This window comes from Neofelis nebulosa, chromosome 3, assembly GCF_028018385.1.
Source record: "Neofelis nebulosa isolate mNeoNeb1 chromosome 3, mNeoNeb1.pri, whole genome shotgun sequence".
Lineage (NCBI taxonomy): Eukaryota > Metazoa > Chordata > Mammalia > Carnivora > Felidae > Neofelis > Neofelis nebulosa.
The window spans coordinates 175,216,749-175,288,837 of record NC_080784.1 but is presented as its reverse complement, the minus strand read 5'-3'; the positions used below and the strand labels follow the sequence as shown (position 1 = coordinate 175,288,837).

Sequence of the window (72,089 nt, the reverse complement as noted above, 5' to 3'; positions counted from 1 at the left end):
AGCCAAAGTGGGAAGTTTAATCCACTGATCCACCTAGGTGCCCCTGGAAGTGTCTCTTTTAAATACCTGATTGCCTGTGCAATACAGGCCTAACCTTGGGAAGCCAGCTGCATCACTGCCTCCTGCAATGAGTCACAACTGTTCGAAGGGACTGAGACGGGTTCAATGAAATCTAGAACAATCTATTACTCAGCTACTAGCCTGATTCTGCTCTCCACAGACATCAGCTTTTAATATGTAAACCTTCCAGGGGCACCTGGGTGGCTCGGTCAGTTGAGCGTCTGACTTCAGCCCAGGTCATGATCTCACTGTCCGTGCGTTCGAGCCCCGCGTCGGGCTCTGTGCGGACAGCTTGGAGCCCGGAGCCTGTTTCGGGTTCTGTGTCTCCCTCTCTCTCTCTGACCCTCCCCTGTTCGTGCTCTGTCTCTCTCTGTCTCAAAAATAAATAAAACATTAAAAAAAAAAAAATTTAAAAAAAGAAAAAAAATACGTAAACCTTCCAGGGAAGTTTCAGAGGAGGGAACTTCTGGTCTTAGGGGAGGCCCAAAATATGCCACTTTGGCAATGTGAATCTTTTAAATTAAAGTTACTTAAGAAACAACCAGTGCAGGAAGGACACTCTGACCCACCTTTGTTCCCTTGAAAGTGGGAAATAAATCTCCCACGTGAAAGGTACGCTCCCTGTACCAGGAAGTAGAGACATTCTTATCACCACGGATAGGGGATTCAGGGCTGAGAAAGCTGTATAAACCCACGCTCTGACTTCACTAATTCACTACCCCAAACTTCTCTGTCTTGTTCACAAATGTACTGTTTCTTTGTTTAAAAGGTATAAAAGGTGCCTGCTTTGGTCGCTCCTTTGAATCTCATATTTGTCCGAGCTCTGTAAAGACAAAATTAGCATTAGGCTTTTCCCCTTCCTGTTAATCTGTTTTATGTCAACTGAATTATTAGACCATTCAAAGAACCTAAAAGGGAAGAAAGGAAATTTTCCTCCCCTACACCAGGTCTCCTGATCATGATTTACTCCTTTCTCTATACTCAGATAGCCTCTCTAGGTGCCTAACACTGGCCACACAGCCCAGGAGGTGGCATGGGGTGGTGGGGGGTGGGGGGGGGGTGGAGAGGGAACGTGCCAGCTCCCTGCCTCCAGACACTTTTTAAAAAATATATCTATTTTAAGTTTATTTATTTGTTTTGAGAGAGAGAGAGAGGAGGGGCAGAGAGAGAGGGAGACAGAGAATCCCAAGCAGGCTCTACACTGTCAGCACAGAGCCCAAAGTGGGGCTCCAGCCCACAAACCATGAGATCATGACCTGAGCCAAAGTCGGACGCTTAACCGACTGAGCTACCCAGGCGCCCCCAGAGACTTCTTTATAATGACTCGTGCTTTGAGTTTGCTGGAGATACTATCTGAAAAAGACTTTCTCAACACAAAAATCAAGTATGACAGGAAAAGCCTGGGGTGTTAGGGGTTACCACCACCCACTGCAGAGACAGGACGAGAAGGAGGGAGGGGTGCCCTGGACAGTTGTGGGATGGGCGTGGGTAGAAATGAAGGGAGGCCACCTCCAGGGTTTTGCTGGCTTCCTAGGCTGCTGCATCCCTCCGAGCTGTTAATCTTGGCTCCTTTCTGACCACTAAGTTCTCTTTAAAGAGTTGTTTCCCCCACTGCTCTTGGAGAGCCCTTAAAAGCAGGCCTTAAGTTAAATAAACACACAAGTGAGACAAGCCAGGGCAGTCAGATGTGAAGGATGCAGGCAGGAAGGTCAGGGAGGCCAGGGTCTTAGGGTGTGTGTGTGTATATGTGTGTATCACACGTGTGTACATGCATGTGTGCACGTGTATGAATGTGTGTGAGTGTATGTGTGGATGGATGTGTAAATGTGTGTGGATGTGTGTGTATATGTATGTGTGTGTTGAATGTATGTGTAAATGTGTGTGTGAGTGTGTGTGTGTGAGTGTTGGGGGGCGGGGGGATGCGGTGCTGGGGCCCCCATAGCCCTTTGCCTCCTTCTCCTTTGCTCTGTTCCCGGGCCCCTCGTGAGCCTCTTAGGCGATCACCACCTGCCTTGATAGACTCATCTTAATCTCACTTTGTTTTAATCTGTATCTGCCCTCGGCCCGCCAGCCTTCCTGCTCTTTCTTGCTCCCTCCCTCCCTTTTCCAGTCTTTCTCTATCTTTGTTTATTTTGCCAGTAGCGTAGATCTTCCTGTGATCTTAAAAAATGAACATTTAGCTGATGGACAGTAGGAAGGGAACGGGCCGGGGCGGGGGCGGCGGGCACGGGTTAAGCCTCTCTGAGCTCAGCTCTCCAAGTATGAAATGGGGTTAACTGTGGTGACCCTGTTGGTGGTTGGGAAGATTAAATGGGATAACACACACGACATTTCAAACACTGCCTGGCACACACTGAACATTCAGTGTTGCTGAGCATTAGCGTTATTGCAGGATTTCCCATTAACAAGGCACTGAGGCCGGCAACAGCAGGTCCTACTTCGGATCCATGGACCACTCTTTCTCGCAGTATATAAATGCTGGTTTAATTTTAGTCCATTTTTTTGCTTTTCTGACTAGAAAACGGCTGGGCTACATAAATGATTTTCATGAGATCCTCAAACCCGGTGGCAAACAGAGAGACCCCTAGAAAGATCTGGAGCATAACAGTTGGCCCCACCTATAGTTGAGACAAGGCAACTCACTAGGAGAGGAGAGTAGGGGCCCTGCCTTTTGTGAGAACTTCATGACTGGGTAAATTAGTCTTTCTGGGTTTTAGTTCTTACGCAATAAAATAGGGATGACTTCCCAGGATTTTGCGAGGGCCAAAGAGCTGAGGTCTGTAAGAGCACTTAAAATTCTAGTGCTACGCTGGTAGGTGTTGACCTACTAAGGCTACTCTTTCTCACTGAAGGAAAGAGCCTGGCGGGGAGGGAAATCGTAGAAATTTAGAGCTGGACTGAGCTGGGGATTTACGGTCCAACTGAGGCATTTTACAGAGAAGAAATCAGACGGGCAGAGCCAGTGACTCGGCCAAGGCCACACAGCCGTTTGATGACAGAGCTGACACTGGGGTCCCAGCATGTGCTCCTTTCCCTGCACCACGTCGAAGGGCGCCCAGGGAACACAGGTGTGAGGACGGTCCCACCAACAGACTTCCCAAGGGCAGTTCTCAAGGTTTACAGCCCTGTTAGTTCTGACAGCCGCACACGGACACGCCCCACAACAGAGACCCAGAACGGCTCCGTCACGCCACAAGAGCTCCTTCGTGCCCCTCTCCCCACCTTACTCCAGCAACCATGGCTCTGGGTTTTGCTCCTGGATCAGTTTGCTTTTTTTCAGATCGTCATATGTCTCAGTCCATTCAGGGCTGTTATAGCAAATATACCATAAACCGGGGAGCGTAAAAAGAACAGAAATTTGCCTTGCATAGTCCAAGAAACTCGGAAGCCCACGGCTGAGGCACCAGCAGATTCGGCGTCTGGTGAAAGCCCGCTTCCTGTTCTTTTCACTGTGTCCTCACATGGCAGAAGGGGCAAGGGAGCTCTCCCCTCTGGGGCCTCGTTTATAAGGGCACTAATCCCATTTATGAAAGTGCCCTCATGCCCTAATGGCTTCCCCAAGGCTCCACCTACAAATACCATCACATTGGAGGTTCTGATTTAACGCATGAATTTTGTAGACACAAACTTTCAATCTATGGCATCACGTAAATAGAAAATATAGGGTGCAGCCTTTGAATCTGGCGTTAGTCACTTGGCATAATGCAGTGGAGATTTATCAGTAACTGCTTAACGAACAGTAACTTTTGTATGTGTCAGTAGTGGGCTCTTTATATTAGCATTGCATGGATACATCGCAAATAGTTTACATACCGACTGACGTATCTGTGGGCTCTTTCAAGTCTTTGACTATTCAAATAAAGCTGCTATGAATATTCACATACATACGCTTTTTTTGCTCTGGGAAAATACCTAAAAGTGATATCCTCAGACATCAGGCAAGTATATGGTAAGTAACTTTTATTATTTTTTTCTAAGTTTTATTTATTGGGGCATCTGGGTGGCTAAGTTGCTTAAGCAACCGACTCTGGGTTTTGGCTCAGGTCATGATCTTACGGTTTCATGAGTTGGAGCCCTGCATGGGGCTCTGTGCCGACAGTGTGGAGCCTGCTGGGGATTCTCTCTCTCCCTCTCTGTCTGCCCCTCCCCTGCATGCAGTGTCTCTGTCACTCTCAAAATAAATAAATAAACTTTAAAAAATGCTTTAAGATCTTTTTAAAAATAAAAGCAATTAAAAATATAAAACTTATTTTTGAGTGAAAGAGAGAGTGTGTGTGCACGAGAGTGGGAGAGGAGCAGAGAGAGAGAGAGAGAGAGAGAGAGAGAGAGAATCCCAAGCAGGCTCAAAGCTGTCAGCACAGAGCCCGGCTCAGGACTCAATCCCCTGAAATTCCACAAATCGTGAGATCATGACCTGAGCCAAAACCAAGGGTTGGACGTTTAACTGACCGAGCCACCCAGGTGCCCCTGGTAAGTAACCTTAGAAGGAACTACCATACTCTTTTCCAAAGTGCTGCACACTTTGTATTCCTGCCAGCGGCCAATGAGAGTTCTACCAGCACCTGATATTGACAGTTATTTTATTCTTTACATTCTAAGAGATGTGAAGTGGCACCTTCTTATGGTTTTCATTTTTGTTTCCCTGATTACTAATGATGTTGAGTGTCTTTTCATGTGCTTCCTTGCCATTTTTATGCCCCTCTTGGTAAAGCGTCAGTTTAAATCCTTTGTCCACTTTCTAAAATTGGACTTTCATTTTCTTCATATTGAATTTTGAGAATTATTTAGGTTTACTGGATATAAGTCCTCTAACCTATATAGACTTGGCAAATATTTTTGTCCCAGTTTGTGATTTGTCTTTTTATTCTCTGAGCAGTGTCTCTTGAATAGCAGAAACTTTTTATTTTGATGAAATCCAATTTATCAGTGTTTTTTTAATGGATTTTTTAACTAAAAAATTTTTGCCTAAGATTTCTAAAGTCACAAAGATATTTCTCCCATATTTTCATGGCTTCAGGTTTTACAATTATGTCTAAGATCAATTTTGAGTTAATTTTTGTATATTGTACAAGGCGTTTATTGAAGTTGCTGTTTTTGCATAAAGAAAATTTGCATTTGTTGAAAACACTACCCTTTCTCAACTGAATTACTATTGTACATTTGTCAAACTCAGTTATCCTTATATACATGCATCTATTTCTGGACATTCTGTTACTGTTACACTGATGTATTTACCTACTGTGATTTTAATACCACTGGTCTTGACTACTGTAGTTTTATAACGTCATGAAATCAAGTAATGTTAGCCCTCCAACTCTGTTCTTTTTAAAATCTGCTTTGGCTATTCCCCATTCTTTGCACCTCACTGTACATTTTAGAATCAGTTTGTCAGTTTCTACCAAAAAAAAAAAAAAAAAAGCCTGCTGCCATTTAGAATGGGATTGTGTTGAATCTGTAGATCAACTTGAGCAGAACTGACTTCTTAACAAAATTGAGTCTTTTGACCCTTGGACACAGTATCATGTACTTGTTATTTAGGTCTTCTTAAATTACTTCCAGCAATATTTGTAACTTACCAGATTTGTCCTTAAGTATTTCATATTTTGGTGCCATTGTAAATATTTTTTGAAATTCAATTTTGCATTATTTGTTGCTAGTATATGGATATACCATTGATTTCTGTATATTGATCTCATATACTGTGACCTTGTGAAACTCGCATGTTAGTTCAAATGGTTTTTGTTTTAAGTCTATTTATTTTGAGAGAGAGACAGAGAGAACGAGCAGGGGAGGGGCAGAGAGAGGGAGAGAGTGGGAGAGAGAGAATTCCTAGCAGTACATGCTGTCATTTTGGAGTCGTCTACAAATGTTGATTAGGTCAAGTTAATTGATAATGTTATTAGGTCTCTGAGCCTTACTGATTTTCTGTCTGCTTGTTCAATTGATTACTGGGAGAGGAGTGTTGAAATCTCCGACTCTAATTGAAGATCTGCCTATTTCTCCTTTCTGTTCTATTGATATTCACTCTATAAATTTTGGAGCTCTGTTGCTAGATGCGTACATATTTAGGATTGTTATGTCTCTCTGATAAATTGATCCCCTTTGATTCCATAATGCCTCTCTTCATCCCTGATAATATGCTCCGAAGTCTGTGCTTCACGCAGATTTTATAGTCAGAAGGCATTGGGACCCACGTATATGAGGAACAAACAACAACCCTCCAAAATTTTTCTCTCTGTTCTCATTTCCATGATGTGGCCTTCTCAAGGGTTCCTTGGGCACTCTGAGCCCACTGAGGGAAATGAGCTAAAAACATCAACAACAAGACAACCACAACAAAACCACAGGCTGAATGTTGAGAGATCCTTTGGCTCTTAAGAGCTAAATTTGTGAGACATTTCAGTAATCACGGGGCTACGGGCTGGAGGGAGATATGGCAGTGTGGAAGTTGAGATGTGCCCAGCAGGCAGGACAGTAGGCAGTACTTGGGGTGTGCCACGCCCAAGTGTCCTGTGGTTCCCCAAACTAGGCTTATGTGACAGGCAAATGAATTCACATGGGAAGAGACAGGAGACTGTGGAGCCTCTGTCCTCAGCTGGAGATCTCCCAGCCCAGGGAAAATGGCAGGCAGCCCTTAGGGAGATGAAAAAGCTGTGTGTGTGGTGGTTATGAGGGTTTAGGTGTTTGGAGAATGGCATGGAAGAGAATGACCTGGACACCCAGTCATGATGTGAAGAAAAACAGCTAAAACAATCTTCTGCTCTTATATGGGTCCCTTTCCTCCTCATAGTATTCACTTTAAATCTCTGTTGTCATGTCTGGAACATAGTAAGTGCTTATTAAGAATTTGTTGAATGAATGAATGCCTAAACTTGAGAAGAAAGGATGTTCCCTCTATGTCATATATATATATCTCAATACTGTGACCGTGTCCTTTTCTTTGAAAGACAGGTATTAGTCAGTTTCCATTGTGTTAATGGTATGTGACAAACAACTCAAAAACTCTTAGTGGCTTATAGCATCAAGTACTTATTTTTCTCAGTGATCTTTGGGTCACGGGTCTGTGGGTTGACTGGGTGACTTTATCTTAGTTGGGGCTTAAGTCTATTTCCCAAATCTGTCATTGTTAGATCAGCAGCTACCAGAGACAAAAACTTCTCAGTGTTGGGTTTGGAAAGTTAAGAGCCCAAGCCAAACCAAAAAAGTATATTTAAAGCCTCTGCTTGCGATACATGTTCTAACATTTCACTGGTTAAAGTAAGTCATAAAGCCCAAAGTTATCTGGGGAGATTTTACACACACACACACACACACACACACACACACACACTTTTACATTGTCCTCTTGGCTACTCTGGGAGATACAGCAAAGCCAGATGGAAGATTACAGACATGTAATTTCATTACAGGGACAGAGAGAAGAGCCTATAATCCAATCTGCCACAGGTACCTTCTGTAATAATTGTGAACACACACATACACATACACAAAGCACTCTTCTAATTATTTTGTGTATATGGACACATCAGGTTTAGTAATGCTTTTTCTGTGCATTTAAGGATGGTTGGAGATATAAACATTCAAACTGGTTTTTGCTTAGACTTACAGGATTGTAAAGGATACTGGAAGTTACACATGTGATGAGATGATATTGCAAAAGGCACTCAAATTTTTAAATTCTGTGTAAAAAACAAATCCGCCATGGAAAGAGTCCAGATATTTTGTATTGTTCTTCAAAGAGTTGTCTGAAAATATTTCAGTCACTTAAAAAATCTGTATATGCTCTTCGCATTTATATCAATGGATATCAATCTGTAAATACTTACTGTATTCCTGTTGTATACAAGACTTCACATGCTGTACTGTGGGGGCTCCTGCCCTCTGGGAACTTAAGATTTAGCCAGGAGGAGAAAGGCATTTCCATGAGGACAATGAACTGTAACTCAAGGCAGAAAATGCCAAGCGCCAAAAGACAGCTGAGAGGACAATGGACTTTCAAGGAAAGCCTGGTCTATGCCTTTGCCCTGCAAAAATACTTAGAGATCTGCCATTAAAACATCTATACGGACTAGTCATCATACAGCCCCGATGCCTCCACATGCCTCTTTATTTGGCTCATGTCCTGTCTGAAGATCTGTTTCAGACACTGAGAAGAAATGTGGATTGTCATACATTGCATCACTTCCTAGGACTCCAAAAGTTCCTTAGAGAAGCAGGGAGCAAACTGTGTTGCACTTTGTTGATTTGGTGAACCTATTTAATGCCACTGACTCTCCCTTTCCTCTTTCCTTCACTCTCTATTTCTAAGGACCAGGGCGAGCAGCCCAATAGAAGTAGATGTTTGTTCAGAGCCTTGGCACCAATGCTCACAAAACCATTTGCCTCCTTATACTTAGGTGTCTTGATTTTTTTGTTTGTCCAAGGGGACTAAGGCAATTTCTGTTTACACATGGAGATTTCTATTTACAATGGAAAGGGAGTTGGAAGTTAATTTCCTTTCAAGACCCTGTTGTTTTTGCCAATCCCAAGTCTGAGACCAGGGTGGGGAGAGAGGGGGATGCTGTGTGGTTCCTGAAATAGGAGTGCTGTGAAAAGTTACATTTGACCTTGAGTTTTTCTCTTTGAATGATATCCTAGAGATAAAAGATCTCCCCCCCCCCCCGCCATTTTGGTTTTTCAGCCATTTCATTATTGATTTCAAGTATTTTTGTTCAGACACATTATACTTTTCATATTTTTAAAATATATATCCCCTTAACTCATATGAAACACTATGTAAAATGGAGGTCAGTTTAGGAACTTGAATTCTTACAGGTTATAAAACACTTGTGGAGTAGCTCTGGCCTTATTTGATTCTTGAAATAAGATACCTGTCCAAACACTCCATTACCCTGGAAAATGGGTTATACTGACTAGGGTTTCAATTAACTTCCACAAATTTTTGGATTGAAAGTGATGAAATACGCCCTTCAAAACCAAGTAATACTAAGTTTATTTGTGTCCACTTATTTCTACAGAGCAATCCCCATTTTATTTGAATTTTGAGACACAAGAGGAAAAATGCATGCCCACCTCATTTTTGAAGATTGGCTATGAAGTGTGTGAGTTTAATAATCCCCTTAATCCCAAGGCTGCAATTTGCATCTTTCTGTGATTTTTCCCACCCTGTTTGCTCATGTACCTTTCATATGCTTTTGACTTATGTCTTGAAAACCAGTGTGCACAACCCCTCAAGAAGAGCTGGGCTTTCATTGACCATTACCTTACGCTCTGTACATCTCTCAGGCTTTTCTTGGCTAGAGAAGGAAGGAGGGAGGGAGAAAAGGAAAGAAGAAAAAAGGAGAGGAGGGGGACAGAGAAGGAAGGGAAGAGAGAAACAGAAAAAATGTTTTGTTTTTTTTAAATATAAAAGTAACAACATTCGCGCAAATCAAAAAATTTGTTAATTTCACTTCATCAAAATTAAATAGTTCTTTTCATCAAAAGATATGATGAACAAGTAAAAACAGGACACAAAATGAGAGAAAATATTTGCAATCCATACATGATCAGAGACCTGAATGTAAAACCTGAGGCTATAAAGCTCTAGAAGAAAACACAGGAGAAAATCTTGGTGACCTTGGCACAGAAAAGATTTCTTAGATTCCATAGAAAGGCACAACTCATAAAGAATGAATAAGTTGGGCTTCATCAAAATGAAGAACTTCTGCTATTCAAAAAATACTGTTAAGAAACGAGCCACAAACTGGGAGAAAATATTTACCAATCACATATTGCTAAGGGATTTATGTCTCGAACAAATAAAAGACTTGTAACTCAGGAATAAGAAGACAATCCCTCCAAAAATGAGTGGAAGATTTGAATGAACTGCACCAGAGAAGAGATACAGATTCAAATAAACATATGAAAGAACACCCAGTAGCATTAGTCATGAAAGAAATGCAAATTAAAAGCATAAAATACCCCTATATTCTTATCAGAATGGTTTTTGAAAAATAAACAAATCTGGCAATACCAAGCGCTGGTGAGGCTGGGGACAGTGAAGCCACTTTGCAACATTGTTTGGCAACTTCTTCTGAAACTAAACATATACTTATTTATGATGCAGCAATCCCACATCTAAGTATTTATATAATACATATGAAAACATATGTCCATACCAAGCCCTGAATGAAAATATAGCCGCTTTATTCATAATAGCCCCAAACTAAAAACAACCCGGACGTGCCTCAACTCTTGAGTGGATGTACAAATTGTGGTGTATCCATAGCATGAACTATTGATTTATGCAAAAGTATGAATTAATTTTAAAAGTTTGATGTTGAGCTCAAGAGGCCAGGCCCAAAAGGTTACACATGACATGATTCCACATAACGTGAGAGAAACAGATCAGTGATTGAGGGGGAAGAAGGGATTTATGAGAGAGACTCAAGGGAACTTATTTGGGCTGATGGGAAACTTATACTTTGATTGGGTTGTATGTGTTTGTCAAAAGTTACAGGATCATAGGTGGGCCTGGGTGGCTCAGTGGGTTAAGTCTGACTCTCGATTTCGGCTCAGGTCATGACCTCATGGTCGTGAGATCCAGCCGTGCATTGGGCTGGGTGCTGAGTGTGGAGCCTGCTTGGGATTCTCCTTCTTTCTCTGCCCCACCCCCACTCATGCACTCGTGCTCTCTTTCTCTCAAAAAAAATAAACAAAACATTTTTTTTTAAGTTTATAGGATTATGTACTAAAATTAATTTAGTAATGTTTCTATATATCTAAAATATACCTCATGAAACCCGATTAAAAGGAATTATCCACCTTTACCATAACATTAATAGATGCAGTTAAAATTAAAAGAAAAGGAGAGCCGAACCACATTGAGCGTAGAAAGTTTAGAACATAAATAAGCAAGAAAAAAAAATTAATCACCTATAATTATAGCTCCTATAGATGGTCAGTGTTAACAGCTTGAGGTGTAGACATTTTTTATATGAAGTTTTATAGCTCAGTTTGGTTTCTCAACATGTTGGCATGACCCTTTTCTCCTACATCGTCCTTTCCCATGGCCACGTGGGATTCCATTGTACAAACGTACCACAGATTATTGAACAAATTCTCTGTTATTGGACATTTAGGTTATTTGTAGTTTGTCGCTTTCGTAAGTGGTCCTGCAGTAAGCATTCTTAGATGCATATTTGCGGACAACCATGATTTATTTCTTTAGGATAAATTCCTAGGAATGACCTTGCTGGTTCAAAGGAAAGGCCCATTTTTAGGGATATTTATATAAGTGTTACCAATTTGCCCTGCAGAGAGTTTGCACCAGTTTCCATAAGTTTATTTTTAGGCTCTATTTTACTTCCATTTCACAGCCTCCCTTCTAAATTCATCCTGCCCCCTCTTAATAGAAAAATTCTAGCCCAGAAACTAAGCAGAAAAGGACTTTTCGAAGGGCCGCGTATTGAGGAAGGGGGTCCTATAAAAGTAACCTATCATAGTTCCCAGGCCTTGCCCTCTCTCTGCTCCTGCCTTCTTCACCTCCCATGGGTTGGAGCTTATTTTTTTTTCACTAAATAAACTTAATTTATTTATTAATAATTCATTTTTCTCACAGAATAATTTTAGTTACCAAGCTAAGGGGACTGAAGTTCAATAAAAAAAATCAGCTTCACACTGAATTCAGTATACAAACTTATGTTCATGTGTGACTGCTTTAAAAATTTTTTTTTAATTTATTTTTGAGAGAGAGAGGGAGAGAGACATAGAGAGAGTGGGGGAGGGGCAGAGAGAGAGGGAGACACAGAATCCGAAGCAGGATCCAGGCTCCGAGCTGTCAGCACAGAGCCCGATGCGGGGCTCGAACCCATGAGCCATGAGACCATGACCTGAGCTGAAATCGAATGCTTAACTGACTGAGCCACCCAGGCACCCCTCCTGTGTGATTTCTGATTTTGTGTACTGAAAAACCCTCAGAGAGCCCTGTGCTGATTTCAAGGAATCTCAGAGGTTGGAGACCCCAGGCCAGCCCACGGGGCTGGTGGGAACAAGCAGGAATAAGGGGCCCCATGTTCTAAGGACCTCCTTGTCACTGGGCAGTTCTGAGCTCACACCAACATCGCACCTTCCAGTAGCCTCAGGTGCTTGCTAATTACTTGAGTGAAGTATAAGTCCCCTCCTACCTCTTGTGAAGCTAAAAGAAGACAAGTCTTCTGAAAGGCATCAAGTGTGATTCGAATATTCATTTGAATGTTTCCTATTTTTGTTGTGATATCGGTGGAGAATATTCCAGAGGGGACCAGCTTCAGGTGCTCAAGCACACTCAGCTCCACTCCCCCCGGGGTGGGGGGTGGGGGTGCAGGAGAGCGATCACCCCTTCCCTTGCTGGGCCTCAGGTCTTACCCTGGGGTGCGGAGGGCCGTGTTCTCAGAGATCCTCTCTGAGCAGCCTCTCAGATACACTCCCTTCAGAGTCTGGTCTTTATCCTGTAGATGGTGAGGGGCTGTTCTGATTACATTTAGGGGAGCAAATGGGGGAGAAGCCAGGATACCTTCACTCCTTCCCTCTCTGGCGGGGCTCCTTTAGAGGCCGCATTTCCCCAACCATTCCAGCTCCAGCTGTTTCCAGTGCTGGTCACAGAGCCTGACTCTGGCCAACCCATCTCCCCACCCTAGGAACCTGCAACTTCCTGCAGAGGCTAATCTTTGAATCGCCTAAAACCTCCTGTTGGGCCTCCCAGCTCGTCTGTCGATTGCAAACCAATTCCCTGTGTTCAGTTCCCACTTTCAGAAATACCTAGAAAGGTTTCTGTTATCTTGATTGGATTCTGACGGACAAAGAAGGGGACAAGAGCAGACAGCAATTCCGTTCAACAGGCATTCATTAGAAAGAAACTGAGGGCGCAGGCCCAGTCTTCAAGGGGAAGACGCGCACACCCATGGGCAAGTTCCGTAGACCGTTGTACTAAGTGCACCAAGGGGCGTGTGCGTGAGGATGAGGCCAGGGAGGAGGCAATTGCCATTGCCGTGGTCCAGACTTGAAGACTCACTAAGAGCTTGAACGGAAGCCGTGGTGAGTGATTGGGGAAAGGACTTGATGGTCAGTTCGTTGTGAAAGATGAGGGAAGAGAGGAGCTGAAAAAAGTCCACGGGTGGCCATTTCTGCTTTCACCACCTCTAGAGAGTGAAGTTCTCTCCATCCTTCAAAAGGCAGTTCAAAAGCTATCTCGACCATGTTTTTCTCTACTATGAAAATAAATTTTAAAAATCTTACTTAAGGGGCGCCTGGGGGGCTCAGTCAGTCGAGCGTCAGACTCTTGATTTCTGCTCAGATCATGATCCCAGGGTTGTGGGATCGAGCCTGTGGGACTCTGTGCTGAGCGTGGAGCCTGCGTGAGATTCTCTCTCTCTCCCTCTGCCCGCCTCTCCTGCTAGCTCTCTCTCTCTCTCTCTAAAGAAGAAAACAACTTAAAAACTTCATTTAAAATGGAGCCAGGAGGGGCGCCTGGGTGGCGCAGTCGGTTAAGCGTCCGACTTCAGCCAGGTCACGATCTCGCGGTCCGTGAGTTCGAGCCCCGCGTCAGGCTCTGGGCGGATGGCTCGGAGCCTGGAGCCTGTTTCCGATTCTGTGTCTCCCTCTCTCTCTGCCCCTCCCCCCTTCATGCTCTGTCTCTCTCTGTCCCAAAAATAAATAAAAAACGTTGAAAAAAAAAATTTAAAAAAAAAAACAAAAAAAAAAAACAAACAAACAAAAAAAAAAAACAAAAAAAAATAAAATGGAGCCAGGAAAGCCTGAAGCGGGAGCCCTGGCAAACTACAGCTTGCCTGAAGAAGCACATCCCCAACTCCCCAGCAGGAAGAAGCCTGCTTTGCATACTACAGCAGGAGGAGGAAGGATTTCTCTTTGCTCAGCAACAGCCCAGCCAGTGAGAGCTCAGCAAAATAGCCCCTCCCCGCTTCCTCCTTTCCCCTAGAAAAGCAAGCTCCTCTCCTCTTCCTCTGGATTGCCTCAGGATTTGTCATCTTTGCTTGCCCCAAATAGCAATTCCTCTGCTATTCTTGAAAAAATTTGTTTTGTTGGTAAATGATAACTGGCTTTTTTTGTTTTTCTGAGGTCCACACCATTGATATCCCCAGTGGAAATTCTTTTTCTTGCCCCTGTGTTTTCATAACACCCACCCCACTTCTCCTACGTCCTAATAAGAAGAACTAACACTTACAAAGCACTTACCACGTGCCAGAAAACTATTAACTTGTTCACCATTTTGTTCTCACAACAACCCTAGGAGGTGGGGGCTATTAATAGTCTCTGTATCACAGATGAGGAAACTGAGGTGTGGGGACATTGAATGATTTTGTGCAAGGATACGTGGCGAGTGAATAGTAGAGTTAGGAGTTAGGATGCCTTCAGGGTTTATGCTGTGAATCACCACATCACATAACTCCCTCTGTAGAGTAACTCCACATATTACTTTTTGACTGTTTTCCTGCAGAGAAATTAGCCTCTCAGGAAGCTGGTCTTGGGTATTAAGAAGCGCATATTAAGCTGTTTCTTGAACACTCCAGGCCTTTACACACGCTGTTCCCTTGTCGAGAACACATCCCCTGACTTTTCCACAGCGGCTTCTATTCATTCTTCAGTTCAGGTTTTGATGCTACAACCTGAGCAAGACCCTTTCTGCCCGTCCTTATAAATCAGATCTCTCCCCCTGCTCGGTTGTTCTTGAGCGCTGAACCCTGTTTACTTCCTTCTGAGCACATTGTTCAAGTTATGTATTTGTTTGTTTGTTTACTTGCATGGTCTCTGCCTTCCTCAACTAGATAAAAGTCCAAGAAGGCAGAACACACATCTGTTTTACTCACTACTCGTTGCTCAGGGTCCGGAAGGGTATCTAGTGCATAGTAGAGGATGGATAAATAAGGAGCTGATGATGTCTTCTCATTGAACTACATAAAACATGTTCTCATCCTCATACGACACAATCATTAAGAAATAATTCTGAGGAGGAATGTGATGGAAGGAGCAATTAGGCAGAAATTAGAAACTGGGAGTTTTTTGTTTTAAATATTTATTTTTGCAAAAGACAAAGAGCGTGAGTGGGGGAGAGGGAGACAGAGGGGGACAGAGGATCCGAAGCGGGTTCCACACTGATAGCAGCAAGCCCAATGTGAGGCTCGAACTCACAAACCATGAGATCGTGACCTGAGCCAAAGACTGACATTCAACCGAAGGAGCCACCCAGATGCCTGAGAAACTGGGAGTTTTTAAAAAGATAATAAAGGTAAGAAAAGAATGATACTAACAAGGTATTCTCACAGGAAACAGTTTTAGTAAGCCCATCAATGGAATATATAATTTCCCTTCAAAAAGTGACTAAGTCTGTTTGGCCTGAATTTGCTTATGTTTTGTTATCACTCTCATATCTGAGATGAACCCAGCCTACATTTTGGTTTTCCTAAGTCATAGATGCTTTCACAAAAATTCCCTTCACACCCTGACTCAGGCTCTTGGTGAGATGCTGTAGGAAACCAAGGTGTCAAGGTACAACTGGTGAAATTTCATAGTTAGTCCTGAAGCCCCTGAATTTAACATCTGTTTGATCACAAGTACAAATTTTGCAATTTTGAGATGAGTGATATGCTGTTTAACCTGAAAGCTAATTATAGCAAGAAGGCTGTATGATAGCAAATGCTTGTCACTTGGTCGTGCAATCACCATACATAGTCCCTGCCTTTGCTCATGGATTATGACAGGTATCAGTGTATCAGTTAACCTCTGAAATTACAAGATACCAACAACTTTCAAAGTTTTATTTGAAGAAGTTTAACATTTTAAATAATTCAGTTCTTTTGTATAATGTATTCTACTTTAGGATCTGATGTCTGGCTAATAATAGTACAAAACCTGAAATAGGAAACGATTTAAAAAAAAATTTTTTTTTAAACCAGATGAAGAAAATACTGACAAAACATAAGAAAAAGCAGTTTGGCAAGTCTCTTAGGCAACTTGAAACACACGAGCAACAGCTGCGCAAGCATGCACAATGAACGCACACACACGCACACACACACACACACACACACAATTATTCAATCAGCAAGTATATGGGCAGTAGTGTGACCAGGTCAAAATATGCTACAGATGGACCCTTATTCATGTTTCTCCAACCCCTAGAGGCCCATTTTACAGACCAGAAAACTAAGGCACAGAGAAGCTGAGTACTTCAGAAGTTCATCTAGCACGTTGCTACTCAGAGAGTAATTCTTGGAGCAGTAGCATCACTGGGAGCTTTTTTGAAGTGCAGAATCTCAGGGTCCCCAAGATCGATTGAATCTGAACCTACATTTAGGTAAGATCCTCTTGTGATATGGATACTCATCAAAGTTGGAGAAGCACCCGTGTGATGAATCATGCTGAGGTGGGTGGGACTGCCATCCTTATTTTTTGGTTTGGATACACTGCCCCACCTCGGGTCTGGGTTGGGATGTCACCTCTTCAGGGAAGCTTCTCATAACCTTCCTAATTCCAGTAGTTGTCCTTGCCATGTGATTTCAGGGTATCCTACACTTTCCCGGTCATGGAAACTGCCACGTTTTACAGCAGGCAGGGCAGATGGGCAATTCAATGGGCAATTACAGTAAACTCCGTGAGGGCCAGGCTTCTATATGCCTATATCCTGGTGCTCAAGGCTCACTGGATATACAAATGGGGGACATGCATTCAGGGGTATCTTCTTCCAAAAATGGTTTCATTGCAAAAAACACTGAATACATCTCTGCATTTAAGATGGCCATTTGGACCTGGTCTTCGAATGACATCCTACTTCAATGCTTCAGGGCAGTGTATATTACTGCCATTTCCCTTTAGAGCCCTAGCTTGCCATTTATGAGGTCTAGTTAATGAACTTCAACAGTTGGTAATAGCCACACCTCAAGTATCATCCCAATAAAATCCAGTAATTAGGGCAGCACCTTTCCTATCATTTTCAGGCCAGAGGGCCCCACCCTGTCCCCTAATTACCATGGGCTACAGGGCACAGCCCCAGGAAACAAACAAGGAAGACCTTTACTGCCAGCTCTTCCTCAGTCTCTTGCCAGTTTACAGAGTGGCCCTGTCTCTTCCTGCTAAATAAACTATGTTGTGGTTTGGGGATGAATTGTTGCCTCTTTTTATGCTTGAAGCTCTGGGTATGACAGTATTTGCAGTCATCAGAGGTCACTCGCCAGTTGGCTGATTCTTAGGCTGTTTCAGGGGGTACGGTCCTTGAAGAAGCAAGCAGTTCACAAAAGTCCTGTGCACACACACACACGCACTCATGGACGATGTGTGAATTGGCTTTGGAGGCTTTCCAGCTCTTCTAAACAAAGTGGGCAGTTCTTCTCCAGCTGAGTTTTAGTTTCCCTGGGTTTAAGGTACCTTCAGGCTCAAATTGAATTTTTTTTCCAAAGTCTCCTTCCTGTGTTAGTCTGGCACTTACATAACACTTTCTCAAAGACTGGAAAAAAGAGGTTCAGATGGTGGTGTAAAAGGAAATGGAGAACACCGTGGTAAGACGTGTAAGTGACTTATGCTGTCTCGGGGGACAGAGGATTGGGGGAAGGGCAGTGGAGCTAAACTGCAGGTCAGAAAGCTGTGTTGAACATAGAAGTGCTTGAATGTAAGAGTTTACAGACAAAATTTGAGTGGCTCTTGAACATATTAGGTAGGTTATGGGACTACTTTTTTAGAAATACCTTTTGAAAAGAGAGCATTCTCTGGACTTGTTTAATTCTCTGTAGAGGCAACAGAATGAACAGCACAACTTTTATGTGGCCAATTTTTTTTTTTTTTCCAGTGCTGATATCTCCTTCTGGCAGTACCTGAAGGGGTCATGATTTCTGTTGGCCTCTCCCTTGTACACTCAAAATCCTTTAAAAGTCTCACCCCCACAAAGTCTTTATAGACAAGTCAGAAATAGATTTTAAGGCCTATTTTTTTTTTTCTGAAGGAAGAGAAGGGAATTGATATTTCATAAGGGTCTCCAAAGGACCAGCTCAGCTTAGGCTCTTTTGTTTTTTCTTACTCCATCAAATCTTCCTGACAGCTGTGCCTGGTCTATTTCATCTATTTTATTTATTTCTCAGATAAGGCAGTTTTAGAAGGATGAAATTATTTATCTATAGTCATGAAAATGAACTCAAATAATGAACTCTAAAAGTCATATTCCTTTCCTTATTCCATACGACTTCTAAACTTGCTCGTTTTTTTTTTTTTTTTTGCATGCACGTAGACAGACATACACTCAAAATCTAGCCTCAACAGTGAAAAAAACATAAATATTTTTATTTATACCTACATTAGGTATAATGTAATATACTGTTTGTAATAATCATTTTTAAGCTTTATATGACTGGGCTCAAATGTTGAGAGTATAAATTTTCTTTTATTGATACTGTAAATTCCTCAAGGGAAGAGACCATCATTTTCATTTGTTTCTATTCCTCCTCCCACCCGGCCCCCTGGTTCTAGCACATCCCATGCTTGCACTCACTAGTTATTAGTACATATTTGATTACCAACAGAAGACAAGAGATCTATCTATTGAATTTGCTTTTTTATCAGTCTCCAAAAAAATCCTGGCAAGGAAGCATGAGAGGGTGTCCCATTTATAAAAGAGAATCCACTACAAATGCCTCTCATCAGTCTGGCATCAAAACTGCTTTTTGAAAAATTAAGCTTCCTACTGGTGTTTTACCTTAGGAATCTGAATATCCTCAAAGGAACTAGAAGTCTTTGTCAATAGCCGAGGATATGCCTAGGTACTGATGGACTTGGCCTCGCCTGTCAAAGCCCTTTCAAGTCTGTGAGATTGTAATTCATGATGAGTCAAGGTAGGAACTAATGGCCCAGTGACATCAGGCAGAGCCATTTCAGAGATCTAAACATTACACTGGCAGTCTATGCTCTGTTTTGCATATCTTATAGGACAGTAATTGCAATTGGCTATTAACTAGCTTTTAAAATATTTCTCTTGTGTTACTGTGTTAGGCTTTTTATTAGCCCCCCATGGATTGAAAGCCATACATTAGTCAGGGGCCTGGCAGGAAAAGGGTGATATATGCAAATGGAGTAATTGAGAAAGTGGCTTTTTTTTTTTTTAATATGAAATTTATTGTCAAATTGGTTTCCATACAACACCCAGTGCTCATCCCAACAGGTGCCCTCCTCAAAGCCCATCACCCAACCTCCCCTCCCTCCCATCCCCCATCAAAGGGACAATTTACCAAGGTATGGACAGAGTCAAGGGAAACAGAGTTAAGAGATGGAGCAGGAACCTGGGATTAGTAACACTGTGGGGTAGGCACCACCCTTGGCCTGAAGGAGCAAGAAGAACTGGTTACTAGAACCTGGAGGCAATAATTATGTACAAGGGCCACTGTGACTTTCTTTCAAGTGGCAGTAGGCAGCATCCTTGAGAGGAATGGATGAGGGAAACCAATACCTTGACCTCACTCTCTGCCTACTCTCATGTCTCCTCCCATTGGTTGGACCCAGCTAAGAGTCAGAAGGCAAAAGACTCCTGATATAGTTCAGGCAAGTTAGCCTCTTGAAGCACAGGGCAGTCAGAAGGGTGAGAAGAGACCTGCAGGCACACAGAAGTGTCTACCAAAAGCAGCATTCCTCAATTCATCCTGTTTGGAAATGATCTCTACTGGATGCGAAGAAGTATTCTTTAGAAATAATAGAGTTGAATGAGAGGATAAATTTGCAAAACACTGACCTCTTTACTCCAGGACTTCTTCGGAGCTCGAAAATGCAAATGCACAATATGGTTCTTGAATAGAAATGATCTATTTCCCAGACTTAGTTGGCCAAGATCGCGATCCTTTATTTTAAGAAGCGTCTCATAGAAGCTCTTGCATCATCAACAACTTGCTTTAGTTAAACACCAATCGATTAAAAGCAAAAACAAACAAAAAGACTGAAACAATAATAAAAGAGTCGGGAAATCTTGGAGGTTGGTGTTGCTAAGTTACAGGCAACACTATAATTTTCAGCTGTTAATGAACAGTGACCCAAAACCAAAAGGGAACATCACCTTGTATTTTACCAGCCTGTGTTTGGCTTTGACATGAAAGAGTGTAAAGAAAGCCTGGCCAAGTCCCATGACCTCAGCCCCCACATGGGTCCAGCTGGTGACACTGTCACCCTCTTCTTTTTCTCTGAAATTACAGAAAATGCCAGTAGCCTCTCAGGACCACCCACAGCCGCCCCATTACCCTGTACGTGTGGGTGGCCTATCTGTACCTGGCAGCAGGACAGCCTGACTCTCAAATTAGCAGGGGCTGAACTGGCCATTTCGTCAACTCATTTTGGGTTTTCTTGTCACTCAGATCTCTGAGGCACAGTGTGGGAAAACCAACCAATCAACCAACCACTTACCCTGTTGGCTGATCACCAACTGCATAAACAGTAGTTCCCTTGCTAAAGATACTAACAATCCTCCATTCATCTGTAGTCTTTTACCACTCTTTTTTTTTTTTATTTTGTTTTACAGAGAGAAAGAGAGAGAGAGAGAGAGAGAGAGAGAGAGAGAGAGGATCCCAAGCAGGCTCCATGCGGTCAGTGTAAAGCCTGATGTGGGGCTTGAACTCATGAACTACTAGATCATGAGCTGAGTCAAAACCAAAAGTTGGACCCTCAGTGGAAGGAGTCACCCAGGAGCCCCCTCCCACTCTTAAAGGATCCCACATATTTTCTTATTTAAGCATCACAACAATTCTGTGAAACCTAACTGCGGCCCTTTACCAGTGAGGAAACTGAGTCTCAGGGAAGTGAAGTGACTTACTCAAGGTCGCTTGGCAGTGTTGGGACTGGAAATTGGGTATTTTGGTCCCTAAACTGAGGCTTTCCTTACCTTGCTGTCTAAATAATGTGAGGAGGAAAATTGAAATTTTAAAACCCAAAGCACCTATGGGATACCACGTACATTCAGACAGAGAATCTACCTGTACACTGCTCCCTTTCTGTCACAGAGACAGAAGGAGATAGAAAGAACAATCACATTTCAAAGCTGATTTCTAGTTCTTTGATGCTGCTGAGAGGGTAGCACCTGGAGTGGACTGCCCAGGCACAGCAGTGAACCTTCAGTGATGCAGTGGCTGGGGGACGTAGACGTGAATTCATCCGCGTCAAAAAGTGCGGAGAACTGAGTTCAAAGGTGAGGGGAAATCAAAGGGTGGTGGTGGGAGAACAGAGGATAAGGGAGTCTAAAGCAAGATTGAGGGCACAAAGACACGTGGCAGGGATTCACTGGTGTTGAGATAGATTGATAGCAAGAATAGGAAGATCCATTGTTCAACTTGAAGATGTTTAGAGTTTTGGTGCCATAATTCTTTTCTTAGCCTCAAATTTGAGCCTTGTGTGAGCAGTGTTTTTGGAGAAATTGAGGGAGAGAAGATGTGTGCCCTGGCAGGGGCAGCCTATGGACAATAGGAGGCACTCGTTCACTGGACTCACTCAGGGGGAATGAGCTCAGAAATGGGAAAAAGAGAAGACCCAGAGAACTCTTTTCTTTTTTATTTGAAGTTTTATTTATTTTTGAGAGAGAGACGGAGCACGAGTGGAGGAGGGGCAGAGAGAGAGAGGAAGACCCAGAATCCGAAGCAGGCTCTGGGCTCTGAGCTGTCAGCACAGAGCCCGATGCGGGGCTCGAACTCACGAACAGCGGGATCAGGACCTGAGGCGAAATCAGATGCTTAACCCACCGAGACACCCAGGGGCCCCCCAGAGAACCCTTTTCTAACACCAAGAATCCCCAGAGGATTTGGAGGCATGCGTGCTACCATGTATGGAGAATGGGGTTGGACAATTTTACTGCCCCCCAGATACCCCATTAAGTTGACATTGGGGTTATTGCCACATCTCTCCCTTTGCTCTGGTATGAGTGTGGGAACCTGGCATTCCCAGGCCCCCACTTTCTAAGCTTCAAGCATTCAGGGACTCTCTTCAGGTTCGTGCCAGTCACTCCCAACTGCAAGAGCCCCCAGTTCCTGCTTCATACTCCTCCTGATTCCAAGAACCCTTTATGTTGTGACACCTGCAGTTACAGAAAACTGTGGGGTTTTTTTTTTTTGTTTTTTGGGTTTTTTTTTTTTTGGTTTGTTTGTTTTTAACTGCCTAGCATCAGCTGACTTGAGCAGAGCTCCCAAACCCCTGATGGGAGTTGGCCTACTCTTGGGTGAATACCAAACCTGTCCCCAGCCCCATTCCTGCTGCTTTCCAGGAAGCACGGACTCTGTGCATTGGTTGTGACCCCAGGATTCCACACTGCTCTGGGATGCTCACTGGCCACTCATCTGCCCTCCAGCCAGTTGCCTACTTTTTCCTCTGTTCAGTTCTCCTGTTTGGTTAAGACCTGGTTGACATCGTGCAAGAACGCGGTACCCTGCACAATGTGAGCACAGAGCAGATGGTGACACGATCTACCTGTGGTAGGTGAAATACGGTATCTCAAAGATGCCCATGCCCTAATCCCTGGAACTTTGGACTATGTTATCCTATGCAGCAAAAGGGACTTTGCAGATGTGATTAAGTTAAGGGCCTCGAGACTGGGAGATTATTTTGGATTCTTCAGGTAGGCTCAACATAGTCACAAAGAGAGGCAGGAGGTTAGAGTCAGAGAAGGAAATGTGCCATTATGTCATAATACGGAGGAAGGAGCCATGAGCCAAGGAATGTGAGCAACCACGAGAAGCCGGAAAAGGCAAGGAAACAAAGTCTCCCCTGGAGCTTTCAGGAGGAACACAGGCCTGGTGATGCCTTGATTTTAGCCCAGCGGAATGTACTTTGGACTTGGACCTCCAGAACTGTAAGAAAACAAATATGTGTTGTCTTAAGCCACTACATTTGTGGCAATTTGTCACAGTGACAGCAGGAAACTAATATACTATCTCAACAGGAAATGGAATCCTGAAGAAATAAAACATGGGTCAGAAAACATTCTCTGAAGGTCGACGTATCGTAAACAAATGAACAGCACTGAAGAACAAACTCCAAAGTCAAAATAAAATTTACTCAAATCTTATCACCCCAAGGCAATATGTCTGTCATTTGAACCTGCTCTCTTTCAGTACTTGGTCCTATGCATTTTTTCAAAATGTTGTGGAAACTGGGACATATGTGAAATTTTGTGATTGCTTCATCATAAACATACTCTCAAGTTGCTACCAAGTCTTTATCATTATCATCCTAAATTCCTCCACAGTAATTCCCCGAGAGAGTCTGCCATAATGTACCAAATGTTTCCACACTGTTAAGCATTTTGGCTGCAGCCAATGCTTTGCTATAACAGCAAGTGAGCTAAATGAGTGTGTACTATAGGTGAGCCCAAGTTTTGGTGCCTGAGCGGTTGAATGGCCTTCAGAAAAGTACTCCAGGTCTCGGGGGCCTCACTGAAAAAGGAGACAGATAGCTGCTATCTCTGGCGTTGCTGTGAGAAGTAAATGAGCTGGGGTGCCTGGGTGGCTCAGTCTGTTAAGCGTCCAACTTCTGGTTTCAGCTCAGGTCGTGATCTTGCAGTTCATGAGTGAGAGCCCCGTGTTGGACTCTGAGCTGACAGTGCAGAGTCTGCTTGAGGTTCTCTCTCTCTCTCCCTCTTTGCCCCTCCCCTGCTCATGCCCTCTCTCGCTCTGTCTCTCTCAAAATAGACTTAAAAAAAAGAAAAGGAGTAAATGACCTACTGAAAGTCTGGTGCTTTGATTGATGCTAAAGCACGTAGCAGATTCCCAGTAAAGGACAACTTGTGCGATTTCTTTCTTCCAACGGTAATAGTAATTTGATCATAGTTCTTTTCATCCAGAGCCCAAATTTCCCCAGCTGTTTCATAATTATTATTACTGTTATTGAAATTGGTTGATAAATCCTTAAAGCCTCTTTTGATCTACAAACTCCCTCTCCATCTTCTTTCTCTATTTTTCTTTTCTTTGCAACTTATTTGTTGAAGAAACAGGTTTATCTCTCCTGGAGAATGTCTCTCGGTCTGTTTTTGCTGTTCAGATTCAATTCTTTCGGTAAGACTACCTCCTCAATGGTGATGTGAACTTCCATAAGGAGGCACATGGGGTCTGCTTGTCTCCTTTTGTGGCGTCAGCCTCACAAATGCCTAGATCCATTCATTTGTTAGGAGCTCCAAAATAATGGTATTTTAATTTTTTTCATGTATCAGCTGGAATAATTCTATAAACTTCCCATCAACTCTTTGGTACCCTGAAGGACATTTCATAAGGAAAGGACAAGATAAATGTTTTATTCTTTCGTTAGCAGTTATTTTAAAATAAGCCGGTTTCCTAGTATCTGCTAACAGGAACAATGGATTTTCAAAAAGCGTTATCATTATGAACTCATGAATTTAGTTCATTGCAGGAAAAGTCCCTATCGACGCTCACATTTTCCCATCTTTGATAAATTTTTGTGTCCGTTGTTTTGCTGTTACAATTAACACTGAGACGAGCTTTTCCATATGTACATTTTTTGTTAGAGTTTCTGACTGTTACTAGGAGGGAATTCTATCAAAAAGTTATTGAGTATGTTATATAACTGTCGCAAAAACAAACCAGCCCAAAACTTAGGGACTTAAAACAGCCATCATTTGTTTAGCTCTGTTTGGTCTCAGCTTCATCTAGGTGGTTCTTACTATCTAGACTGACCTGAATCACACATCTGCAGCTATCTGCTAGACGGGGTGGAGGCCAGCCTATTTTACATGGAATCAGCTAGGACAGGTCGTCTGTGCTTCATGTGGTCTCATCCTCTAGAAGGATGGCCCCAGCTTGTCACCTGATGACTGGACAGAGCAAGCAGAGTGTGCCACACTTGAAATCAGCACACCATAAATTCTGGTACATTCTACTGGCTAAAGAAAGTCACAAACCCAGCCCAGATTCAAAGACTAGGAAAATAGACTCCACCCTCAGATGGGAGCAGTTGTAAAGTCACATTGCAAAGGACTTGGATACGGGGAAGGCAGAGAACTGGGGCCATTTTTGTAAGCCATCTACAAATTTGGGTCAAAGCATATGGACCTTTAAAAGCTTCTAGTGTACTGGAGGGCCTCATTCTTTTATTCTATTTTCTCCCATATGACTGACTATAATTCCTTCAGTGTAAATAGGCTGTATTTTATTTTTATCTGGGCATAAATCTCTGGGAGTAATCATGAATAAAGTTATAGGAAATATGTATTTAAAACCTCACTGACTGCAGTATCTGTGAGATGAATCTATGCAGTCCGTATCTCAACAAATTCAACCTGGTAACCACACATGAGTCTGAGAATTCCATTTTGCTTAGGGCCCAACTCAGCAGATTAGATTTGTGGGAAGGTGGTGTCAGTATTTGGATTTGATATAGAGCCCCAGAATTACTGTGGAGCTACTCTGAGATATAACCCAACATTCATGCCCCCTCCAACTTCCCTAGAAACTTCTGGATTCTCATGAGCTGCTCCAGATCAGAGTGGTGGCACTTACCAGCTGGGGCAGTGCCCCAGAAGACAGGGACAGCCCTGTCTCTGCTGCTTACTAGCTGTGGGTCATCGGACAATCATCATCTGTCTGGGCCTTACTTTTATCATCTGTAAAACGGGGACAATAATAACCACCTCATATAGTCAAGGTGAGGATTCAACGTAATATGGTTTAATATGACGTAGTAAACGTAACCTCTTTTCTTTACCCTCAGCTTTACTGCTTGGAGACTGTTCCTTGCTGACAGAAGGGGTAGGGAAAGTAGAACAAATCCTTCATTAGCCCACAAACACCTCATACCTCTCAAGGCACAGAGGCCAGGACTTTCCTTTGTCTTAGCATCTGGCTTACTGCTGTAAGCATTTTACCGGTGTAAGTAGTTACTTTAAGGAGGGTCCACGATTGCACAGTTCAGGTCAAAGCTTTGAACAACATGGCGCCAAAGCTGTGGCTGTGCCACCTCCTTGATTTGGATGAACTCTGTTTGCCTGTGTGTGCACAGAACCTCATATATCAGGGCTGCTGCCTGTTCACAAGCCACACCCTCACCACTGAGCCCTGATGCAGGTGTGGAGTAGCAGGAGGAGAGCAAACTTGTTTGGTTAAATGTCTGACTCATCACTCACTCATAGCTTGACAGCTTTCTGAGCTTGTTTCAGACTTAAAAAAAAAAAAAAAAAAGGTGGAGGGTGGAGTGGAAATAAGATCCTTTTATTAGAGAACACTTTCCTGAGGGGTTATTTTCTCGAATGTTAATCCAGACCCAGGTTGTTATTCTCAGGGTGCACTGGAGCTAAAACTTCAGTTTCGGGTTTGGCAGTTAACCCATTACTGACTCAGTGCTGGCGGCCCGGGGATTTGTGGAGGGGCTGAAACGCTCAGACAGCTGACTACTGGGAGCCTACGACCCTGATTTTTCTGCACAGTCTGAAGGCCCACTTTTATCATTTGTCCTTAAGACCAGGAATTCTTGCTTCTAGGTGGGAGGGAGCTGCTGGATCCCATCCAACGTCCCTGTGCTGCCCGCTGTGGTCATAGATTTCTAACTTATGTTGGTAACCATTTGCCTGGGGTACATGTTGGCCGGGTGGACTGCCAAAGGCAGTCTGAAGCAAAATTGCAGGTCTCAGTGGTGGGAATCAGTAGATATGTTCAAGCAGGTGTTGGAAAATTATGGCCCACAGGCCAAATACAGCCTGTTGCCTGTTTTCATTTCAGTTTTTTCATTAATAAAATTTATTTTTTAGAGATGTTTTATGTTCATAGCAAAATAGAGCAGAAAGTACAAAGATATCCCATATGCCCGCTGGCCCCGTACATGCACAGCCTCCCCCACCGTCTGTCTACATCCTGCGCCAGAGGGGTACATCCATTAGAATCAATGAGTCTATTCTGACACATCATTATCACCCCAAATCCGGAGTCTGTATTAGAGTTCACTCTTGGTGGTATACATTCTATGGCTTTGACAAATATATAATGTATCATCCATTATAGTGCCAAATAGAATAGTTTCACTGCCCTAAAACTCCCCTGTGCTCCTCCCCTCCCTCCTTGGCAACCACTAAAGCCGTGCTTTCTCACGGCTTGATAATTCATCTGTTTTTAGTGCTGAATACTATTCCGTCGTCTGGAAGTATCACAGCTTATATATCCATCTGCCTCCTGAAGGACATTTTAGTTTCCAAGTTTTGTCAATTGTGAATGAAGTTGACGTAAATGTCTGCTTGCAGGTCCTTGTGTGGATGTGTTTCCGGTTCCTGAGGGCCCAGCCTCGCAGCTGATGGGTCCCACAGGCCTGGGTGCCACAGGCCTGCAGCAGCACAGTGAGGGAAACCAGCATTTCCATGGCAGCCTCAGGAAGACAGAGAGGGAGCCTTGCTGTGACGGTAGACACTGGGCTTTTTCAGATTTCACGGGGCACTCCCTCTCTGCTCTTGACCCTTCTGGAATTCAAATCTCTAGGGTATTCTTTTTTTTTTTTTAAGTTTATTTATTTTGAGAGAGACAAAGACAGCACGAGCAAGGGAGGGGCAGAGGGAAAGGCCCTGCGCTGTCAGCACAGAACCCAGTGCGGGGCTCAAACCCACAAACCGTGAGGTCATGACCTGAGCCAAAACCCCTCTAGGGTATTCTAGTAAGTAGTGAAGACACCAATAAATGACTTTGATGGGGGCAGTGTCAGTGTCTTGGGGCTTCTGTGACAAAATACCACAAACTGTGGCTTCAATAACAGTGTCTCACAGTTCCAGAGGCTACAGGTCCAAAATCAAGGTGTTGGCAGGGCCCCGCTCCCTCTGAGGGAGGTGTTCTGTGAGCTTCTGGTAGTTCCTTGGCTTGTAGATGGCCTTCTTCTCCCTGTGTCTTCACATCGTCTTCTCTCTGTGCATGACTGTGTCTAAATTTCTCCTTTTTATATAGACACCATCATATTGGATTAGGATGCACACTAATGAGCTTACCTTAATTAATGACATATGCGATGACTCTATTTCCGAAGAAAGTTACATTCTGAGGAACTGGAGGTCAGGACTTCAGCATATGAGTTTTGGGGGACACAATTCAACTACTTATAGGGGCTCTTTCTGTCCACTTCATGCCTACGCCACATGATAACATGAAAGTCTCATGCCTACGAGAAATAGAATATAATCCACAGCATATAGCTCAATGATTTATTACTCTGCTCCATACAAACCACCACAGTAAATCCTGAAACATTTAACCTTGCAAGAGCTCTTTGCAAATGAGACAACCAGTCCCAGGGTGCTTAAGTAATTTCTCAAGTGGTAGAACCGGTTTCGAATCAGGGTTGGCCTGATTCTGGAGCCCACCTCCTTCCCACTAGGCTGGCAGTATGCAAGCTATTCTGCCACCACCACCAGCATCAATATTACCTGGTGACTTAGAAATACAAACTTGCAGGCCCCACCCCAGACCGACTGAGGCAGAAACTTTGCCACAGTAGTAGAGGGGATGCTGATACGGCCCAAGTTCTAGAACCTCTGCATTGGGCTGAGCAAGAAAGCAGGCGGGTTGACGCTTACTAAGCACGTATGTGCCAGGCATGTGGCTGACTGCCTCCATTTAAGTTGTTTCATATGATTGTTGTAGGCACATTAACGCCCACCCCCCTCAAAGATGTCTCTGGGCATACGGGTGGCTCAGTTCGTCAAGCATCCGACTTCTGCTCAGGTCGTGATCTCACGGTTCATGAGTTTGAGCCCTGCATTGGGCTGTCTGGTGTCAACACAGAGCCTGCCTCAGATGCTTTGTCCCCTCTCTCTCTGCCCCTCCCCAACTCGCATGCATACACTCTCTCTTTCAAAAATAATAAACATCATTAAAAAAAAAAAGAAAAGAAAAGATGCTCATGTCCAAATCGCTAGAACCAGTGACTATGTCACCCTCTGTAGCAAAAAGAACTTTGCAGATGTGATTTAGTTAAGGATCTTGAGGTGGGGAGAATATCTTGGATTTATCCAGGTGGGCTCAATGTACTCATCAAGGGTCCTTATAAGAGGGAGGCAGGAGGGTTGGAGTCAGAGAAGGAGATATGACAATGTTACACTGTTGGCTTTGAAGATGGAGGAAGGGGCCACAAGCCAAGGAGTGCAGGTTGCCTACAGAAGTTGTGAAAGGCAAGGAAATTCTCCCCTAGACTCTCCAGAAGGAGCACAGTCTGGCTTGATTTTATCTCAGGGAGACCATTCTGGACTTGTGACCTCCAGAGCTATAAGATGATAAATATGTGTTGTGTTAGACCACTGTGTTTGTGGCAATTTGTTACAGCAGCAATAGGACACTAATACAGTGATGCCTAACAGCCCTGGTAGCTAACTAAGTAAGGCACCTCTTCTGACATCAGGAAAGGGAAGTTCTGAGAGGACTCAAACCCAGGTCTGCGCCTCCAAGCCTCCTAGGGCCTTGGCGCTCCCAGCGTGGTCTGTGGACGGCAGTGGTGTTACCAGACAACTTCTTACGGGAGCGGTATCTGAAGCCCCATCCCAGACCTACTAGATCAGAATCCGCACTTAACTCACGGGCACGACAGTTCTTGAGAAGGCAGAACCACAGCACGCTTCATCCTGCGATGTTCTCTGTTTCAGAACTCCCCCCCTGCCGCCCTTTTGAGAAATACACACCTGTTCAAAGTTTCTGAAGCCCTGGGGGGGAGGGGGGTCAGGACCCTTGTTGGAAAAAGTCCTCCAACAGGTTTTGGTCTATGCAAACATTCACCTTCAAGCCGCAAAGCTGACGCCCAGAACTGCCGGGCCTCAAAGCTGCTGAAATCAACAAGCTTGTTCGGAGACCCACCACCACTGAGGCCAGCCTGGCCTTCTCCAGCAAGTAAGCAACAGAGAGGGTGGAGGCCACTGGAATGAGGTTGGAGCACAGACCAGCACTTCTCAAGCTGTGCTGTGCATACACGTCACCTGGGTAGCTCATCAGAATACAGATTCTCCTTCAGAAGACCTGGCCTTCTGCATTTCGAATGAGCTCCCCCCAGGTGATGCTGTTGGCTGTTGGAGCGGGGGGCACTTGAACAGCAAGCTGTGGACACCCCTCAGAGATCACCACTTCGGTCAAGGTCTCCTCTGCATTTAGACCTCCGGGCAAAGGCTTTCAACACCGGGTGGGTCATTAGCCTCACTCGGGCGCCTTTCGACAAAGGCGGACTCCACCCCAGGCCCGTGGAGTCAGGAACCCACACGTTTATCAGGTGCCTCGGTTCTGAGGCGGCTGGTCCCTGCACAGGTGCTTGGATGCCACCGCTTGAAACCACAAAAGCAAACAACTCCTCCACCAATCACCGCCACCGCCTGATTTTGCACGGACTCGGGGCCGCTGTTGGGAACAAAAAATGCTTTCTTCCTCTTGGTGAAGACCACAGGCACTTCGAAGGCTTGACTGGACTGCCCTGAGAGGGTGTCTTAGCTGCAGCGGGACACAAGCCAAGGCAGCAGAGAGCCCCGAGAAATGTAGCAGGGGACCCCAGAGCTCCCCGCTGCAGGGCAGGGACGGGCCAACTTCATCTCCTTGCTCTCTGATCCTGTGCTCCTATCTCCTGACAGACAGACATCGTTAGGGTGGATTCCACCGCCCCTCCCCAGGGAGGGCAAAGTGCAGCAGCCTGCAGGTACAATTTGCTCCTCGCATGTGGTCGTAAAACACTGCCAATGAAACTTCAAAGGCCCCGGGCAGGCACTGCCCATGGACCCACCTGCCTCCTGAGCCTTCGTTAGCAGCCGATGGTGACCTCAGCTCCCCTCCCTACCACACCCTCCATCAGGGCTCCCATTAAGAGAGCTGCTTTTATGACATCAGCGGTGATTAAACTGACCTAATTTCTCCCAGGCTGGTGGAGTCAAGAGTCCTAGTCAATATAGAAACCTTTTCTATGGGCCTCAGCTAAGCCACCTGAGAAAAGAGACCCAGGTCTTTTTCTGAGAGAGAGAAAAAAATGGTGCGCAGCTGCCCTTAACCCCAGGCTATGCTGCTCAGACTCCCAAAGAAATGGAGGGGAGACCCAGCCTCCCCAGAGCCAGCCTCTGTCTCTGCTCGGGGCTGGAGTTCTGGAAATGCTCCGTCCTCCCCACGGGGTGGGGGTTGGGGGACGCCTGTTAAGCAGGGTTGGTCGAGTCTGCGAAATTTCCCTTGGGGATGTCAGCAGCGTCCTCCCCGTCACCCTGTTTGCTGCGCTCACTCAGGGACTCGCCAGCCTTCCCTCTTTCACCGGTGGTTTCTCAGACCCAATCAAGCTATTTCTGGCCTCTTCGTGAATTTTCCCCATACCTAGGGTAGCCTTTCCTTTGCCTTGTCTAATGACATCCCTCAAAGCTCCGCTCAGGCTCTGATCCTTCCAGAAAAGCCCTCCTCCCCACCAGTCAGAATGACTTCCATGCCTAGGATTTGGCTCATTCCGGGGCTCCGGTGTGTGGGCCACAGGCCGGGAAGCACCAGCATCAACCTAAAAGCTTGTTACGAATGCAGATTCTCAAGCCTCACCCCCAAAGTGTGAAATCAGAACTCTGGGGACAGGGCCCAGCGGTTTATGTTTTAACAAGCCCTCCATGGAGTTTTGATGTACGCCAAAGTGTGGGAAGGACTGACTTAGTCCATGTCCCATCCTAGATTGTGTTTTCATCTGTATTCCACAGTGGTGTGTGGGCCCCTGGGGGCAATATGGTGTCATATTCCTCTTTGCATCTCTAATCCGTAGTCCCAAGCTAGGCATAGGGACAGGATGACAATTGGAAGGAAAAATCTGGTAGGTGAGCTCCCCTCATCCCCTCTCCTTGAACCCTGCCATAGTTTCCCATTGTTTCTTATGGTACCCTGAATGTCGTTGCGCATCTGGCTTCTGCCTCTTGCTCCCCCTGGCTCACGATACTCTGACCACCCCGCCTTTTGCTGATCTGCAAACATGCCCAAAGCTTTCTTGGTTCAAGCCAAGGCCAAGTTGTTCCCGTCACTTTGCCTGCCTACTAACCTACTAATTTCTACTAACCTTCAGCTTTCAGCTTAAATATCACTTCCACAGGCAAGCCTGCCCTAATCTTCCCCCACAAACACACGGGGGAGGACCCCTGTGAGACCCCTACCCCCGGCGCCTCCAGTGCTCTTTCCCTGTGGCACTGGTCACAGTTGTCATCATCTGACCCTGTCCACATTATCTGCAGTATCCGTCTCCCTCGTAGGCTGTAATCCCACAAGGGTTGGGATTGTATGTGCATTCCTGCCTCCCTGGTGTCAGTGCCTGCAACATCGTAGGGCCGCTTCCTCCCTGGACCCCTCACCCTTTGTTCAGGTGTCTTCATCCCCGAGCTTGGAAATTTCCAGGTCCTACTCATGGCTCCTTTCCACAGGCACGGGGAGCCCTTGGCTATAGGGCTTCTGGCAGACTGACTCGACTTGCCAGACAGAGCTTACAACCTGGCCTGCGTGGTAAAGAATAAAACGGCTGCTGGCTAGTTTCCGAGTGGCTATTTGATAAGAGCCCGATTTCCATTGGACTCTCCCTGGTTTCTTTTGGTTTCCTGACACATAACGAGTGGTTTCATTCCTAGCTTTAGGTTTTCTGACATCTGATCAGAGCAGGGGAATTCTTCCTGATAGCTTGCTGATCCGTTCTGCAAAGTAGTGTCTGAGCACCTCCTGTGTTCCAGATATCTCCCACGTGCCAAGGTCAGAGTGGTGAACGAGACTGAAGACCCTCGCCCCATGAGGCCTACATTCCAAGGAACATCTCTGCATTGGTATTAAAATGACAGAGTAACTTGTGTGCTAGATATTAGAAACTGTTTTTCCTTGAAAGTGAGCTGTGGGGTTTAGGGTTATCCGGGACGTGTGACCCCTGTCTCTGAAAGACGGTCAGTTTTCTCTAAGGGCTCAAGGCTATAATACCCTGAGGATCGGTCTCTTGTTTCTAGGATGTGGTATTGTAAGAGAATGTTCTATACTTGAGATCTGAGGATGGGAAAGGAAGCCAAGAGCAAACTTCCTCATCCTCCAGTGTAATCCATCTGGTACATACTCATCTAGCGGCCAGGGCTTTCTCTTCAAAACGCTCCATTTTTATATGATTATTAGTTTAATCTCTCTCTCTTTTCTTCCCTCCATCCTTCCCTTCCTCCCTCCCTCTTGTCCCTCTGGGATCTGTGAGCCCATCAAGGACAAGGCTTCCTCTATCTTGCTCGCTGCTTCTCTCTCGAAGCCTATTAGGTGGCACTCGTAAAATCAGGGTTGGGCGGTGGAGGTGGGGGATGAATCCTGAGCTTTTTCTTAGACCCGCCGTGCCACTGCACGTGATGTTTTTATTTTAGAGCCGGTGAGTTTTATTTCGGAGATTTATGGCCTAATGTAGCCTCTGCAAATATCTTTAACATTCTTCTTTCAAGTTTTTGAGCAAGGCTATTTCATTAAAAGTAATCCCTGCCCTTTTAAATTTTTTTTTTAATGTTTCTTTATTTTTGAGAGAAAGACAGAGCATGAGTGAGGGAGGGGCAGAGAGAGAGGGAAAGGGAGACCCAGAATTCAAAGCAGGCTCCAGGCTCTGAGCTGTCAGCACAGAGCCCGACGCGGGGCTCGAACCCACAAATTGCAAGATCAAAGTCAGATGCTTAACAGACTGAGCCATCCAGGCACCCCAGTCACTGCCCTTTTTAGTTTTCCCCAGAGCGGGAAATTTGTATTCTGCTTCTGGCTCTGCCTCTACTTAATTAAGTAATTTAGAGGAAGCGCCTTTGCTTTGCCAGCCTCCGACCATCCTTCCTCGTAAAAGGAGTTGGTCTGTGTGATTCCTTCAGTTCTAAATGCCATTGCTATTCAGCCAGACCTAGCACTTCTGCAGCGCCTCTGTCTCTGCCAGGATGGTAATGGACAGCGGGAGTTTCCCAGGAGTTTCTTTCCTGGAGCTGAGGATAATCATTCTCATAAAGTGTCACTGCTACCTACCCAAATCGCTACCCCCTGCCCTCTGCAGTGACGTCAGGGGAAGCACCGCCCACTCCAGAAGCCCACCGCCGCCAGTTCTGCTGACCAACAGGGTGTCAAGACAATTTTCCAGGCCTTCCACCACGTCAGGTCTCCTCACCTACAAGTTGGCCGTCTAGACGTCCTCACACTCATGATTCCTCTTTGATGCTCCACAAAAAGACTCTCTAAAACCTCCGCTCGAGTGCTGTGCGTCTAGCTCTCTTCTAGACCTTGACTCCTCTGGAGAGGTCACAGTGATTCATGGAGGGCGCACACTCACTGTCTGGTTTTAAAGCTGGGCTCACGACATCCTGCTGGTAGTCCCTGCCTGGACTCACCTGCTTCCTACAGATCCGTCAGTGAGCAGATGATTAGGATTTAGTCCCTCAGGAACTGCTGTTCAACTCAGCTATTCATGTACTTTGAATGAGATGTTACTCACCCACCCTCCATGCCAGGGTTTTCTTACCTGGAAAGCCGGAATTAAAAACAGATCTTGGGGCACCTGGGTGGCTCAGTCGGTTGAGCGTCCGACTCTTGATTTCGGTTCAGGTTATGATCTCATGGTTCGTGGGATCGAGCCCCACATCGGGCTCTGCGCTGACAGCTCAGAGCCTGGAGCCTGCTTTGAATTCTGTGTCTCCCTCTCCCTCTGCCCCTCCCCTGCTCACGCTCTGCCTGTCTCTCAAAAATGAATAAAACCTTAAAAAAAAAAAGTTATCAGCAAAACAGATGAACATAAGGGAAGGGAAACAAAAATAATATAAAAAAAAGGGAGGGGACAAAGCATAAGAGACTCTTAAATATGGAGAACAAACAGAGGGTCACTGGAGGGGTTGCGGGGGGGGGACGGGCTAAATGGGTAAGGGGCATTAAGGAATCTATTCCTGAAATCCTTGTTGCACTATATGCTAACTAATTTGGCTGTAAATTAAAAAAATAAATAAAATAAAATAAAATAAAAGTTCTCATCACAAGAAAAAAAATTAAAAAAACAAAACAAAACAGATCTTGCCTTAGATTTTCTGTGAAATGGCCATTGGCTGCAAAAGTGCTTCGTGTCAGGGAAGTCACACTCCACGGAGCTTCCCCTTGCCTTTCCTTCCCCTCCCCTCCCCCCTTCCTCCCTCTTCCTCCTCCTTCCTTTTCCTTCCTCTAGTTGACCTTTTTCTAATGGGACATTTAGGAAAAAAAAAAGCAGAAAAGTGCACGAACCTCAAGAAAAGTTTCACAAATTTTTGTGAGATGAATACTTGTGTAATTACTACCCAGGTCAAGAAAACAAAATGTTATCTGCTCCAGAGACTTCCCAGCTGCCCTTTCTGACAGCAAGCTCTTCTATCCGCCTGGTGGTAACCATTATCTTGACTTTTTGAAAAAAACATTTTTTACCTTATTCAAAAGCCAGACACAGATTTCCTTACTGTGTCCATAGACTTCTTCCCGCAATGCTAATATTAGTTGCCACCTACCAGTGTTTCCCACGCACCAGGTGCTGTTTGAGGTGCTAGACAAATACCAACCGTTTTCATTCCTATAAGGACCTTAGCGGATCGGCATTAGGTTTGTTACCCCAGTGGTACAGATACGGAAACTGAGGCAAGAAGTCTGAGTAACTTGTCCGAGGTCACACAGCCAGTAAGGAGCCTGGATTTGAACGCAGGTGGTCTGGCTCCCAAGACCGTTCTGTCTACAGTCGACTATACTGCTTCTCATCAAACGGGATCTAGAGCTGCACTGAATAGTTGTGATATGTGTGAGGTCTCTCTCACAGGTGTGTAAAGAGAAGTCTGAGTAGTTATAGCAGCAACAGAATAGCCTCATGACTGAGGCAACACAACCCTGTTTCGTCTTTAGTGAAACCAATTTAGGTGTGTGTGTGTGTGTGTGTGTGTGTGTGCCCTTTCTGGACATCATACTCATCTCCACGTTAAGTTGTCTAGCATCACCTTTGGCGATCTCCTCCAAAACCAATGAAGCCAAATTTCCAGGTGCCCAAGACAAACTTCTGATTCTATGTGCCCCCCAGAATGACTCTCGTTTCCAGAATGGTATAACTCAGCTCTTCCCAAACTTTTTCCCACGAAGAACTGTTTGTCCTTACTCCTTGACCTTGACTAAGTAAAAACAAATGCTTCCTTTCCCTCCCATGTTTCTTACCAAAGACATGGACATCTGCCAAACATTGGTTGCAATCACCAGGCCATAACTAATCATAACCAGTGAACATCAGCTTTTACACTTATTAGCTGTGTCACCCTAGGAAGGCACCTAACCTCTCTGTGCCTGTTTCTTCATCTGTGAGAGGGGAATAATGCTATCTCTTTTACTGGGTTGTTTTGAGTATCAGATGAGACAGTGAGTTCAAAGTGCCCAGCACAGAGAAAGTGCTCAGTAAATATTTGTTTTTGGTGTTGTTCTGATTAGGTTGGAGGTAAGGGTAGTTATTTCATATGGGTTTGTCTTGAGCTCTAGCCCAAAGTAAAGATACTTAGACGTTTATGTTGGCTTATTCATATTAAGATATGTGAATTACAATAGATTTGTTAAAATCTTTTTTAAAATATTTATTTTTGAGAGAGGGAGAGACAGAGCACGAGTGGGGGAGGGGCAGAGAGAGAGAGAGAGGGAGACACAGAATCCAAAGCAGGCTACAGGCTCTGAGCTGCTAACACAAAGCCCTATGTGGGGCTCCAACCCACGAACCATGAGATTGTGACCTGAGCCAAAATCGGATGCTTAACCAATTGAGCCACCCAGGTGCCCCTAAATTTGTTAAAATCTTGAAAACAATTTATGACTGCTCCTTGTCTTATTCCTTTGTGGAAACCCAGTTATCTTGGGACCCCAGGAATAAAACGACTAGCCTAATGTCAGCCATGGAGGGTTCTGGGTATTTACACATTGTGTACCGATTGGCTTTTTACCCCAATTATGCAATCAATCCTTGGTTACTTGGGGACTGCAGTTCAAATGGAGGACAGTCCCCAGCTTCCTCCTGCTTTCACAAGTCTGTTACATGACTTGTTGGCTCCTCTCACCAAAATTCGAGAAGGATTTTGAACAGCAGAGGACAGAAAGAGAAAATCGATAGTTAAGTTTATTACTTGTTATTAGTTAAGGCTGAAAGAAGAGGGTGAAAGCACTAACCTATTCGCACTTGAGATTTCAGCCATCGTGTGTCGTCTCTGTCTTCTGTTGCAGTTGAAAATGAAGATTTGCCCGGATGTCAGTTGCTGGGCAATTGGGCAGACAGTGTTGCAGTGGGAGAAAAGCACAGGTGTTACGGTCAGCCCCAGGTTTGCGAGGTGGCGCCTCTACTCACTACTACCTCTGTGATCTTGACCAAGTCTCTCTAAGCCTCAGTTTCCTCATCTGTAAGATGGAAATAATGCCCATCTCGCTGTGAATATTAAATGAAGTGATGTATATAAAATGCCTGGCACCCAGCAAGCACTCAATAAAAGTTACCTCTCTTCTTCTGACTCTTCCTAGTTGGTCTGTGAAAACAAGGTGATGAGTCCATGTGGTGAAAAGTAAGAGTAGAAGTTGGTGACCTGACTCCACTTAGCCAAGTAATTTATTCGCTGACTATATTGTCACTGTCATACCAGTGTTCCAAAATTATCTAGAGACAGCGTTAAATGTTACAGAATAGTCACAGAATTTTGAAGGAGAAAAGTGGGGAAATTGCTATAAAGGCATAAAATGCAGGCTCCACCCTCCACCTCCAACACACATCTTGCACTATCATAAGTGAACGTCTCAGATAATTATGGTGGTCATCACCATCATCAGCCCATCATTTCAGAGTTCCTACATGTGCATTGTTTCACTTCATTTTCAGTCCTAATGACCCTATGGGATGACGGATTGCATGGTGTTTTCTCCATTTTCCGGTGATGACATTGAAACTCAGGAAGATCAAATGACTAGCCCAATTGCACACTTCTAATTGATGGACGGAAAAAGATTGGAACCTATCTCGTGACTCTAGATTCAGAGTCTTTTTATCACTTTATGGTTCCAGGCATAAAATAATGATTCTGCTCTAATTTATTTCTGAATATTTGATGCATATTCTGCTCTTAACTTTTTACTTCCTTGCAGAAGATATACTTCTCTCAAAGAAATATCTTAAGACTCGACACTATCATATTCATTTATATTATTACAGATCAAATTCTGCAGTAATAAGGTTACCAGAAATCTGTGCGTGTGTATATGTATGTGTGTGTACATTTTTTTTCCTTCAGAAACTATCTAATAGCCCATTGAAAAGAAAAGGAAATATATTCAACTTAAAATCCAAAATGAACTTGGACATTTTTTTCCCCATTTTTTTTTGTGATGGAATTTAATTTCTATGCTATTTTGGACTCATACTATTTCTTGGGTCAGAAATAGTTTTCCAGTAGAGATAAATGACCCTGTCCAAGAACATTAGAAATGGAAAGGGGGGCAGGGGAGGAATCCCAGACAATTGAAAAAAGAAAAGTTATAAACAAGCTGGCTTACTTTAAAATGCTGGAATAGAGATTGATAAAATTAAAAAAAAAAAAAGAAAACAAAAACTTTAAAGAATGAAAGAATACAAAAATGCTGATTTGAAGGGGCACTTGCACCCCAATATTTATAGCATCACTATCAACAATAGCCAAAGTATGGAGACAGCCTGAATGGCTATTGACTGATGAATGGATAAAGAAGATGTGGTATATATATACAATGGAATATTACTCAGAGATCAAAAAGAATGAAATCTTACCATTTACAACAACATGGATGGAACTAGAGTGTATTATGCTAAGTGAAATAAGTCAGTCACAGAAAGATAAATATCATATGATTTCACTCATGTGTGGAATTTAAGAAACAAAACTGGTGAACATAGGGAAAGGGAAGGAAAAATAAGATGAAAGCAGACAGGGAGGCAAACCATAGAGACTCTTAACTATAGAGAACAAACTGAGGGTTGCTGGAGGGGTGTTGGGTGCGGGGAAGGGCTAGATAGGTGATGGGCATTAAGGAAGGCACTTGTTGGGATGAGCAACACAAGGGTGTTACATGTAAGTGATGAGTCACTAAATTCTACTCATGAAACCATTACTACACTGTATGTTAACTAACTTGGATTTAAATAAAATAAAATAAATCAAGCCTCAAATAGAAAAAAAAGAATGAAAGGAAAGAAGGAAAGATAGGAAGGAAGGAAGGAAGGGAGACTACCAATTAGAATAACCTTCAAAGAGTGGCTGTAAATTTAAGTCAAAAATATATATAAATGTAGCAGTCACAAAATTTTCTAGTCACAACTGAAATGTGCAAAGAAAATGTGCTTCTTTTTCTTTAGCACTGCTCATAGCTCTTCATAAGTCTCACCCCTCAGAATATCCAGGAAAATTCAGACTTGCCATAAACAATGTCCCAATCTCTTCTGGTTTAAACAGTGTCCTTCCCACTTAAACAGTCTATTCCAAATTCAGTTGAGTATCATCTGGAGTGGTGTAAAAAGTCTCTTCAGGATAAAACCATCCCCTGGGATAAGTCCCTTTCGGAGTGTGCCCTTTCCTTTCCCTTCCCCAGAATGGGGGATGGTGGAGGACTGTCTCTGTCCTCTGGACAGACCATCTCCCCAGACTGGTGACTGTGAGTAGGGTTCCGTGTGGCATCCTGATCCTACCATGCTGATCCCTCTGCTGTAGCCTATAGCTTGGTCATTTGTCACTCTACACTGCAACATCTCCTCCAACCCTATGGCTTTGCTGGCCCCTCATCTACTCAGATGCTTTGGGTCCCCTCTCAAGGACACAAGGGCTCCTTTGTTGTGGGGGACCAGAAACAGAGTCTTGGACTCACAGTGTACAACCTCCTTGCATTAGGCCTGGAGAAGTTGTCATCCACCCTCTCCTGCAATATCTCCAAGATGGTCCAAGTGCTTCTAAAGCATTCCGTGCTCATCTTGAATTTTCTTTCCTGAGCTGTTGGCTCTCACCTATTTTCTCTTTCACTGTTTCTCTTTTTTCTCCCTATCCTGGTTCATAAGTAGGAATATTGTCTCTGCATTAGGAAAAAACTATAGATTAGAATCTTCCAAGCTCAAACCTGATATGTATTGGGAGTTAAAGGATTTCAAACTGACTTTAAAGAGTATTGTCTTGGCCATTACATTTCTTTTCAATGTCAAAACCTGCACAGGCTTTCTTGAATACACACTACAATAATCCTAAACCTTCCTGAGACAAATAGCTGCCTATGGCAGAACTGGGAGAGAGATCGGTACATTAATAAAATTTATTTAAAAACTATTATAGGGACGCCTGGATGGCTCAGTCGGTTAAGCGCCCAGCTCTTGGTTTCAGCTCAGATCAAGATCTTGGGGTTCGTGGGACTGAGTTCGCGTCAGGCTCTGTGCTGTCAGCATGAAGCCTGCTTGGGATTCTCTCTCCCCCTCTCTGCCTCTCCCCTGCTCATGCTTATTCTCTCTCTCTCAAAATACATAAATAAACATTAAAAAACTATTATGAAAAAACTGTTGTATTAAGAAATATAAAAATACATACTTGCTGTAAATATTTAACAATACAAAATATATAGTAAAAAAAATTCTGTCTTGCCTTACACCCCATACTACTATCCTACTTTCTTCTCCAGATTTGCTCATAGTTAAGTTTAGGGTATATCCTTCCAGACCATTTTCTACATGTTCATGTACGTATACCTGTGAAAATACAAATGTATACGTTTTACTTTTATTGAACTTGACTTTATGATATCGTCCTCTTTTACTTAACAATATAGTTTGTAAATCACGACCTCTTAGTACCTGTAGATCAACCCGACTTTGAAAAATAGAATGTGTAGAAATCAATAATATGGATGGACTACTGTTTATTCAACCATTTTCATGATAATACAGCTAAATTGTTTTATAACTCTTTGCTTTTATAAACAGTGCCACAGACGACATCCTTCCTTATATCTCCAGGCACAGCATTTCAAGCATTACAAACATATATGCTTTATAAGAAGCTACTATGGGAAGTGGGGCCATCCATATCTGCTCGCGACCAACTGCAGACATGACCATCAACACTATCAGGACTCCCCATTTCTAGTTGCCAAGCCTCTGCTTTACTTTGAGTCATTCTTCTTCATTTTTACCAGTCGTGCTTTTTCCTCTGCTTCCATTGCTTCTACCGCCAGCAACTACATCGTTTTCTCTCTCTTGTCCAAACCACCCTCCAGCACAGCACACCCTCCGTCCACCCTCCAAGTACTCAGCACTTGTGCCAGGCGAAGCTCCTGCACCAGGCTTATCTCGTCCGTCACTGGATAGGTAGGCTTCTTTCAGTCAGGTGCTCCTTCCTGGTCCTGTCAGCTGCAGCCAGGGAAGCATGAGCACATGACATGAGCCTTGCAAATTGAGGAATTTCAAGAAGGCGGACATCGTGGACATTCAGAGGCACGTTAGAAGGGGACGGAGTAACTGGCAGGCACTTTGCATGCCTCTGTATCCGGAAAGGACATCCTGCGAAAACTTTTGACGGAAAACCGCCAGTCAGTGTTTTCAGCCTGCCAGGGCAACCAAGGGAGCCACTTAGATTCCATATGATTACACAGGTTTCTCCCAGAAATAAATAGCCCAAACTGAACCACACTTCCGGTTGTCAATTTTTTACACGCAGCCTGGAACTCAATGACAGTTCTTGAGGATCGATATGGTCCTCTGACAGGGAATTGATTGTGCCAGCAGAGACCTTTAATGAGATTGTTCACACTATTCAGGAACCACAATCTCCAGCATATTACAATGACAATGGCAGGACCTTGTGAACACAGAAAGCAAAGCAACTTTCTTGCTCATTTCTCTTTGAAAGCGTCAACCCCTAGCAGGAAGGCCTTCTTGTTAATTAGTTGTTAATTATTGAGACAGCTCGTGAAATGTTTATTAAAGAGCTGGCCCACTGGTAAAGAAAAGAACTCAGAGCAAGAGGCTGAATTGAAGGATAAGAAAAGGAACGAGAAAGCTTTTTACACAGTTGACTGGCACCAAGGAAATTCTAGCAACTTACCCTCTTGGTACCAGATGAGAAGTACTGTAGAAATGCATAGTAAACAGACGAGAAGAGATGAAGCTATAATAGACGCATAGAGCTGAAAGAAATCATCTTCCCTCATTGTACAGATTGGGAAACGCATGTAACAGAGCATAAATGAACTGCCCAAGGTCACATGTCTAGATGGTGTCCCAAGAATCCGTTAGGCCCAGAGAACTCATCACTAGCAGGCCATATTGAAAGGCAAGTGTTGGGCATTGGCCTGGACCGCGATTCACCGGAGGCATTTATTCTAGTGTTTGTACTTTACCCTCAAGTGAGGTCATAACGTATACAGTCAAAGCAACACATTGACAGATTTAGAATTGTTCATGTAACTTTAAATCTGTGTTCTGCTACTGCGTAACCAGACCATGGTATTTTCGATGCATCATGAATGAATACGTACTTTTTTTTTTTTTTTTAATGTTTACTTATTTTTGAAAGAGACAGAGAGAGAGAGACCATGGGCACAGAAGGGGCAGAGAGAGGGAGGACATGGGATCCAAAGTGAGCTCTATGCTGACAGCAGAGAAATCAGACGTTTAACCCACTGAGCCACCCGGGCGCCCATATAAATGAATAGCTTTAAAATAAATTCTGATATTGTATGAACAATTATATTGGGTCATTTACCTATTAATTTTTTTTTTTTTTTTTTTTTTTGCTGTTGAAAGTTAATTTGTCACATGTGTATATTTAGGACATCAAAGTTTCTGTAACCCTGTTTGGCCTTAAATTTTTGTTATTTATTTTTTTAATATTCTGAAATTTCCAGACATGAAAGGGGTCCAGGTCTCTGAAAACCTCTTAGAGGTCTTGTTTTCTGCCCCACACTCTTTCTTTGTAGAATATCTCTTTCCTCAATAATTTAAGTTTACACAGAAGGGTTATAGTTTTCTGAAAAGCAGCATATCTTCGTCCGCTTGGGCTGCTGTAAGAGCATATCGTAGACTGGGTGGCTTATAAACAACACACATTTATTTCTCACAGTTCTGGAGCCTGGGAAGATCAAGGTGCTGTCAGATTTGGTGTTTGGTGAGAGCCCACTTCCTGGTTCATAGATGGCTATCTTTTTTGCTGTAACCTCACATGGTACAAGGGGACAAGGTAGCCCTCTGAAGTCGCTTTTATAAAGGCACCAATTCCATTCCCGAGAGCTCCCCCTTAAGAACCAATCACTTCGAGTGGCGCCTGGGTGGCTCAGTCGGTTGGGCGTCCGACTTCAGCTCAGGTCACGATCTCGCGGTCCCTGAGTTCGAGCCCCGCGTCGGGCTCTGGGCTGATGGCTCAGAGCCTGGAGCCTGCTTCCATTTCTGTCTCCCTCTCTCTCTGCCCCTCCCCCGTTCATGCTCTGTCTCTCTCTGTCTCAAAAATAAATAAACGTTAAAAAAAAAAATTAAAAAAAAAAAAGAACCAATCACTTCGAAAGGCCACACCCCCAAATACCATCACACTGGGCATTAGTATTTAACATATAATTTGGGGGGAGTCCTAAGCATTAGGTCTACAGCAGAGGGCACTCTGTGTCACACATCTATAGGGCTACAAAAGGGAACCCAGAACATTGTTACCTGTCTCTTGGCGGACGTAGACTATCTGGATGCTACCTTGGTGACCTCTTAGGAAAGTCTCTACTTTCATCCTCTGTAATACCCATGGTGATCTACTGAGACAGCTCGTAATACGCCTTCCAGCTCATTCCCATGCACAATCGTCTTTTCGTTTCACATTTCAGGTAAAATAAGTAAATAAATAAAGCAGGAGTAAAGAAAGGGTGGTGTTGGATACACTTTTATCCTTCCTTGAAAAGCTGCTGTAAAATGTTGTCTTTTCGTTCCTGCCTTCTGCTTTCAGAAGCTACTTGGAAAGCAATGCTGGATCCCCCCACTGCCCCTGCTATGGGGGCCGGGAGTTCAGCTCCACCTGACTCAGCCAGTAGGTCTCTCCTTGTGTTAATTCTCTTCCCAGTTTTACTGAATGAACTCAGTGGTTCTCAAACTTCAGCCTCCATAAGGTTCGCATGGAGAGCAGGTGTAAAATTCAGATCCCAGTCTTGCTCCTAGAGATTCTGATTCATTAGGTCAGGAGCGGGGCCCAAGAATCTGCATTTTAAAGACACACTGCAGTAATTTCTGTGGCAAGCATCCTAGGCATGCTCTTGAGAAACTGATCTGCCCTCATTTTCTTCACTAGGTCCCTTGGAGGGATGCATGTCCTATCTCTCTGAATTATGGGCTTTATCTCTCCATTTTGGTGATTCACTCATGGAAAATCTTGACTGATGACCCTCCCCACTCAACCTAACTTCCAAGCTTCGTCTCTGGCAGGGAGAAAGAAGGGAGCATGGGGAAGAGCAAACCCCCAACAGAATCTGTACGCCAGTGGAACCTCTCTTCCAGGCTCGCTTGCATTGCCTGTGAACATTCTTTGGAATGAATTTAGAAAGATCCCAGACCACTTGGGGCCAGTTCTAGTGAACTGAGTTTATGATCCAGTGGGGAATTACTGTTGAGAATCAAAAGCTATGGCTAACTATAATACATATCACGACTGACGTTCTGGCTTGAGTCATAAATGCATCTAAGGCACGAGATGGAGAGTTTCTACAAATTTCTTGGCAATGGTGGCAGATACCACAGCCAAACTGCCCCACAATGGATGCACAGGGGGCTTACAACCTCCTGATGTTCTGATTGGTTGGGCAGCCATTTTTATTGGTTGAGTGTCTCTTTTGATTGGTTGGTTGGTACCTTTGCTATGCCAGTTGTTAAATATTTGCACTGGTGGAATCAGTATATAATTTTTCTTTTGAAGGACAAAACTGAGACTATCTAAATTCTGAGTTTTTAAAAAAAATCCAATCTTGTGACTTAATAGCCACACGTTGTAGGTCATATATGTCATTTGGCACACATTCTAAGTGAAGGGCTACACTAAGCCAGCTTAATATTTGTTTCATCACATTTATTCCAGCCTTTAACTCATGACGGGATGGATGCATTAAAATGTCCATGCTGGTTTGCCTATTGTTACAGACACTACCTTCCGAACCATGCATAAGGTTGGTGATTTAATACCCGAAATACTCCAGTAAAAAGACACCTTTAGCTTTCTTGGCCACATCCTTAGCTTAGTTTCCTACAGAGAGTATTCTGCTGATTCATTTCCTGGTGCCCTCAAATTTGATTGTTTTATTCTTTCGAAGAAGCACAGTTTGCTTAGGGGTGGGTGATGATTATGTGGGCCGGGGTTAACAGTTGACAAAGACCACTTTAGCCTATAGTAAGAAGTATATGCGTTAGGTTCACTGAATACGCTGAGGAAATATTTATAAATAATCATATGCCTGGGTATGTTTGTGTGTATATAGTTATATGTATTTTTTACCACTGTACAATTTAAGTATATATAAAAACACTCATATACATGGGAATGCAAAACATCACACCATTTTAAAAGTTGTCTATTTACACTCCCATTTTGGGGGTAAAAAAAAAAGTGGTCAATTCTCAGTCTGCATCTTATGTGGCTTATCAGTGTAACACTTGACAAAACAGGTTCCTGTTTTCATTTTGCCTCCAGAGCATCATATTAGGTTGGTTTCTCTCCTACCTCCCTGGCTGCATCTGTGAGTTGCTTTTGTTTATTTCTCTTCTTCTGCCCAGCCTGTTAACATAATTAATGATTATGATTTAGTTTTGGGATCTTATCTCTAACTACACTTGTTCCCTCCACTTCCAGACTTGTATATCCAATTGCCTAGTCAACTTTTCCACTTGGATATCTAACAGACATCTCAAATGAAATATGTCCAAGACAGAACTCATAATTCATAATGCTCACCTTCCAATCTACTCCTCCTATTGCTTTTCCCATCTTAGTAAAAGGCAGCCCCATTATTCATCTTGCTCAGGCCAAGCCTCAAGCTCACAACTGACTGCTCTTCTTTTCTCATATTCCATATGGCATCATCAGCACATCCCATTGGCCCTTCCTTGGAAATATAATCTGCCAACCTCACAACCTCCATCACCCTTCTGGTCCAAGCCTCCATAACCTCTCTACTGTATTATTGTCATCACTCAACTCTCTGTCTCTTGTCCCTCCTTAGTCTCTTCTCAGCACAGCAACCAGAGTGATCCCTGTTGATGCTTGATTCCAACCACGTCACTTTTTTGCTCCAAACTCTTCAAGGCTTCCCAAATCACTTGGCATTAAAGCCAAAGTCCCTCCAATTGCCTATGAAGCCTATCCTTTCCCACCATCTCTAACTTCATCACCACAACTCTCACACTTGTTCACTCTGCTCTGGGCCCACAGGCTCCAACAACCCAAAGGTGCTGTCCCTCCCCACCCCCACCCTCACCCCCACTCCCGGCAATGTCTTTGTGTGTTCTGTCTCCTTGTCCTGGAAGGCTCTTCCCCCAGATACCACTCCCTCTCTGCCTTCACATTCTTTTATCAAAGGTCACCTTCTCAAGGGAACTTCTCTGACCATCCTATTTAAAGTGCAGTCCTCCACCCCACTCCTTGCAATCTCAGTCCTCTTGCCCTGCTTCGATTTCCCTTCAGAGCGCTCATTATCAACTGACATACACTTTATTTGATTGTTGTTTTTGTCCTCACATTACAACTTAAGATTCACGAGAGTAGGGATTTTTGCAGGCTTTGGAAATGAGTACTTTTTAGCACCAAGAACAGCATAATAGACAATAACTCTGTGTTGAAAAATGTAGTGGAATGTCACAATTAAGATACATAAACACGTGAATTAAAGGTATATATGGTGGAAGCTAGTCTCCAATGTATGCCCCAATGATCCTTATCTCTTACTAGTCATGCCCTTGTATAGTGTCCCTCTCACATGTATCAAGGTTAGTCTGTGTGATCAATAGACTATGTGATGATGTGTGGCTTCTGGGAATAGATTATACAAGCTAGTACAGTTTCCACCATGCTATCTTGGATCATTGTCTCTGGGGGAAATCAGAAGCAATGTCAAATGCCCTATGAAATAGGTCACATGGCAAATAACTGAGTTCTCCATCCAACCGCCAACACCATTTTGTCAGCCATATGAGTGAGTCATCTTGGAAGCGGATTTCCCAGCCCCAGTCAAGCCTTCATATGCCTGCAGCTTTGGCCAGCCTCTTGACTACAACCTCACAGAGATCCCAAGCCAGAAATACTCCACTAAGCTCTTTCCAAATTCCTGACCCACAGACTATGTGAATTCTTTTTTAAATGAATATTTCTTGTTGCTTTAAGCCATTCATCTCAGGGTAATTTGTTATGAAGAAATAGTAACCGATACAGGTTTTTTTTTGTACTTGGAAGTAAGGCGTTGCTATAACAAAAATCTAAAACATGGGAAAGCTTTGGAACTGATCCGAGGGTAGAAGTCAAAAGGATTTTGAGAAGAGTGTTAAGTGAAGATCTAAGGGATTTTGAAGAGACTGTTAGCAGAAGTCCGATGACCTTTGAGGAGGCTGCTGGTGTAAGCTTAAGAGAACATGTTATTGGACATCAGAGAAAAGTGAGTCCTCCTTACTTAGTGGTATATTCGCGATAAATGTATGACTTTTTTCAGGCTTTGGCTTAAAGCAATTCACATATTTGGGATTCTGTTGGATTCTTTCTTGCCTCTAGAGTCCAAAGAAACCATAGTGATATTCCATGTTTTTATGACTTTAGATTGCCTTTAACTAGATTTCTGTATTGCAGAAATTCACACACGCACACACACTATGATTATATGTGTAGAGTCTTGTGATAATAACAATAATTTAATTTCAAGAGTATCTGATTGCATAATCAGAGACTATTTTTCCTTAACTTCAGAAATGGCACCCCCATGGTAATCTCTCTTTTCTGAGCCTAGCTCTCATGCATCTTGCTTAAATTGTTGGTGATCTTTAAATAGCTGTGAAGCGACTACATGAATCCAATGTTAGGTAAATATTTGTGGTTTGGAGTTATTTTGGATAATGCCAGCAGGTTTTCAGTTTATGAAAGAGTAGGGGTCCCTGGGCAGCTCAGTTGGTTAAGTTGATGAAAGAGTGATCTGCTAGCAATCCAAAGAATAACAGAATGAGGTGCAGTAATAATAGGGTCCGGGAAATGTTGGGTTGGGGACGATTCTTCAGGGGAGCTGCTGTGTATTTTATCTTGTTTGACCTTGTCGTCGTGTGTTACAAGGAAACACATTCCCTGATCAAATGGGAATGGGATTGCCTTTGAATGTATTATCTGTGAGTGACATCATTACATTTAAGGAATCTGGGGACAAGAGTCTTTCAGTTTGGTCTGCACAATTGGTAAGTGGTGGGATTCTTCTGAAAGGACTCAAGGCCCAGATTTCTAGAAGCAGGAGGTGAGTGCCAAGGGACAGGAACAGAAGATTCTGTGCCTGTATTCGAAACTGTCACTGCAATGGGATGAGCTTCCTCCAAATAGTTTTCTTGCAAATACATGCCACGAAGTGCCCCTACGATAAATCTCCAAGTCAAAGGAGAGATGTGGAATGCCCCAGTGTGATAAAAACAGATCTGACTTGTAACTTTGGCCTCCCCATCTGTCCAGTGATGTAAATGAATGTAGCAGGACCTACACACCTCTCTCACTTCCTCTCTCCTGTTCAACGAGGACTGTGAGAATTAACAGTTGATCAGAGAGCAAAGTAACCAATGGGATGTCGCAGCAGAGCAAACTCGCAGCGAGGTCTGTGAAATCGGGCAAAGCGCAGCCAGTGTCCATTCAGCTGGCAAAGCACAGCCAGTGTCCATTCAGCTAGCTTAGATCTGTGTCAGGGCAGAGCTTGAGGCTGTCCGGAACCCTTTTTGTTACGGAATGCCAGCGACCAGGGGAATCCCTGCTTCACTATTTGCATATAGATTGAGAAGGAAATGCAGATTTGATCATTTGGTTTCGGTGTAACTTTCTAGTCAAAATGAAACTAGCATGTGAATATTAGTGTGTGAACCTTCTTAGGATGAAGCCTGACTGCTGTGGCATTTAGGAAGCGCGCTGTGTTGTAGCAGCACTCACTATATACATTGTCCCTGCATCAAGTGACGACCATGATTGCTCATGCTCAGACCCTAGGGTTCTACAGGATCCAGCAACCCATTGTTTGCACACAAGGGTGTATGAATTAGCGATATTCGCGGCACATTTTCTTTGTTTGCACCCTAGTCCCCTGTGAATGGATTTACTTTAAAAAGTAGCTTCAAAGATGGGGTGGGGGGTGGTTCAGTCGGTTAAGCGCTCGGGTCATGAGACTTCCGGCTCAGGTCATGATCCCCCCAATCTGGGAGTTCAAGCCCCCTCCCCGCTTCAGGCTCTGCCCTGGCAGCTCAGAGCCTGGATGGAGGCTGCTTCGGATTGTGTCTCACTCTCTCTCTGCCCCTCCCCACCGCGTGCTCTGTCTCTCTGTGCCTCTCAAAAAAATAAATAAATAAATGTTAAAAAAACCTTTTTTTAATGTCGTTTCCAACATAGGAAAGGTTGGATTTTTTCTTTGGTGGACAAGAGTGATAATACATGTTCATCGTTAAAACAAATCACCCCCCATAGGCAACCACTGTTGACTTGAGTACACCAGGTTCCCCTGGCTAACCTCCACTTAACCAGCCCCCTAGGTTAACTGATGCGGCCTCCACTCTCTCTGTAAAGCGTCATCTATCTGCTGCTTTCAGCAAGCTTAACACAGGCCATTGGCATGCTCAGCATGTACCTGGGCACTTCTTCCCCCAGTTGTGATGTCTGCTTGCCAATAGTCAGTTTGTTTGCCCCCAGACACAATTTAAAAGGTTGCAATAGAAAAGTTACAATGTAATTAGGAATTATGGAAATGATGAAAAATGACGCAGAAGGAACATTCTTATGAAAATCAGGTTGTTTCGGAAAGACTTGATAAAGGTGAGGCACACCAAAAAAAACCAAAAAACAAAAAACAAAAAAACTGTCAGATTCGGAGTGAGCAAACAACTATAAAAGACTGAAAGTTCATAGCTAAAATCTAGCAGGATTGCCCTCAGATTGCTTCACGAGCGTCTTTAAGTTTTGCTCCACTTTTAAAACCTGGAAAATTGCAGCTGATGCATTAAGAGTGAGAGACTGAGTAGGTGGGTATTGTGATATTGTGATTTATAATAAGACATGTATATTTAGTCTTTGTCTATCTCTGGAACAGCGCTCCTAAAACCCCTGGAATTTTCTAAGAGATGAGAGTGCTAAAGGAATCTTTTGTTATGTTAATGAGGTAACTTTTAGAAAGCACCTAAGGATGGGGGCTGGCTGAGAGAACCAACTGGGCCATCAGTCCCCTGCTTCCTGGGAGGGGAGAGGAGGTGGAAGGTGAGCTCGGCCACCAGTGGACAATGATCAATGATCCAATCAATCATACCTAAGTAATGAAACCTCCCTTAAAACCCCAAAGGAGAAGTTTCCGAGAGCTTATGGGCTGGTTGAAAACATGGATATTCAGGGAAATTGGTGCTTCCATGGATCACGGAAAGTCTGTGCCCTTTCCCCATACCGTGCCCTATGTACCGCTTCCATTGGGCTTTTCCTAGAGCACAACCTTTTTTTTTTTTTTTTAACGTTTTTTTTACAATTTATTTTTGAGACAGAGAGAGACAGAGCATGAACGAGGGAGGGTCAGAGAGAGAGGGAGACACAGAATCTGAAACAGGCTCCAGGCTCTGAGCTGTCAGCACAGAGCCCGACGCGGGGCTCGAACTCAAGGACCACGAGATCATGACCTGAGCCGAAGTCGGACGCTTAACCGACTGAGCCACCCAGGCGCCCCGAGCACAACCTTTTATAATAAACCAATAATCTAGTAAGTAAGCTGGTTTCTTGAGTTCGGTGAGAGGCTCTAGCAAATTAACTGAACCCAGGGAGGGGGTCATGAGAACCTCAGATCTATAGCCAGTGGGTCAGAAGCACAGGTGACAATGTGGACTTGTGGTCAGCATCTGAAGGTGTGTCTTGGGGGGCGGGGGGCAGTCTTGTAGGAATCTGACATCATCTCCAGGTAGATGGTGTCTGGATTGAGTTGAATTGCAGGACACCCAGCTGATGTCAGAGAATTGCTTGGATGGGGGGGGTGGGGAGCCCACATGTCAGAATCAGTACCAGAATTGTTAGTTCATGTTAGAAATGGAGCTGGTGATCCAAAGTGGGATGAAAGTTAGAACTATGGGTAGACAACACAAAATGACTAGAGACACTCTTATCAGGAAACTTATGTCTGAAGACAAAAAAAAAAAAAAAGAAAGAAAGAAACCCAGGAACCGCCATCTTCCGGTAATTCACCAAAATGACCAACACAAAGGGAAAGAGGAGAGGTACTCGCTGTATGTTCTCCAGGCTTTTCAGAAAACATGGAGTTGTTCCTTTGGCCATATCCATGCGAATCTACAAGAAAGGTGATATTGTGGACATCAAGGGAATGGGCACTGTTCAAAAAGGAAAGCCCCAAATGTTACCATGGTAAAACTGGAAGAGTCTACAATGTCACCCAGCATGCTATTGGCATTATTGTAAACAAATAAGTTAAGGGCAAGATTCTTGCCAAGAGAATTAATGTACTTGTTGAGCATATTAAGCCATCAAAGAGTCGAGATAGCTTCCTGAAGACTGTGAAGGAAAATGATCAGAAAAAGAAGGAAGCCAAGGAGGAAGGTACTAAGGTTCAACTGAAACTCCAGCCTGCCCCACCCGGAGAAGCACACTTCCTGAGAACTGATGGAAAGGAGCTTGAGCTGCTGGAACCCACACTCTATGAATTCACAGCTTGATAAACGTAAAAAAATAACGACCTCAAGACTGTAAAAATGTTTCTATTAATTGAGTAGTAGTGTGGTGTCCTCTTCCCCAAAGAAATATTTAAAGCCAACTTTGATTGTGTCAAAAAACAAAAACAAAAACAAAAACAAAAACAAAAACAAAACCCCAATACAAATAGTAAATCCATATAGTGCTTAATCTGTGTCATGGATTGTTTAGACCCTGAAAACATTTTACTCATTTCGTTGTCATAATAACTCGATGAAGGAGTAAGGAGGTAGTACTGTTATCCCCATTTTACTGAGATAGAGCAACGCAAAGTTCCCTACTTTAGATGACCCAACAGGAAAAAGAGTTGCTCCATTCAAATGCAGGTGGTGTGGGCCTTAGTGCATGCCAGTAGCCACTGCCTTCCTCTGGCCCTCAATTCTACAGTGAAAGATTTAAAGGTTTTAAATAAGAACAAAATTAACCATGAAAATTATTTATTATGGAATTATTAACGCCTGTATAAAAGTAGAGAGACGACTAGGATGGGTTCCATGTACCCCTCACTCAGGTTCAACATTGACCAACTCATGGCCAATCTCTAGTGCATCTACCCCCCATTCACTCCCTCCTGCTCTCGGAATATATTAAAGCGAATCCTAGAAATCATATTTTCATCCACAAATACTGCAAAGTGCATCTCTAAAAGAAAAGGACTTCTTTTTTAAATTTTTTTTATGTTTGAAGATTTTTTTAAGTTTATTTTGAGAGAGAGAGAGGGAGAGAGAGAGAGAGTGCATGCATGTGTCACCCACACTGTCAGCCCAGAGCCTGACACATGGCTCCAACTCACAAATTGCAAGATCATGACCTGAGCCGAAATCAAGAGTTGGTCTCTTAACTAACTGAGCCACCCAGGTGTCCCAAGGACTTCTTTTTAAAAGTGTAACTAGAATACCATCATCACACCTGAAAAATGGACAATGATCTCTTAGCTCAATCAAATATCCAGGCACTATTTGAATTTCCTTGATTGTCGCAGGGATTTTTCCTCCAAATAGGATCCAGATAAGATCATTGCAATTACTATCTTTAATTGTAAGCTACCCTTTTCTCCTTGCAATTTATGTGTTGAAGAAAGCAGATCCTGTGTCCTATAGTTTCCCACAGTATGGATTTTGCTGATTCCATGCTGCCCCGCCTCCCCTCCCCCCACTCCCAGAATCGTTGAAGACATTTTCCTGTCTTCCATATTTCTTACAAGTTGGGAGTCCTATCTAGAAGTGCAATCTTCTTCTAAAGGTAACCAGGCAGGTTCTTTTTCACAAGTGATGTTAAACCTCTAGGTTTAAAATATTGGGGTGCCTGGCTGGCTTAGTAGAGCATATGACTCTTGTTCTTGGGCTTGTGTCAGCCCCATGTTTGGTGTAGGATCAAAACAAAATCTTTAAAATAAATACAACACAATAAAAGTTGATGTGTTTCCATCCAGTGCAGCCAAGGGAAACTCTTCCATTTGGCTCTTGGGTCCTTTTGACACCACTTTCAGTTTCGGTAGCTTCCTTGCTTTCTACACTGACTAGAATGTTCCAGGTTCACCCTATTGTATATATTGCCTTTAATGATAGTCTCCATATTACTCTTTTTCAGTTAGCTGATCTACAGCTAGAAGGCATGGTTATTAAGGTTTCCTGGATTCATCTTCTGCTTTTGCCTGGTTTGCTACGTGACCTGGGCACATTACTTGGCTTTGCCTCAGTTCCCGCATCTCTAAAAATGAGGGCCATAATAATTGCATTTACCTCAGGTGTTGCTACAAGGATAAACTGAATTAACGTATGTAAATCACTTAGATCAGTACCTGGCACGCAGCAAAAACTCAACAAATGTTAGTAATTATCATTAAGTCTATTAAGACTGCTTTCAGTATATCATCCTGAATTTTTTTAAGTTTGACATACTTGTGATCATACTTTATATTGATTTGTTTCCTTTTATTTTCCCACAAACCTAACAACATAGGCATTTCGTATCATTTAACAAATACAAGTTCTCGCTCTCTTTTTTTTTTTTTTATTTTAAACAGGGAGAGCTGGAGCAGGGGAGAGGGGTGGAGGGGGAGAGGGGGTGAGAGAATCTCAAACAGGCTCTACCCTGGTATGTACCATAATTTATCAACTTACATGCTCTCTGATAAAGATCGGGTGATCTCCAGTCTTCCCCTATTATAAATAATACAGCCGTGAATATCTTTGTGAACAGAAGTTTGTTTTCCTTTTGCGCTTACACTTCTTTACTATAAATTTCCAAAAGTGGGATGACTGTATCCTAGTTATGACCAAACCTATTTCTCAGTGGTTTATACTGATTCATATTTACCTTGAGACTTTAGCACGGTTTACAAAAAATGTTCACAGACAGCCAAATATTTTTTCATGTTCTTTTACAAAATCCAGTGACGAAAATAAGCCATTTGCTGAATGGCTGAAAAAGAATCGGCTGGCTCTATTAATAAGAGACGGAATAACATGGTCACAATCTCCGGGCGGCCATGTGCGACAGCGTCAGCCTGGCCTTGGAAGTCAAACTGGTGGGGGGGTGGGGGGGGGGCAGGGAGGTGGGGAATGTGACTGCCACAGCCTTCATTGTGGTGGGAAAAAAAAAGAAAAGAAAAAAAAAACCCCACCCAGCACTTTGAGTAATCTAGTAATTGGGTTCTGCCCTCTTCTGAGCTGACTTGAGACCACAGTCACGTGAAACAACCACCAAAAGATGGTTAACAGCTTCAGCAAGTGTGACCTGGGCTTGAGGAGTGTCAAGGTGCTGGGAGGGGAAACAACTGACCTTTCAGGGCCCCGCTGCCCGCTCTCCAGCGTGGCTGCCAGGTGACCGTGGCTGAAACCGGACCCACGGCCGCCCTGCCCAGCACTAAGCCCTTCTGCAGATGTCACTCCTGGAGGAGGGGCCTCCCGGAGGGGGGCAGGCTATGCAATTCATCCGCCCACAGGAGGTGTCACTTTCGAATTCACACCAAGGCTTTTGTGTGTGCCAGATGTGACCCTGATAATCCTTCCCAGTTAGGAGCCTTAAACTTGACAAGAGCCGGAGAGTGCTTAACTATTGCTTCCCCACCCTCAGCTCCTTGTGGAACTTTCCATCCTTCTGTGAAATTTGCTTTGTGGATTCCGGACACCAGTGTTAAAACATAAGGTGACTGGTCCCCAAAGGCTGGGGACCCCAGTGTGCACTGTCTGAGCCACTCACTCCTAAAGCCCGCTAAAGCCCCCTTCCACATGGTTACCCCCTCGCAAATAGCTATCTTAATGTAGCTGATCTTTCAGCCTGATGGTTAAGCCACAGAAAGCAAGTCAGAAAAATGTGTGGTTGAATTCTGCCTTCAGTAGTCATATCTGCATGATCTTCTGTTCCTGCTCCTCGGATGCAGGTAATTAAAGCTCCTACCTTCTGCCTTGCACTGTTGTGAAGACTAAATGAGGTCCTGCACACAAAGTGCCTGGCATGTTCGAAGTGCTCAGTAAACGTGAACTCACACTGTCACTGTGCATTTAAGCCACTTCCCCCCCCACCCCCCTGCTTCCCCACTGCCCCAATTTTTGGTACGCAGCGGGTTTCTTCCTTTGTGATGGGGATAGTTTTGTTTCTCTTTGTTCCACAGTCTTGGTTCTGGCATTTGCATGTCAGTGTAGCAGGAATGGGGGGGACCCCCCAACTCCCCCTCCCCCCCCTACTTCTGAAATGCACCTTCGTGAGCGACTTCTCTCCTGGTCTCCCAAGTGGAAGTCCGCCCCTCTCTTAGGCATCCAGCACTGCGAGCATGCACAGTGAGTCAAATGGATGAAATGTTCCTGTCAGCACTCACTCAGGTCAATTGGTTCTCGATATTGGAAGGGAGAGAGAGGGAAGAAGCAGGGCGTTCTGCGCCAGAGTCCTGGCTCGCGAGCTTCTAGTCCTCTGGCAAAAGCAGAAGGTGCATAGCCCCACCCAGGCTGGGGGAGACCCCTCCCTGCCACCATCTGTTTAAAATTAAAATGTTGCCATCTGCCAAAAAAAGGTTTGGACTTCCCCACTGCACCTCTTGGCTTCTGTCACAGAGGGAGTCAGAAGAGGAGGAGGGCTACATGACAGCCAAACCATCCTTCCATTCCAGGAGAAAAGGCCAGATCCAAGCCCCGCAGTAGAGTAGCGGGGCAGAGGCCTAGAGTCAGAAGACCCAGGTCCTGTCCCCGTCCCGTCATTAGCTTTGTGAGCTGGGCTTGACTCTTCATCAACAAGTGGATGTAAGCACGGGGGACTTGACTCTGCGTGCCACCTATGAAGTATCTTTTCCAAACTATTAAGTGTGAATTGAATCAAACAACTAGATCGAACTACCAGTTTACAGGAAATACAGGGGATAGAGGAACATATTAAATGACACTACAGCAAAATCCAAAATGTGAGAAATTTTACAGGGTGAACGGCTTCATTTCTTCAACAAAAGGATGACAGGGGAGAGAAAGGACCTTAAATATTAGAGATTTAAGAGACTTATTAACCAAATGCAATGTGTGGACTATTTTTGGTTCCCATGCACGTGAACCAACTGTCAAAATACATTTATGGGACAATCTGAGATATTTGAAAAGTGTTTGGATATTTGATATCAAGTAATTATTGGTATTTTCCTTAAATATAACACTATCATTACAATTATGTCAAGAAAGTTCTTTTTTAGTCCTTTTAGTCAGTTCTTTTAGTCAGACACTCTTGATTTCAGCTCAAGTCATGATTCCAGGGTCATAGGATTGAGCCTTGCATTGGGCTCCTCACTGAATGTAGAGCTTGCTTAAGATTCTCTCTGTCTCTCTCTCTCTCTCTCTCTCTCCCCCCCCACCTTCTTTCTGCCCCCTCCCCCACTTTCACACACTCTGTCTCTAAAAATAAGAAATAAAGAGTCCTTTTTTTCTTAGAGATTTTAAATATCAAAGTATTCACAGATAATGGAAGGATGGTATGATACAGAAACAATATGTATGAGATTTACTTCAAAATAATCTAGTAGAGGAAGAGTGGACGGGGGATAGATGATGAGACAAGATCTATCTTGTGTTGATAATTACTGCAACTCTTCAAAGGATTCATGGGATTTCGTTATAAGAGTCTCTCTGATTTTGTGTATGTTTGGAATGGTTCATCATGAAAAGTTAAAGAGTGCAACAGAATGTGGGCTCTGGAGAGAGGGAGAGTTGCCTGGTTCTACCTATTATCGGGCCAATTAACCTTTGACTCAGTTTCTCCATGAGGACAACAATATCACCTGCCTCATAGGATTGTTGTAGACACAAGGAAAGCACTAGTGCCCTTTCAATGTTAGCTGTCATTATTAATAAAATAAGAGTTTTGGACTAATTCATCTCTATGGTTCCTTCCAATTGAGAGAGCATCTGATTCCAGCCTGTTTCTATCACATCTTTGCCCTCTTTATTTTCTCTACTCCTCCTTGTTCACCTTTCTGGAAACTCTAACTTCCTCTCGTGTTCACTTCCCTTTGCCCGGGGCATCTGGACACTTTACCTGGGTGGCCAGGTGTCAGTTCCATAAGGCATGTTGGACGGATTCCTGAATTGGCAGGTGGAGGTTTCTGATTTCCTCACCTGCCCACTCACTGCCTGGCTCTGTTTCTAGTAGCTTCCTGTCAGCTGGAACAAGAGCTCAACGCTTCAGGACGCAGGCAGAAACTTGGGATGGAGAAGGATGAGTAAGGCAGTTACATCCTCGCTCCACCTCCTCAACCTCCACACTCCTACTCGGGGAGGGCGGAGTGAGGGGCAGAAAGGGAGGTGCCCATCCTGTCTCGGCTCTGTGTCCTTCTGGCAGTGTGGGCAAGCCGTGGTAATTAAGAGTGCTAACTCCACGGGCTCCTGGGTGGCTCAGTCGGTTAAGCATCAGACTCGATTTTGGCTCAGGTCATGATCTCAGGGTCGTAAGATCAAGCCCCACATCAGGATCTGTGCTGACAGCGTGGAGCCTGCTTGGGATTCTTTCTCTCCCTCCTCCCTCTCTCTCTCTCTCAAAATAAATAAATACACTTAAAAAAAAAAGAGTGCTAGTCCAGAGCTGGACTGCTGGGGGTTGAAGTCCTGGCTGGCTCTGCTTTTGTACTAACTGTCCAATCTAGGACCTCTCTGTGGCAGTTTCCTCACTGGTAAAATGGAAACGGTGATAGTACCTGCCTCATGGGATCATTGTGAGGACTAGATTGAACAACACTTGGCACGCAGACGGCGCTCGGCACTTGTTGGCTGTTGTTACCGTCTTTATCATTGCCATCATTTTGCACAATGCGCTTTGAGAGCTCAGTCGTGTGCCTGGCACCTCACTTAAGGCCTGCTTTCGGACCTGCTGAATTCCCACACCGGCTCTGGGGTCCACCACCAGGAGCTCAGGCCAGCACTGTGTCCGGTGGGTGTGGCACAGACCAGAGTCACACAAGAGGAAACACTGTGTTACGCCCTTCCTGATTTCGGGTCTCTCCTTCACGCTAAGGCAATCTGGGGCTAAGACTCTTCCAGAGATGAACCTGGGATGGGATGGACCAGGGAGAAGACAGGAGGAAGAGCAATGGCCTACAGAGGGTCACATTTTGCGTGCGCAGTAGGAGAACTTCCCCAGAAAGACCAGTGATGGAGGTTCAGTTAGGAATATCCTGGCTTCTCCCTAGTCCTGTCGAAGAAAACATTACTCTGTGCTGGCTACGCCCAACTCCTCATTAGAGGTGCCTTGAGCCATGAGGCCGTGGGTCAGGTGGGGGCCCATTGTTTGGTGCCTGGAGCTCCTAGTTACCCTCCTCTGTGGAGTGGCAGCTAACACCTCAAAGCTTTTGGCTCTGAATCATTACTCAGCATTGGCTGGAGCCCAAGAAACATGCAAAACAAGGATGGAACCCAAGAAATGTGGAAAATAAGAATAATGAGAAGCAACAAGAGGCCAGAATCACAAAGGTAATAGCCCTGTGGAAAATAGGCCCTTGGTCTGAGCTTGCCGGGGGGGGGGGGGGGGGCGGGGGGGGGGTTGATGTAGGCACCCAGGGCCTGGGGTTCGTCTAGTTCCTGTTATCATCCCTCAGAACACAGAGCATGACATTTAGTCACTGGGCTCCCCTAAGGCATCAGATCTACTTCCTGACTTGAGACCCCAAGCTAATAAATACGCATTCCTACCCATCCCTTTCCTCTCCCCCCACTCCCCCACACCATTCCCCACCCCAACCTCCCAAACTATAAAACTGCAGGCTGGGAAACTTGTAAAGACAAATAGCCCTTGTGCTCCCTCCTCTGGGTATTGAGAAAGATCTGGAATAGAATTAGCTTTGTGGGGATTTCCAGGTGCTGAATCCCTCGAGCACGTTTGAACTGAGCCTGGCTGTTTTCACCTGCCTGACAAGGGGTGGGCCAAGCCACACCCGGTCGAGCCAAGTCCTGGGTCCAAAGTGTTTGTCACAGTGTTTCAGCAAAGATGTCAGGCCAGACTTAACTGAAACAAAGGTGAAATGATTAACAACCACAACACCCAAAGCCCAGCTCTAGTGATAAAACTTTTACTTTAGTGTATCTTCCGAAGTGTAGGTAGAGAAAAATCTGCCTCTGAGTAAAAGGAGCATGTGATTTTGTGTAATTTGAGTGTCGGGATCTCAGCATCAGTAAGTCAGGTGTGTCTATGAGCGGGGAGAGGGTGGTGAGGGAGTTTGTTCTGTAGCACAATAGTTGGAGAAATTTTTTTCTGCCTTGGACTTTATAAAGACAAAGGACTTGTTGAAAATAACAGAATCCATTCTCCATAATGAGAGCCATGTTAGACTTAGTATACGTAAAGTATATGTGCAACGTATTATGAAGCAGGGGGTTTCAAACTGCCTCCCACTTTCCACAGTATGCCCAAGCAATGCAACACTTCCTCTGTATGGCTTTGTTCTCAATTGAGGAATGGGAATGTGAGGCCCCAGCACTTCTGGAAATGGAGAGGACACTTGTACATCTGAAAAATAATGCTACACACTGAATTGTGTCCCACAAAAAAGGTAAGTTGGAATCTGATAAGGGATTTATATCCAGAACATATAGCAAACTCCTAAAACTTAACAACAACAACAAAAACAAACAACCAATTCAAAAATGGGCAAAAGACTTGAATAGACATTTCTCCAAAGAAGATATACAATTGGATAATAAGCATGTGAAAAGATGCTCATCACTCATCATCAGGGAAATTCAAATGAAAACTCAATGAGAGTACCTCACACTCATCAAGACAGCTGCTATCAAAAAGAAAGAAAGAAAGAAAGAAAGAAAGAAAGAAAGAAAGAAAGAAAGAAAGAAAATAATAAGTGTTGGTGAAGATGTGGAGAAATTGGAACTCTTACGCACTGTTGGTGGGAATGTGAAATGGTACAGCTGTTGCTAAAATAGTTTCAAAAATTTAAAAATAGAATGACCATATGAGCCAGCAATTTTACTTCTGGGTATATACCCAAAAGAATTGAAAGCAGGGTCTTAAAGAGATATTTGAGCACCTAGGTTCATTGCAGCATTATTTACAATGCTTAAAACATGGAAACAACCCAAGAGTCCATCAGCAAGAAAAAAGATAAGCAAAATGTAGTGCACGCACACACACACACACACACACGCACACACATACAGTAGAATATTATTCAGCCTTAAAAAATATTATTCAACATGTTCAGCAAATATGCTCCAATACGGATGAAATTTTAGGACATTATGCTAAGTGAAATAAGCCAATCACAAAAGATAAATAGTGTATGATTCCATTTATGTGAGGTACTTAGAGCAGTAGTAGAATGGTGGTCACCAGGGCTGGGGGAAGGAAGGTATAGAGGTCTAGTGGGTATAGAGTTTCAGTTTTACAAAATGGAAAGTTCTGGAAATGCAAGGAGGTTATGGTTGTACAATAAGATGAATGTATTTAATACCACTGAATCGACACTTAGAAACGGTTAAGACGGTAACTTTTATGGTATGTGTATTTTACTACCAAAAAAATAAGAGGGGAAAAAAAAAAGAGAACAATCTTCTCTAAAACTTTATGGTCCCAGGTAAATACCATGAGAATAAAAAAATGTAGACTATGCTTTTTCAAGTTGTTCATGTTCAACATCAGAAATCTTTATTAATAAACAGTAAGTGGTGCTATGCTAAATAAATAAATAAAATCTTGCTTTTGATATTTTCATTTAAAAGGCTAAAAAAACCCCAAACACCCAAATTGTGTGTTACTCTTAACGCTGGCCATAAGGGGCAAGCTTTAATTTAAATAAATTCTTTAAACTTTAAAAAAAAGATATTTTGGGGTGCTAATCCCCAATTCCTCAGAATGTGACCGTATTTGCACATAGGGTTTTACAAAGGCAATCAAGTTTATTTTTCTAATTGTATTTTGCACGTTTATTTATTTACTTTTGAGAAAGACAGAGAGACAGAGACAGAGCATAAGTATGGTAGGGGCAGAGAGAGAGAATCCCAGGAAAATTCCACATTGTCAGCATGGATCCTGATGCGGGACTTGAACTCACAAGCCATGAGATTATGATCTGAGCTGAAATCAAGAATCCTTCATTTAACCGACTGAGTCACCCTGGCACCCCTGAAAAGGTAATCAAGTGTAAATGAGGTTGTTCGTTTCGGCCCTAATCCAGTATGACTGGCGTCCTTACAGAAAGTGAAATTTGGACACAGACAGACATAGAGGAAAGACAACATGAAGAGATGGAGAAGTTGGCCACCCACAAGCCAAGAAGAGAGGGGCCTGGAACAGATCCCTCTCTCACAGTCTGCAGAAGAAAGCAATGCTACAGACACCTTGATCCCAGACTTCTGGCCTCCAGGACTGTGAGACAATTCCTTTCTGTTGTTTAAGCCACCCAGTCTGTGGTACTTCATTATGGCAACCGTAGCAAATCAATACAAGCAACAATAAGTAATTCTGTGATGTACCCCTCAGCTGTCTCCTCAGGGCCTGTCTGACCAATGGTGTGGAGAATCTTGGGGGTCTCGGCTCTGTCTCCGGTCCCTCCTCATGAAGAACCATTGTAAGCCCATGACTAGTGGGGCTGGGGAGACAGTCTACATTTGTTGGTCTGACTGGAGTCCTTCCCTCAGTCCAGAGAAGCTGTGGCCCAGGTGGTCTGACCTACACCGGACCTTCCATTACTCATGTTTCAGCCTGGCGTTTCTACTCACAGGTAGTCCCTGGTCTTCCTCTCCTGGGAGTGACCTGGGTTTGACCTCCTTCGGTCTTCAGCGCCTGGTGGCAATGGAAAAAATGTGAAAGTTCCTTTGGTGGAAGAACCTTACTTGGAGATTGTGTTGAAGATAACCGAAGATAACCCGGGAATGGTCACTAACCATCCCCTGCGTGACAGAAACAGACAATTACTGCTTAGACATTTGCCCTACCATACCATTTGGTTTTACTGGACATCGAGATGGAACAACTAGCTGTGACTGGCGCAGAATCCCAGGCTTGACATACAGCCACCATGGCTGGTTCCATTTTAGTGAGGGACCCAGGTTTCCGGGGCAAGCCTATCTGACTGAAGCCTCTATTGCTTTAACTCTTTTGGATTTCCGGTCACACTGCCACCATTTGCAGATCGATACCTAGCACCAGGCAAGAGGGGGATAGTTGAGCAAAGTCCACTGCCACTTTCAGAAAAGCAATTCAGAATGCACTCTAAAACTGCAAATAAATAGCATGAACACACACTTGCATTTATTTGTATTTTCATAAGGAAACAGGTGAGAAGACAAAATAAGAATGATCACCAACAAAGGAGAGAAGGAAGTGGGGAAGAGGGATGAAGGGGCAGGAGGTAGTGACATCTCAGGTGTACCGTGCTTTGGAGTTCTGACTTTTGTTCTTGTTATTTTGTTCACTTATTTTTTTAAAATTTTAAGTGTTTATTTATTTTTGAGAGAGAAAGAGGGAGCATGAGTGGGAGAGGGGCAGAGAGAGGAGACACAGAACCTGAAGCAGGCTCCAGGCTCTGAGCTGTCAGCACAGAGCCTGATGATCTGAGCCGCAAGATCACGACCTGAGCCAAAGTCGGACACTTAACCAACTGAGCCAGCCAGGCGCCCCTGACTTTTGCTCTTTTTAGAAAATGTTTTTTCATTGAGATATAATTACCATACAGTGTTATATCAGTTTCAGGTGTACAATATAATGATTCAATAAGAATTCTGACTTTTGGATCTTATGCATGAATTACCCATTAAAAATAAATTTTTAATTAAAAAAAGGCATTACTGAAAAGGCCCCCAGAGCCCCACTTTTGTTTCTGAAATAGACCCTATGTAATTTGTTAAACATGATCTTCCTTTAAGTGCTTGCCTTACCCTATATTTTAAAATGGTGACAGTCTGTTTTTGTTTGGCATAAGTGAGAACCTGTAGAACATGTTGGTGATAATGCCAGAATGGGCATTAAATGCGAGGGTAGGATTTGGAAGACTTTGACCTCATAGCTTGGACTTCATAGGAAACCTGAGTGGCCTTGGGCGAATCACTTAACCTTTCTGTTCCTCAACTCTTTATATGCAACTCCAGCTTAATTCCACCCCTTCTCGGTGCTCTTAGGTTTTCACGTGGCTCCCAGGTGAAAATATCTGAAAGCACCATCACCGTCATCTTGACAGTATAGTATCCACTCGACCACGTACAAGTAAAGCCACTGCAAAACCTACAAAGCCCAAAAAGAGACCTGGTACAAATTTTCCAATATTCGTGCGTGTCTCTATGGCACTGTCCAGAGACTGGAGTCACTCAAAGGATGGATGAGGGTTTTTTTTTTTTCTGGCTCTCACTCCCACCAAGCAATTTGTTAAGAGTTGGAGGGGCTGTTTCCTAAATAAGAAGGAGGGCTGCCTGGGTGGCTCAGTTGGTTAAGCGTCCTACTCTTGATTTCAGCTCAGGTCATGATCTCGCGGTTCATGAGATCAAGCCCTGCGTCCGGCTCTGTGCTGACAGCGTGGGATTCTCTCTCCACCCCTCCCTCTATCTTTCTCAAAATACATAAACTTAAAAGAAATTATATTAAAAAAAAAAAGGTGGAGGCAAAGGGAGACGTAAAGTAGTCGCTTCATCTGGGCCAGAAAAGGAACTCTGGTCCTGTGAACAAATGACAAGTAGGAAGTAGTAAGAATGCTCAGCGATAGCTTAAAATGTTTAGGCTTCTAATCCTCTCACTTCCCTATCCTAAGAACACAACATTAAGGAAGAGGTGAGGAAGGTGGTAAGATTCCTGGAAGAGGTTTCTTTCTTTTTTTTGTTTTAAACATTTATTTATTTTTGAGACAGAGAGAGACAGAGCATGAACAGGGGAGGGTCAGAGAAAGAGGGAGACACAGAATCTGAAACAGGCTCCAGGCTCTGAGCTGTCAGCCCAGAGCCCGACGCGGGGCTTGAACTCACGGAGTGAGAGATCATGACCTGAACCAAAGTCGACTGAGCCACCCAGGCGCCCCACCTGGAAGAGGTTTCAAGAGTGAGACAGGAAAAACAAGAAAATAAAGAATACAATGTGTCCTGAAACGTTGATAGGTTTCCCTGTAGGGTTTTTTTTTTTTTTTTTTTTTTTTTTTTTGCCCCCCTAGAAAGATATCCAGGATTTTGTCTCCTTTTAACAAAAATTTGGAAGGAAAGGGTGACATAATCCCCAGAACCGTGAAACCTCTTTATGCCAGGTCATCACTGGAGTGCTTTTCTCACATTCCCTCAAGAAGCCAACCTACAATGTGGCAAGTTCTGGAAGCCAGGAAGGGAGGCGGTAATCTGAGCGGAGCTGCAGGGCGGCTCCCGGAGGAGGAGGAGGAGGAGGAGGAGGAGGAGGAGGAGGAGGCGTGGGGAAGGCGGAGACCCAGCTCCTCGGGGCCCCAAGCTGGGCCCCTCCTATTGCCACAGGGGAAAAGGAGGAGAGACCTACATTTAAAAAGGCAGGAACCTACCAACTGCAGATATCCTAAAATGCCCAGTGCGAATTCCCACTTGTGAGGTCAAATGGAGGTCGAGAGAATTACCTAATCATCTCTAAACCCCCTCTTTTGAGGGGTTGAGCCAGGCTGGCAACACCTGAAATCATTAACTAAATCTAACTTGGTCTTTAAAACTTAACCCAGGACTGTTTAGTTTAGTTTTGTTTTTAATTTGGCCTGTGCCAATTTTTCTGGTGGCATTTCTGTTACTTCCTGTTTGTGACTGAGTATTCCTTGCCCTGCTTCCTTTTTTTCAGAGTTGGGGGGTGTTAGGTCGCCAGGACTACCATTTCCACTTAGATGTTTGGAAAAGGGGTATGTGTATATGGGTGTGTTGGATTGGAAGGGAAAGAAATAATAACTCGCGTTAAATTTCTGTGTTATAAAACACTTTTCTCACATGTTCAGCTCCTTTCATTTACTTTCTACAACAGCACGAGGGGATAAGCAATATCATTATGCCTGAATTAGAGATGAAGAAAACTGAGGCTTAAAAGGGTTAAAATGTTCAAGGTCACTCATCAAATAAAGGAGCAAGAACCTGAATCTGACTCCCCACTTCTGAATCCAAATTTAAAGTTCCTTTCGCTTGCTTAACTCTTAGCGGAAAGCAGAACTTTGATTTATCTGGCAAAATTCTATTCTGAAGGATTTATTTGTTCAATTTTAATTACAGAGTTTATTTCTGAAATGTAAAACAAAACAAAACAAAAACAACGACTTCACTTAGGCCCTTCAGCAGAGCAATGGAACAGTTCTTAAGGCTCTGCTATTTCATTTTTTGGCAGCTCCTGGGCGGTCTTACAACATGGCTATTTCCAGGGCCAGGCCAGGGTGTTCCTGCTTCTCTTGTACCCAGGGGGTGCATTGCCAGTGACAGACATTAGGGGGAGCATGTGTGTAAGAGGAGGGAAGCCACTGGGGCTCAGGCAGGAAATGTCTGAGATCATGTGTCCTTAACAGGCCCAGGTTGGAAAAGCCCCCCACCCCAAGTCCGAATGCTTAGAACTCCAGCCTTCTCTGCAAGGTTTGTACTTACTGATTCGAGGGGTGGGAAAAGTCAGCCTCAGGATGTTGTAGAAATTAGTCATCTCTATGCCTACAGGGTCAAAGGGAGTAAACTTGGTCTCCACATTGTCACTGAGGAAGGCCCCCCAGCTCTAGGCCTCTGCAAGTCAGAGAAGGCCCTTGAAGCTTTGTCTCTGTGTCAGGGGAGAAAACACAGAGGCCCAGACGATGGGTTGTCCTGGGTCCTGAGAGGACAGGAATTTGTAGGGTTTGTGGCAAGAGAATTAGAACGTACATTGCAGAGGGGGGGAGATGTGTGCCTTTTTTTTTTTTTTTTTTCTTTTCACGATATTTCTGCCTTCCAAAACAGTGCAGGTGGCTGGCTTGGTTTTCAGGTGCCTTTAGAAGGCACTCGCTTCGACAGAGCCTGTTAACTTATTGTACATTTTGACAAGGGCCTTGAAGTCAGATGGAAAAAAAAACAAATACCTTTGGCATTGCATGACCCTAAGCCCAGAGTGAGGTTGGGAGTGAGTTCTGAGGCATGCACACCTTCTGGAATAGCTCTGTATGCTGACAAGCTGCTTTTCTTCTGGGGTGTAGCATCCTCTCTTTTTCCCTTTCTGGACCCAAACTATAATTTCTTAACCTGGGAGAGAAAAGTTGCAGCAGGGAAGATACCCTGAGGGTTGGCTGGCAACAATTTCCTTTCCAGTGAAAGATAGGAGAAGCAAAAGTTGGCACTTGCCTCCGCTTTGGATTTGTATATATAGAAGATAATTGATTTTCTGTTGTGAATGGGGGTTATTTACAGAAAACATTGTTTTGGTCTTGGTTACAAATGCACGTGAAATTTGTACTCTAATGCACTTGCTTCTGTATTTTTTTCTTTCTCTTGGTTTCAAATGTTGACTTCCTAAGGTATCTTTCTAGAGCAGTAGAAAAAATAAACAAAATTTCCTGTAAAACTACCATGTGGGCATCTCTGCCTGCATGTTGTTCTGAACATAAAAACTCCCTTCGTTGTGAATAAGTTTAAAAAGATGTAATTAGGGCAACCAAAATGAAAATGGACAAAATGGCGGCCCACCGAGGGTATACGGTACTAAAGTTCTTTGGGTCTCCATTCTTGTCCAGGTTTCCCCTAATATAAAGTGATACCCATGCCTCATTTATAGTTCTCATCATAATGGTACCTATGTATCCTCAATATAAAATGATGCCTGTATGTTAACTTGGTATAGTATAAGGAATTTAGATAATCTTCTAGAATGTTTCTTACTTCTCATGGTCAATCGGGGAATCTACATTTGCAAGCACCCTCATTCAAGTAATTTATATATTTATTTGTTTGTTTGTTTATTTACTAAAGTTTATTTATTTATTTTGAGAGAGAGTGAGCAGGGGAAGGGCAGACAGAGAGGGAGGGAAAGAGAATCCCAAGCAGGCTCCACGCTGTCAGCGTAGATTCCGACCTGGGGCTCAAACCCAGGAACCGTGAGATCATGACCTGAGCCAAAGTCAAGAGTTGGATGCTCAACCGACTGAGCCACCCAGGTGCCCCAGTAATTCATTTATTTAATCACTCTTGATTGAGAACCCACTATGCCAGGCATAGGAAACAAAGGTGAAGATCCTTCCTTGGATAACTCACAGTCTAGCACGAATCCTCACATTTCCTTGTATGTGTGTTTATGCATGTCTGTGACCGAAGGAGTGCTCTGAGAAAATGGAACAGAGACAGTTTCAATCCACCTGCAGGAGTCAGTACTTGCAGGGGTTGGGACTCAAGCTGCTGGGATTGAATCCGGGCTCCAGCATTGATGAGCTGTGTGGCTGGGTCAAGTTTCTGAATCTATCTGAGCTTCAGTTTCAGTATCTTTCTACTACGGGAAGAATAATGATAACCATGGCATGTTTTGTGTGTGTGTGTGTGTGTGTGTGTGTGTGTGTGTGTTTTTTCCCTGAGAGGATTCACTGAGCTGAACCATAGTAAGCACTCAGTGCGTGTTGTGGATGATAATGATGCGGTGGTGGTGGAGGGGAGGTCAGGATGAGGGAGAGGAGATGGAGAAGGCTTCACAGAGACCTGCAGGGTCAGGACTTTTGGTGGGGTGGGAGGGGGGGAAGAGGGACCTGCGGAAGGGTGAGGAACATTCCAGAGGAGGCCCCTTATTGTGTTCTAACAAGCCCTCCAGGTGGTTCTGATGTGCGCTGGGGTCTAAGAACCACTGAGCTGTGGGAAGCTGTGGATTTCAAGTAAGGGGATGATGTGCTTGGATTTCTGGGTTTGGAGACAAGGCGGTGGTGGCTGTCTGTGGGATGGATCAGAGATGGGGGACCTGAGGGCAGGACAAGGGGTCCAAGGGAGAAGTGATGGGGAGCTCGAGCTCAGGTCATGGCAGTGGGAATATGTAGAAGGGGTATGGCGACAAAGGCAGTGGCAAAGGGGCTAGGTAGATGACATTGAAGCATGAAGCAGACCAGATTTAGTAATTGGATTTAGGGGTGAGGAAAAGGAGGAGGCAAGGGTGAGCCCAGGGACAGTGAACACAGGGCTTTTAATACCAGTGACTAAATAGTGCCTCTGTGGTCTTGCTGAGACCGTTCCTGTGCCCCTCCCCTCCCCTCCTTCATCGCTGCCAAGGTGACTGACAGCACAGATTGGCATCTGTGCAGGAGGTCTGGTTCCCCTCTGGAATGCACTGTGCTCTCCAACCACAGACATCACCTCCCCCAGGGCCCCACAGCCCAGGGAGTCATTCCACTAGCCGTGGTTTCTGCCACATAGGCGGATGACTCACTCTCCCAGAACAGCTGGTGGCCACTGTACTTCTCTCTTCCACAGTTTGGGAGCACTACCAGGACCTGCCCCTACCCCCGCAAAAAGCACTTTGACCTACCCTTTAGTGTGAGTTCTCTTAGAAGGGCTGGCCACCCATCTCTCCAAAATTATCCTCACATGATTGCTCTGTCTACATATTAACTCACATTATTAATCCTTATTACTTTATTATTGCCACATCTAAAGTAGAGAGACTGCAAGAGGGAAGGTATTCGTGGATCCCATAAAAATGACGCATCTTTCCTTTAAAGCCGTGTCTCTCAAGTGTAGTCTGTGTTCCCGCCTTCTGCATCAAAATCACTTGAGGTTTTGGTAAGAATGCAGATTCCTGGGTCTTGCCATAGACCTACTGAATCGCTGGGAGTAGGGAGTGGGGTTAGAAACCAGGGAATTTATATTTTTGTAAGCATCCCCAAGTGATGCTTTCAAATTACCTACTGAAAAGCAGCAGCGATGGTACTAGAATTTTCTGGTATTTTGACCTGTTTTGACCTGCTCCTCAGCTAGAATGACCTCACCCCTGTGGACTTTTCTAGCTTGCTTGGAGGAAGGCAGTGCATCTTCCCCTGGGGAGAACATCCACTCTAGAGGCTACCAAGTCAGTGCTATTGCTGTTGTGTTCATTTCCTGGAGGCATGGTCGGCAGTGGGGGGGGGGGGGGGGGCAGCAGGCAAATTAAGCACAAGTACATAAAACAAGTCCAACATATCTGTTGAAAAAGACAAATGCTGGGAATGCAAACTGGTACAGCCACTCTCCAGAAAACCTCCAAAAAATTTTTGGAGGTTCCTCAAAAAAATTAAAAACAGAACTACACTATGACCCAGAAATTGCACTACTAGGCATTTATCCAAGGGATACAGGGGTGCTATTTCGAAGGGACACATACACCCCCATGTTTATAGCAGCACTATCAATAAAAGCCAAAGTATGGAAAGAGCCCAAGTGTCCATCGATGGATGAATGGATAAAGAAGATGTGGGATATATATACAATGGAGTATTACTCGGCAATCAAAGAGAATGAAATCTTGCCATTTGCAAATACGTGGATGGAACTGGAGGGTATTATGCTAAGCGAAATTTGTCAGTCAGAGAAAGACAAATATCATATGACTTCACTCATATGAGGACTTTAAGATACAAAGTGGTTGAACATAAGGGAAGGGAAGCAAAAATAATATAAAAACAGGGAGGGGGACAAAACATAAGAGACTCTTAAATATAGAGAACAGAGGATTACTGAAGGGGTTGTGGGAGGCGGGGAGGGGCTAAATGGGTAGGGGCATTAAGGAATCTACTCTTGAAATCATTGTTGCACTATATGCTAACTAATTTGGATGTAAATTAAAAAAATAAATTAAATAAAAAAAAAGAATTATGAACTTGAGACACACACACAAAAATAAATAAAGTTAAAGCTGATATATTAGACCAACTTATTAAGAAAACATCCACAAAAGTGAGAGACATATGACTAAACTGTAAAAATCTAGTGATTCAGCTGAGAGGTGAAAACTATAAAGTAATGAAAGAAAGTTATTAATATAAAAGTTAGAATAGTGATTAATTTGGGAGGATAGGAGGGAGTTGGGTTTGTGAAAAGTTACACAGGGGGCCGGGGGGTGGGTTTTTTTGTTTTTTGTTTTTTGTTTTTTGTTTTTTGTTTTTTTACCTGGGTGGTGGTGACAAGTATATTCTCCTTAAATTCTGTATTGTTTTGCATGATTTTTAAAATCTTATTTTATAATAAACAAGTTTAAATAATGAGAATCTAAAAAAAACAAAACAAAAAACAAAAAAAAGACAAATGCATTCTCATATTCAAAATAATAGTGTTGGATTACCTTACAATATTCCTCTTTCAAAAGACAAATTAAATTCCAAATAGTGGTATTGACTCAGCACCCATGAAACATTTTTGATTGGTTATTTTGGTTGGGGTAATGGATTTCTCCTAAATGAAGTCCTCTCCCTTTTATGCCCAATGACTGATCAAGGTCAGCAAAGCAATCTGTGTGGTCAGACCTAAGGTTGATTGCTGTGCAGAGTTAACTGAGCTCCTGATAACATTACAGGAAGACACCATCGTCAAAGTGCTTTGAACTCTGAGAAACATAGAAAAGCAGTAGGCACATAGGTTCAAAAAATATTCTGAGGGGCGCCTGGGTGGCGCAGTCGGTTAAGCGTCCGACTTCAGCCAGGTCACGATCTCGCGGTCCGTGGGTTCGAGCCCCGCGTCAGGCTCTGGGCTGATGGCTCGGAGCCTGGAGCCTGTTTCGAATTCTGTGTCTCCCTCTCTCTCCGCCCCTCCCCCGTTCATGCTCTGTCTCTCTCTGTCCCAAAAATAAATAAAAAACGTTGAAAAAAAAAATTAAAAAAAAATATTCTGAAAAACAAATTAGAGGGTTCTCGATAATTGGATTTGGTTTCCTTGCTCAGCAAGTATTCACTGAAGTCTGCACTTGGTACTGACTTAAGGGCTGAAGGGACATGAAGTTTGGAAAATGCATGATCCACACCCTTGAAGGGCATATGGCGAGGCTGGCAGAATGAGAGGAGCACTTCAAAATTAAATACCAAAACAAGGCAGTAAATGTTGAGTGGTTGGCCATCAAATGCTGGTACCGTTCAGAGGACAGGCAGAGAGATTACCCAGAGCTGGAAGTCAAGGAAGGCCTAGAACTGCCCTGAAAAGTTGCAAAAGAGAGGGAGAGCCAGAGGGGGGGCTGTGGGCCTCCACAGAGTAAGCACAGGCACAGCATGGGGAAAAGACAATCTCTGCCGGGGGCAGTTAGTAAATGGGTCTGGAGGAAGCCTGGGGCCAGGGCCGGGGATGGAACAAGATGAAGTTCACGTTTCGTTTCTAAGCATTTACCAAATGCTTACCTTATGACAGGCACTATATATTCAGACCTTGACTAATATTTTCTTTGAGTCTTACAACAGCACTGCGGGGCCAGTGTTAGCCCATCTTCCATTGTAACAGGAGAAGACTGGGGCTCAGAGAGGTCATAAGTAGCCCAAAGTCACAGAGCTAATGGAGGAGAAGCCAGGAGACCAACCCAGGTCTATTAACTTTCAAAGTTTGCGTGCTTCTCAAGGGCTATTTTTCTCCTTTTTCTTCTTCAGATCCCATTGCTGCTTGCAGGAGAGGCTTAGCAGGAAGAGCAAGTTGAGGCCAGGAGGCTAGGTGATCCCTCTTGCCCTAGTGGCCCATAGCCTCTGCCTAGAAAAGGCTGTATTTCTTGTCCCACTCACATAGCTCCAGAG

The 72,089-nt window shown here is 43.9% G+C and overlaps 1 pseudogene; it reads left to right on the top strand.

The window, feature by feature from the left end:
* The first annotated feature begins 51,371 nt into the window (after nucleotides 1–51,371).
* On the top strand, nucleotides 51,372–51,936 carry LOC131506216 (large ribosomal subunit protein eL21-like; annotated as a pseudogene).
* The last annotated feature ends 20,153 nt before the right edge of the window (nucleotides 51,937–72,089 follow it).